We start from the raw sequence: 72,089 nt of genomic DNA, 5'->3' as shown, positions 1-72,089 counted from the left end.
CCAGATTACCCACCTCGGCAGACATAGCTCCACACGATACAGTTGGCTTGCTCCGATCATAACAAACGCACATGAGCAGCGGTAGAGAGGGGGAGGAGGCCACCGCAAGTGAGTTTTTTACGACTGTGTTGTGAAATATACGCCCCCCCCACAGCTGAAGGGGGAGCTCGTGGGGAAAACATGCGACAACAAAAGGGAAAATCAGCGAAGAAGTGACTAGAGTTCGCTAGAGTTACAGAGTTCTCCTTTAAGTCTATTTTGCTGCTATGTGAAAAAATCCAGCAAATCGCGCCGGCGCATTTGTCGACCCCAGAGGATTAACTTTAGCCTACTAGGAAGAAACATAAATTGTGACTAAAAATATATGCTCACTAACATCAAGATGCCGCTGCAGTGATGGAGTCCATGCAGGAGGAGCAGCGTTTGGCACTGTGTCGCTGTTGCAACCAGCAACTACTACACCTACATCCCATCCTAACCACTGTACTAAATACAGATAAAGCTAATGCTAAAAATCTACGCTAACTTGAAGCTATCCTAACTGATGCAATACTATGCTACTAACTAAGCTTCTAACAATACTACACTAACTGCAAATTAACTACCTAGGCTACATGAAATAAACTATATAAATGCTATGCTGACTAGATGCTAATATACGCTATCCTGATAATTTTCAATACTCGCAATTCCAACTCCTGACTCGCTACAGTGGTTTTGATGGAACAAGATGTTTTTATACCAGGGGCTGCCAAGGGCATAGTGAGCTGGTATCTGCTTATGTCACAGAGTACCACAACTGCCAATAGGAAAATTCAACTGCAGTAGCCACCGTTCAACCTGAAGAGGGCAGCACTCAGATGTTTTTACACCATATATTGTAGAATTAAAACACTTTATACCCAAATGTCAAAAAATGTACTCGAATCAATGAACAGCACTAATAAAGCCCCAGTCTTACAAATCATTAACTAAAAAAAGTTGTTTTAGGGTTTAGTTACCCTTTAAATAAACACACGGACACATGTGTCACCGCTAGGGCCGAGGACAACCACCACTCCGGAGGGACAGATTGGTCCAGAGGCCAGGACCTTCAGATGGCAGACAGCAGACCAACGTAAGTAGTGGACAGGATACAGGTAAGGATCGACAGACGGTTTTCTCTTCTCACAGGACAGCATCAGATAACTGAGTGTCACCTCTCTTTCACAGGACAGCAGGGATTGGACGGAGGACCAGGACCTTTTGGTGGAGAGCAATGACCAGTATATGGTAGGCAGAAGGCAATGACCATCAGATGGAATGCAGTAGTCAGCAGTAGGTGGTGGGCAGGGTACAAGGGACTACAGGTGGGTGGCAGCAGACAGTGGGCTTTCTCTTTTCACAGGACAGCATCAAATAACTGGGTGTCACCTTCCAGAGCAGAGCAGCGATGGCAAAATGCAGTGGCGGATAACAGGTTCTCTATGTTCACAGAACGACAGTGGTGAGTACAGAATCCAGCAGTTAACAACTGAGTCTTCTTACCACAGAACAGCGATGGCAGAATGCAGTGGCGAATAGCAGTTTCTCTATGTTCACAGAACAACAGTGGTGAGTACAGAATCCAGCAGTTAACAACTGAGCCTTCTTACCATGGGGCAGCGATGGCAGCATGCAGTGGCGGATAGCAGTTTCTCTATGTTCACAGAACAACAGTGGTGAGTACAGAATCCAGCAGTTAACAACTGAGCCTTCTTACCATGGGGCAGCGATGGCAGAATGCAGTGGCGAATAGCAGTTTCTCTATGTTCACAGGACAACAGTGGTGAGTACAGAATCCAGCAGTTAACAACCGAGTCTTCTTACCACAGGATAGCGAGGGCAGTATGCAGTGGCGGATAACAGGTTTTCTATGTTCACATTAATTCTTGGTACTCCACCAGACTAGACGGTCTCCGACTAAGCTTTCAGAGTGCTGGTAACATCAAACGTTCAAACACTCGTGGATGTATCAAACCACTTTAAATATTCAACATGCTCACTTCAATCGTCAGACACTGCAATGACACACCGCTTAACAGTGAAAAGTGTACCTTCACTTCAGCTCGTCGGGGCCGGCAGATCCACTATGATGATACTTTCAAAAGGGAGACACCAAGTTCGACCAACAATCTGCAATTCAGACCCCACTCGTTTCCCTCGCCACGCCAACCGTCTTTACTTCCGCTGCCGTCCTGCCGCCTCTGCCTCTCGTCTTCTCGTAACCTCGACTTTGATCACGACCGCTCTGCTTGCCTGCGCCATCTCTCTTTTCAAACCGCCACACACCCTCACTCGTTCCCAACACACGCTCAAATAGCCACTTGATTATCCACTGCAGCTGTTGCCCATCAATATGGAAGTGTTACACCGGAACTGTTTCCCCAAGGGAACTCGTTACGTTCGTCGTAGTTCCTATTTGTCACCCGGTGACACATGCTTTTAGGTTTCAACTCTGTGAACTCAATAGCACCCTCTAGTGACAGATACTTGAAACAACCCTAGTAATCCTGATACGTGACATCCCCCTTTTCTTGGATATAAAATCACATCATCACTCAACTGGAAATGTTTTCAAGACTAAATTCTATAATAACTCAATGAACATATCTTGAACTTCTTCAGCCCATTATATTAACATTGTTTTATTTTTTTCTTCTTTTTTTCACAATACTCTCAACATTTTCATTTTCCACTGAAGACATATTAACAAACAGCTAAATGTGTTCCATCAAGTTTATCAAAATGCAGATATACGGGCCTATGCCTCTACAGCTGCTTAACTTTCCTCATCGTTTCCTCATTGTTTCTGTGGTATGATCAAACAATCAAACATCTATAGCATTTATTCCTTTCAGTCTATGATATAATCAGACAACTTCTTGGGCAATCATCTAGCCCTTTGGGGTCTGTCCTGTTTTGGTGTGTTTGGCAAATCCGCTTTGGGGTTCAGATCATGTTAGTTGGAGTTAGGATAAAAGCTCATGTTCTTTCATGTTCTGTTATATCTGTTCACATTCAGTTCCTAAATCTGCAGTTTCGTTGGTGTTGAATCTTTTAACATGAATATTGTTCCGTGTGTATCTTGCCCCAGTGGGTGATTCTACAGTCACCTGATTTCTAGTTTTGCTCATGACCTGGTGCGGGATTAGATTGGGATTGTAAATGTATCCATCTTATCTTGTTGCACAAGCACTTGTCTGCATATCTCTTTGCTTTTGATTTTTGTTCTTCATCCCTATCGCATACTTGTTGATCTTTGCATGCCTCTGAAAGGTTGGGAAATTTTCCTTGAATCTTTCTGTTAAAAAGCAATTCAGCTGGGCTTTTTCCTGTCGTTGGATGTTCAATATTTCTATACACAGTGACATATTTCCTCAGCTCTTATTTCCAATCAAGTCCTTCAGCCTGTGCAATTCGGATTATTTTCATTAACAATGAGTTTTGGTGTTCCACCTCCCCATTAGCCTGAGCCCATTTGGGAGTAGTTTTCACATGTTTAATGCCATTGCTCCCACAGAACACACTAAACCGATCAGATCTGAACTGAGGTGCTTGATCTGACCTACATGTAACAGGTAGCCCGTGTCTACTAAATATAGACTCCAGGCTATGATTTTTTTCGGATGTTGTCAACATCAGTACATCATATTCATAGTAGCAAACATAATAATCCACCACAACAAGTATGGAGTGACCAGTTGGGAGTGGGCCTAACAGGTCTATGGCCGAATCCTGCCACGGTCCATCTGGCAGTGGTGTGGGCCTTAGTGTTTCAGGTGCATCTGGCCTGGATACCACCTGGCACCCATGACATGACTTGCAGTACTTCTCTGCGGCTTTATCCATACCCGGCCACCACACTTTGGATCGGAGGTGCTGTTTAGTGCCCACAATACCTAAGTGTCCTTCGTGCACTTAAGCCAATGCCCTAGGTTGTCATGCTTTTGGTACCACTATGCGTCTTCCACGGAGGACCAAATGGCCAATACAGCACAGCTTATTGACTATTGGAGCATATGCTTTACCGTTCTCAAAGTGTCCGCTGTTAACTGCAAAACGCACTTCTTTCAATTCTGGGTCGCTCTCAGAGGCCTCTTCTACCTCTCTGGTAGAGGCACCTCCCACTGCCCTCACTTTACGGGCAACAGCGCCCTAAGATACTTAAAACAACCCTAGTAATCCTGATACTTGACACTTCCCTTGTTATTTTTTTATCACTAGAGTTTTAAGCTACTTGTCCGGGTGGTCAAGTAAAATTCTCTTTCACTTGATTTATAAATAAATCATGTCCCTGTAAAATAAATAGCCTATACACATGTATTTTTTATGTCTATGCGGGAAATTACCGATCCATTTCACTTTGTCCAATGAAATTTCAGCTTATTTTACCACATGACAGATGGGCGTCGATGAATTATGGAATATAGAAACGACACACTAGCTTTGATTAATGATGAAAAGGTTTAAAAATCGTAATTGTTTAGCTTATTTTTTCCTGCAGTCGAGCCACAGACATCAAAGAGTTCCCGACCGCTGATGTAAGAAGGCAGTTTGGTCACAATTATGGATGTGGGATTACTGATAGAAACATAATTTATTTTTACAATGAGCAGAATAATAACATCAAAAAGCAAAAAATATATAGAAGGTGGTGTCAGTCAAGTCCGAAGACACACACCACCCATAGCAACGCGTCATGTCAATGATTTCTCAGACTGACAGATACATAAAAATATATGGGAATTTTCAGATTTTGAGCACTTTGTTACTGTTCTGTACACATTGTCATTTTGATTATAATTCAAGTGCATTGTTTTATTGACCACAATATTAATGATGATAATTGTTGAGAGGGGCACTTTTGATTAGTTTTGAAGAAGGGCAGGTGCTTGAGGACCTAAAGCTCTCCTCTGCTCTGCTGCAGTAGTTTGTGCTGTGGCATTGCAGCAAAAATGCTGCAGTTTTACAGGTCAGCACTGAATCAGCTAAGCTATTCTGGAAACGAATCAATAACACTTAAAGGGATAGTTAACCCAAAAATGAAAATTCTGTCATCATTTACTCACCCTCAAGTTGTTCCAAACCTGTATGAGTTTCTTTGTTCTGCTGAACACAAAGGAAGATATTTGGAAGAATGTTTGTAATCAACAGATCTCGGTCCCCATTGACTTCCATAGTAGGAAAAAAATATACTATGGTAGTCAATGGGGACCGAGATTTGTTTGGTTACAAACATTCTTCCAAATATATTCCTTTGTGTTCAGCAGAACAAAGAAACTCATACAGGTTTGGAACAACTTGAGGGTGAGTAAACAATGATAGAATTTTCATTTTTGGGGGAACTATCCCTTTAAAGCATTTGTGATGTGTATACCTGGTGCAAATAGTCACTTTCGTAATGTTAGTTATCTGCTGTACTTTCTTTTTTTTTTTCTTTTTTTTTTCTTTTTTTTTTTTACAGCTTCTGTATCTGTGTGTTTGCAGTATTGATTAACAAAGGTGAGTGTTGCATGAAAACCACATTTTCTGTCATTTTCATTTTCTAAGCCTGACTTTTATAAAATGCATCAGTAAATGAATGTTGTTGTTGTCCTTAATCCTTAATTCTCTCTTGTTTTCAGCATGTCTGCAGGCCACTGTTGAGGGTAATATTGGAGGCTTCGCTGTCTTGCCTTGTTCTTCCATTGACAATGGCTTTAAACATGAAGATATAACGGTTTATTGGAGACATAACAGCAGCCAAAATGTTTATGACATATTTGAGGGTAAAGGTTCAGTAGAGAAGCAGGATCCGGCATACAAGAACAGAGCTGAAACCTTTCCTAATGAGTATATGAAAGGAAACTTCTCACTCAAACTCAACAAACTTCAATACAGTGATGCAGGAAAGTACGTCTGCTACATCACAAAGGCACATCAAAATCCAAGCACACAGCTTTTCATCAAAGGTATGTCTTAATGTATTTATTTAAAAATACAATGTTAATGACTGATTTAACGAAAAATTCTCTAAATGTTTTTGTGATGTTTTTGTCTTACAGGCAGAGGAAACCATGGAGCAAAAGCAATAGCAGAGGGGATTGTGTTTTCAATTCTACTTAATATTCTACAATTTATTTGAATGAAGAAAGAATATGCTGTGTTGTGTGTGTATCAGCCGCATGTACACTACAGATGCAATGACAGTAGCTCAGCTGATGCATGAGTGAATGGGCATTCAATAGAGGGTATGCATTGACGTATCTTTCCCGCGAAAACACACTCCCTCAGCTGGACTGACTGGCAGAAGAGCTGCTGCATGACTGGATTTAATAGGGGAAACTGCAAAATCGTGAGTAAAACAAACAATTATCAATTTAAACTAAAGGTTGGACTCGATATAGTGCTCCTTACCACTTACCCAAAATCCAGTGATCCATGGATATTGACATGCAGCCAGGAATCATGTTTCCTGACATTTATATGTGCTGATTTCGACGTCTGGGAAATATGTAAAGAAAATTTGCCTGTGAACGCTTTATATAAATAAAATATAAATAGGTAGGTCTAAATATGGGTGATCACTCATTGTCCAGCCCTAAAACTTGTATAGTTTTTTGTCAGTGTTTATTTAAAAACATCCGATTATGCTTAATAAGCCGACAGCGCATGTAGTCATGTAAACGCGGAAACCCGTTTTCTTTAATCGGAGTAGGGTCATAACCGGCTTAAGCATAACCCGGTCGACACAGGTAGTTCCCTTTCGAGAGGTCGCTCGTATTGCGTAAATTAGCCTACGCTATGGGAAAAACTCCTTTTCTCGAAAATATTGAAGCGTAAGCTAACTCGCGCAATACTCGTTCCCTACTCTCAGGGAGCCGAGGTTACGCTAGTAGTAACCGAGACTTTTTTTTTACTCATTAACCTGCTTTGTAACCTCCAAAACAAAGAAAGGATACAAATTGATGATTGCCCTATAAAATATTTACAAGGATTAAAAAACCTTAAACCAAACATAAAACACAAATTACAAATAGAAAATAAATCTTAAAACCAAATCTCCCTATTAAATAATAAATTAATATCAGTGCCTGTATTCTCAAATATATCTGCTTAATTCTCTGAGCCACCAATCAACACCATTCCCATAAGAACACCAAAACAGAAAACAAATACAAACATGTTAAAACTAGGGATGCTCATTTCGATTAATTTTCCCGACCGACAACCGGCACTCTTTAATCGATTATTAACCGTTAACTGATAAGATTCCAAATAAAAATGACGCGTATCTGTGACCCTTTAAAAAAATAGTTTTTTATTTTAAAGTGCAAAGTGCAAACAGCAGCATACAGAACAGATCAACAACAGAACCTGGATTCAGTTTAAATTTTCACGCACCTGCAGCATTTCTGACAGTGAGAGAAAAACAGAACAAAATAATACAAATAAAAAACAAAATAGGCCTACACTAAATATATTTTTTAAACTTAAATAATTAACAAATTAAGATGACAGAAAGAAAACACTGAATCCGTTTGAACAAAGCTTTCAAAAACCGGATTTTTTTTTTTCCTTTAGACTAAGATTTTTCGTTAAATAAAAATAGCAGCCCTACCTCAACACCTTGTCTAATTTTTATTTAATAAAAGCAACATATCAATCAACGTGATGTGGGGTCAGTCTGGAGCGCAGCCTGTTGACAGTCAAACGCGAAGTGTATATTCGCATCGCGTTATTTACTCGCTCTAGATTACTCGCGGGATGTTTTTCTTGTTTTTCGCGTCACTCGTGAATAAAAATATACCGCGCAAAGGAGTGTGTCATCATCATCAACAACAACACAATTTCTTTCTGCCATAATTTTCCCGTCATGTCTGAAATAAATGATATTGCTGCTCTGTACTTGTTGTGGAAGTCCCAAATACGGAGGAAAGCCAAACCACGACGTGTCGGTTCACATCACCATCCAGAGGCGCACTCAACTCGGTGAATTTCACCTCTTCACGCAAATTTTCTGCTCGAGTTGAAATTTATCAACTTGTCTTGCGTGGAAGACGCGATTGAGGCCATTATCGAGCTTTTGCGGCAAACGCGTCGCCCAATTCGCGTCATTCGCGTCTTTGCATTGACTTTGTTTGTAATCTACTCGCGCAAATAATTAAATTCGCGTTTGGTGTGAACACGCCATTAGACCCGCGGCTGAAAACACCCTCTCCTATGGGACGGATCGATGTCCCGGGAATACACAGGTAACGTCTCGCTAGAAACGCGTGTGGTTGCGCGTGTCTACGCGCTCCGTGAGTTAATAAATATAAGCTATATAGTTTTTTATTTTTAAACCATGCAGCAAAAAAAAAAAAAAAGAAGCTTAAAAAAAAACGTTTTAAACCGTTTAACTGATAGTATTAATCGGTCAAAATTTTTACTTTCGGTTAACGGTTAAACGGTCAATATGAGCATCCCTAGTTAAAACTAGACAAACTCACTATAGTCCTCATAAATCACAACCCTTACCCTCCCACTTCAGTTCTATAATCAACTTGGTTTTTCATCTGCTATTACACAGCCTTGAAAGACACCAAACAGCTTTTCCTGCTTGACACATGGTACCACAAAGAGGAAGTCTAAACAGTTTGGTTTCCCTTTATAGCGTCTTAACTCATGGGATTTGTAGTCCATCTAATTTGTAGTCCTTCCCCTTCTACCCCATTACATAGGGTTACGATAGGTATAAGATGGAGTAAGATAGGATAATTAGACGCGCAATATCAGGAGACAATGACTTATGGAGTGGGTCAGACATGATTTTGACCACTTCATTAAGTTTTGTTTAGAAAGCCTTTCTTTAAAGTATTTCATTTTGTATAAATTGTATCTTAATTTGAATCGATGTTTCATCAACCAATTGCCTGGATTATAAGAAGCAAATACAGCAGCCACTAAAATCAGGACGTTGAGGCGCGGGCACGATTGCACGTGAACTGAAGCTTGTCTCATAAATGAACCGAAACTCTACTAGGCTACTTGCCTCACATACATGAGAAATATATTTATGGAAAGCTTTAAATGTCTACTTTTAAACAAAACAATTAAAACCGAAAATAAACAGCTACTCTCTGCTTATGTAATCCAAAAAAAATAGCATTTTTCTATAGGCACGTTCACAATACTCCGAAAGATGGCGAGTCAGCATCGTCAAATTCATCTTTGCAGCCGACACTGACACAGAAAACACCAGTTTATTAATAAACAATTAAAATGTCTCCTTGCTATATTTGACACATTCATAATCATTACTTTTGCCGGTTCTTTGCGGCAAACTTCATGCGTGCGCTTGAGTGCGGAATAGGCTTATTGTGGTTTAGTCTCTCCAGTATATATATTTAACTAATTCAATTAATATAAATATGCGATTAGTCAACTAATGGCTTAAATGAACAACTACAAATTAACAGCCCTACTTATTTCACATATTTTCGAACCAGTGTTGGCAGCGTCACCCTCTGGTTACATGAATGCATGTAATACATGTCTTATTAAAGAAAATATGGATTAAAATAGTAAATAAAAAAGTGCCAGTAAAACAATAAAGCAGGGTACGGTTACCCTGCTTTAACATGTTAAATTAAAGGCTATATTTTTTATATATTGCTATAGCAACGAGCTACACTTTGCACAAGTGCATCTGACTGACAGATAGGCCTAAATCATGCGATCTTATTTCACTGTTGTTGCTAATGTTGAGGTTATTTCAGCTTCGAACAAAGTTTGCTTGTACATTTAGTTTAACTCCATGGTTAAAGAGGGCCAGCTAAAGCATTAAACTCAACTGTGTGCATGCATTTTAGATACTTACATTGTTCTTGCTCCATCCATGCAATTTTAAATCAGAATATGAGCATAGCTCACTTACATTCACTAAAATATTGAAATGTTAGCGATACCAATTCAAAATACGAGCACCAGTGATTGAATGTCAATTTGTCAAAGCGTGGTTTGAACGCTCCGCCCCCCAGCTGAATTGGAAGTTTTGATTGGTTTAGCACCCGAGTCAGACCTGTCTGTGATTGGCTGAAGCGCTTCAGACCTGTCTGTGATTGTCTGAAGCGCAGGGCTCCACTACCCTGGAAATTTATAGGTCTGGATTTCCAGGCTCCACCGCAGTAGTTTAAAAAGTGTCTGTGAAAAAAACAGCTCGCCTGTTGCTCCGTCAGCACCTTTGTCAAAGTACTTTTGGTGAAAAATAAATGTAGAGAAGTTGAATACTTTATTTTTATTCTATTCAAGTAAGAGTAAAAGTACCACAATTTAAATATACTCAAGAAAGTAGAAAACATTGAAAAATCGACTCAAGTACTGTAACGAAAGTATTTGTAATTAATTACTCTCCACCTCTGGCTGTAAGTTTCCCGCTGACATGTTGCAAGCTTTATTTTAACATCAACCGACAACAAATGAAATACTCAGAGTCAGATCCGCAAATGATTGTTTTGTCGTCACACAGGGTCATGGCCTGATTCATTAATACAGTCATGTAAACTCGGTTTACTTGCGTTATCAGCTTACTGGTGTGCATGTAAACGTGCTCAATGACAACTGCAAATCCACCTTTCACTGCCTGGAGTCAAGTTGTTTCTATGAATAGCAGCGATCCATTTGCTGCTCTGTTCTGTAGCTTTCGGCAGTCTGTAAAAATATACCTCAGATTTCTTTTCAAATGTATTTGTACAGTCAATCGCAAAGCTCTTTCCCGTTTTAGATGTGTTTTGTGTGTTTTTCGCGGCATTCACGCTGAAAACCAATGCTGCCGCTCAGTATTTTTGCCACTCAGTGGGCGTGACCGCAATCACTCCAGCTGACGGTGACGTCACGCGCATACCCTCTATATCCAGGTTTTTTTAATTGCCTGATTCAAATGCAATGATGTCATTGGCCAGTGACGGCCCGTGACGTGTCTACGGGTGCGACCGCGAGTACAAGAGGGTGTACACATCATCAACTTCTTTGTCTTAAGCAGACTGATGTTTCGCCCCCCTTCTAAGGGAAGCATGGTATATATACGTAACCTGAGATGTTTTATAGGCTGAGCAAGTATATTTTTTCTAAAAAGTTATTTGCATTATTATATATATATATATTTTTTTAAAGAATTGTAAACTGCTTATCAACATTTATAGAGTGTTAAGGGCTAGGATTTCTTATATAAATACTGACAGGAAAGTTTTTATTTTAATTGATTGAATTTGATTTTTTGTAATACTTTGACGTGTAATTTAGTCATTTTATTAGTTTTTGGAGTTAGTTGGTGTTTGTTTGTTTGTTGTTTCACCCCTGAAGTCATGCTGCTGTAAACAAGAGTTTTAGGTAACACTTTATTTTACAGTGTCCTTGTTACAAATGTTGCATTTAGCATAGTAATAATAGTAAATTATGCATAATTACATGCAACTAATCCTCAACCAAATCCTAATCCTACCCTAACCCTATAGTAAGTACATGTAGTTGCTTAATATTACTCAGTACTTAAATATATAATTACACTGTAACAATGACACCTTAAAATAAAGTGTAACCGAGTTTTGTTGTCCGTTGCAGTTCATGTTGTTCCTCGATCGAAACTTTATTTGAGCACCGATGTGAATTTTATAAGTTGGTGGACTACCTTTTATTTTTAATGCAGAGTTTGTCTTGTTGCTATTTTCTCCACTATAATTGACTATTTTTCTTAGCAGAAACTTGAAGCTGACCTGGGTACAAATAAGCTAATAAAAACAATATTTCATGTTTCCAAATATTTATTTGGTATGTAATAAGTGTGATAATGTAGAGTGAGCTGGTCATTATGACAAAATAAACCCTTTCGAGGTTATACATGTCCCCTCTGCTTTGTTTTGAGCTCTTGATCACACAGTAGTAGTTTATTCTGGGATATTGTTATACAGCATAAATTACAGTTACACACCAAATGTGAATTTTGCTTTTACTCTTTCCCCGCCATGGACAGAATCTCCCGGTAATCCATGTTTTCACTGTTCTACGGTTTGGGGCGCTATTATCCGTCTTCTGAAAGAGTACAGAATCTCCTGATCAAAACACAGGTGAAAAAGCATTGCTTATGCACATGTAAGCCAACGCAATCATCAAACACTCAACAGCATATAAATCAAAACTGCTTAATGTCAGTTGTGCAATCTGTAGGCCATTTAGGGGGCTGTGCATTATGTCATTTGTGAAATATGTATATTATCGGGATTGTGCAATATGTCAGTTGTGCATTTTGTAGGGTAGGGGGGTTGTGCATTATCTCATTGTGCAATATGTATACCATTGAGTATATGCAATATGTATACCATCGGGGATGTGCAATATGTATACCATCGGGATGTGCAATATGTATACCATTAAAGATGTGCAATATATATACCATTGAGGATGTGCAATATGTATACCATTGAGGATGTGCAATATGTATACCATTGAGGATGTGCAATATGTATACCATTGGGATGTGCAATAAAAGACTGTGAAGCTTTGGGGGTGTTGATGGACTCAATCTACTTCATCCATGTTTTGATCATCATTCTGAATCCGATCTGAGCAATTTTCTGAGCTTTTTGCTCCAACTGTCGTTAAAATAAAAATGAATGCGTGAAGCTAGAATAAAAAGTTTTTTGTTGTTGTTGTTGTTGTTTAAAAACAGAGACTGCTCTTTCTTTTGATATATTGTATATTCAGATATTCATACAACAAAATATTCTGGGGGCCATGACAATTTTATGAAAATGATGACAAATGCTGGCAGTGGCTTGCAAAAAAAAAAAAAAATACTGGCGTGGAAAGAGTTAAAACAAAACGATGGTCTAAAATCTTTGTGGTCAGCTGATAGCTATAAGTCAGATACCTCTGTGTAGAATATGAGTTATAGTGCTGTAACATTAAAGGTTTGGCAAGTTCGTCTCAGTAGTATGAACTCCCGAGGACGGGATGATGCTGTCTGGTCATTCTGTAAATAGAACAGCAGCAGAGATGGTCTTATTAGGAGATACAAGGGTCTGTGGCTCTAGCATTGGTGAAAGCATAATGGCCAACTCTGATCACATGTGCCTCGATAACCAATCACATTACAGCCTTGATGTCACTGAATTTCTGTGAGAGGTGTGAGAGTGTCAATCATGGTTTGCAGATACCAAAGAAATGAAGGAGGAGTGCCATGAGAAGTGAAGCCTCTCCTCCATTGACATCTTTGACAAAAAACTTTTTTTTTTTTAACTTCCTCTGGTCTCCTTTCCTGGATTTCAGAGGTGCCAGATCAAATTACAAACTAAGCCTTGCATGTACTATAGGCCTACCTGATATATATCCAACTGAAACAATATTGAATCGAGTTGAATCACAAGCTAATGGATGGAAATCAAATCAAACTTTGTTCTGTTATCAAATGTTTTGACAATCACAATACACTTTTTGTGTTTTATTTTTATTTATTTATTTTATTTATTTATTTACAAACAAATAATAGATTGATGAGGCCAAAGATTGAGATTTAGATATACCCAAGTATACTTTAGAGCCAGCCAAAAAAATATCATACATCACCACAATTGCCGTTAGAAGCTCCGGTTGTCATAAAAACATTCAGTGTCCTGAAACGCATGCTTAGGCTGCCTGAAATACAAGCTCTTTCAACACTATTGGACCATAAGAAATAACTTTGATGGGACAGTTCATGTTAGATTTTGTTGCTGGTGTGAAATATGTGAGTGAGGAAAGCAGTTTGAGATTTCAGGAATAGGACTTGGGCTGCGTTTCAAATCGCATATCATTGTAGGAACTTCATTTGTTTTGAAACTTGCTTCACAACTGTTAAAAAAGACAGTTCTATATAGTATGAATGTGTGTAATATAAATAAAATTTGTACACGGTACTTCTGCCATGTTTTCACTGTCATGTGACCTAAAGCATCAGTTGTGTCACTTCACTGCCGATCACAACTCCTCTGCTGTGGCCTCATGGGATATTGCCGATTAGATGCCCAATTCAGAATCTGAACGGAAGTTGTAGGTCATTCGGGGGGTTTTTGACTATTGTTTTATGAACACTATGAATTCGGGCATACTAGGTTCATATACTGATAAAAGGGGCGGAGCAAGAACACATCAAGGAATTTGAACTGTTCTTAGCTAGATGTGGACTTTGGATTGGAACAATACTTGGGCAGCGACGGATGGCGGTTCACAAGCCCACAAGAACACAAGTACAGACAAGACTGCATATTGAGAAATGGCTGTTGAACATTTATGTTCACAAAACAACTTATGAGACAACTTTCAAGAAAGAAGGACAAGGTAAAAATAAAATATCTCTTTTTCATGTTTTTGACACAATACTTTGCCCCCTTTAAGTTACTTAACCACTTTATGCTGTAAGAAAATGTAAATTTCCTGTCAGGTAAATTACCACACTGGCAGTATTAAGCGATACTGGGGTAATGGGGGTAAATTTACATTGCTCACGGTGTTCACCAGTGTTCACCAAAGTCAACTTTCCTCAGTTAATAAAGTTTCAATATTTGTTAACTTTATTAGTGGAAAGTTAATATTAAACTTTTAGGTACGAAGGATTCAAATTCCCAAAATTAAGACTTGAACCCAAAGTAAACCATAACAGTATGTTATTAATCATTGGTTAACATTAAAAATAAAACATGGCAAGTCATAATTGCTTTATTATAGTTAAATCTTACAAATATTTCACAAAAAACATTAGTGATTTGTTTAAAAATCTCTTAGATTTCTGTGAAATTGTGTACAATCACAAAATGGAACAATCATTTTCACTTTCTGACATGTCATGTAACAGCTTTTATGTGCCCTTTGGGACTCAGGACAGATGACACACGTGAGGACAATCAGGTTCTTTTATTGCTTTATAACTCAGGTTTGCTCTTAATGCGTATAAGATTGATTTTATCAGTTTGTTGTTAGTTAATTAGTGTCCTAAATGTTTTGGAAATTTTAGTCAGAGCCAATTTCTTTGCCATGACTTAATATTTAATATTACAAGAATATTACTGTAAAGAGACAGTAGAGCAACATTTCACAATGCACAGCTGGTTCAGCACACAATAATGAGTGTCTGACAGAGAATTACATAACGCAGACAGATTGTATTAATAACAAAAGCAGCCTTTGGGACTGTGCGACTGTAGTGTAGTGGATGTGGGTCCAAAGTAATGTAACATTTAATTAATAGGCCTATTTTGCTGTATCCAATAAGGAGATGGATGGCCTTAGGAAAGAAGCTGTCATTGTGATGGGACGTCCCAGTCACTGTGTAATGTCTAGTGTTTGTTTAATACGGGTCCAACTTAAAACTACTTACCTCAAGCTTAATTTGCAAAATTGGCATGCCAAGTTAGCCTCTTCTCCTTAGCCATGACCGCATCCATATTCTCCTCTTTCACTTCCTCCTCTTTTTTCAGCGCAAATAACCCACAATTTCCAAAATGTGCATACTGATGACGTTTTATTCTTCTATACTAACTTGTGTCGTATCCTACGTTTCAATCGGTGTCATCAGTCTACATCAGTGGTTTTCAAACTTTTTTTAAGAGCAACCCTTTTTTTCTTTTTTATTGACACGACCCATATATAGGCCTACAACCATCGGCATGCAAAAAAGGCAAGCCAAGCATAAGAATACTTGTATACAATGGGGCTAAAGGTGCATTTGACTTAATTCTCCTTTAAACCACTAGATGGCACAAAAATTCAGCTCAGCACTTTTCTTAACATCCTTGACATTATTGCTATGCAAAGTTGATTCTGCACTAATTTGATCTAGCTATATATACAGGGATGCTAAATAACCGGTTAACGACAGTAAGAATTTTAACCAATTAATAACCTACTATCATTTGCTGCAAATATTACACTACAAATTTGTTTTAGTTTTTTTTTTTGAGAGGAAAAAAAAAGTCACGTTTAAGTGTCATTTTATTGCATTCAGAAATAATACCAATAAATAAAGCAAAATGTGATAATGTAGGCCTAGGGAAGCGCACAACCTAACGCGGGGTTAAATGTAACACGGTCCTTTTACACAGTTACTCAGGGTCAAGCAGGTTGTGTTTCCCCTCTTTTTTACAAGTGGATTGTAAGTGGACACATACAAAAGTAGAAATATCACAGATTCTTTTTTTATATTTCTTTTTTCTGTATGACCATAAATGACGGAGTAATTTAAGTTTAAAGTGCTACAATGTGAAGAAAATCCAGCAAAACGCGCGGGCACGTTTGCCGACCTCAGAGGGTTAAATGAAAGAGTCTGTGAGTGTTGAAAACTCAGACGCTACATTATAAGTAAAAGCAATTTTCTGCTGCTGTGCTGAATCCTGGCCCCTCTGTGCCCATTCCTGTATTCAGCCTTGTTGATGTCAGGCCCTTCCCAAAGGAAGGACAAAGGAAGAGTGTTGCCAAGGGAAGGAAGAGGAAGATCAGCACCATCCTCACAGACACTCCAGTCAAACAAGCAATAGAAGAAGAGGAAAAGAAGAGAAAATGTAGAAAAACAGCAAAAGCACAAATATTTAATTTGACTTAAGTCAAATTAGTTATTTATTTTATATAGGATAAACTGATTTTATGAAATCAAATTTTGCTATTTTTATTTTATTTTTAATGTTACTCCATTTTCCTTAAATCATCCTGGCGACCCTCTGATGTGGAGCCAGGTTTTGAAAACCTGTGGTCTAAATATAGGCTACCCCAGTTTATAAGATCCATTTTGTACAGTGTGATTTGTAATGACCTTATTGAATTTCCGAAATCATACAGTCTGTAGCCCCATATGGAAAAGGTTTGCTAAAAACTCCTGTGATTCTTATATGTTCCAACAGAATATTGTAAGGGACATATATGCTGCAAAAACCACATATATAAATTGTATAATATTAGTGTATTTTTAATCATATTATATCATATATGTCCTACATACAACTGAAGCCATATAGATTTTCATGATGTAAAAACATAGGAAAATAATGCTAATTTAATATGAATGTCCAACATGGATGTGTATAAAACAGTGCAGTTTACCAATCAGTATAAGGCTGTACTTCACTCATGCTTGTTCTTATCTTGTCCTAAGTCAAGCCCTATGCCTGTAGTCAATCATGGTTACTGTATATACTGTATAATCAGCCTTAGATGAAACACAACATTTAAACTTCGCACACAAGCACACATTTATTAGAGTGTGTTCTACAAGATACAGTTGCATATTTCACATATAAATAGTTTTCATTTTAAATCCTGCATCACCTGTTTTCATTTTCATTTGTGAAAATTTCTCTAAACATTATCACAGTACTATGGTATACAACATGCAGTTCTATTCTTAACATATAACTTTCCTAAATGTCGAAGTGATTCTTATGGGTAAAATAAAAAATAAATTCTAAAAAAAATAATTCAGTGGCTTAGTAAATATCACAGCAATAATTACCTTTATTCACTTAAAAGAATCTCTGAATATCATTTACTTGAGTTGAACATACCGAAATAGGCTAATTGACTAAAACTCCAACAATTAATTTTGTCTGAAATTTACAGTTATATTTAAGTTTGAAGTTTTTCACTAAAATAATTTAGTATTTGACTAACCAATTATTTATTTAAAATACACTGAGCTAATATATTTGTGAAATTTCCATCACCATATTTGAGAATGGATAATTAAAATGATCTGTTTCAAGAACCACAAATATTACTTAAATAAAATCAATATTATTAATATTTAACACGCATAAGAAATTAAGTTTACTCAATAGGCCTATTAAAACAATGCGCGCACCTCCCCCCTCCCCCCTCCACTCTGACGTGACGAGACCACAGCTCAGCGGTTGAGTGAGCGCGCGCTGTTTGAATTCTCTTCAGTCTTCAGAGAGTTCTCCTCTCCTCTTCTCAGCGGCGCAGAATTGGTGCATTTCCTCTGTGAAATTCAGGTGTGTGCATGTTTTATTTGATCTGTATAATCATTAATGTGCTTTAAATCATTTTATTTAATGCGAAAGAACATACAGAGACGCAATGTTACTCACCGAGTGTCGGCTCGCGTCTGCCTTTTCGCATGATTGTAACGCCTTGCATAAACACACGACTATATTCCTAAAGATAATGAATATAACTAATTTGGATGATAAAATGTCCTCAGAACTGTGCACTGTTTGTTTATTGGCAGGTTATGGAGTCAGTCGCGTCGCAGCATCTTTCGGCTGTGAGTGACGCAGGACGGCGGTGTAAAGTTAGAAGTTTCCCCGCAGAGGCGAGTCCATCTCCGGGATGGGAACCAGCGCTGATCCGGTGGATACTGGATAACAGACCGGTTGATTACACTTGAATTACTTTAATGTTTAGGCCTAAATGTTTACTTTTTACTTCGAAAATGTTTCTTACATGAGTTTAAAAATTGTATACGTGTTAAAAAGATTATAAAATATGCTGTATTGCTGTAGGCTACTCATCGACAATAAAGGCCAATGTCATGTAGTTATACCGGTGGTTGTATGGAATATTTTTTACAAAGGTTTAGAGGAAATAAAAAAGTTAATATTACTGGCATATAAACACAGTTAATATTACTCATAAATAATTGTTTTTAAATGTTCTCCCCAAATTATTTCTACTCAATTTTATTTGTTAATGTACCAAATGCAGTTACTCAGATCTATTTAATTAGTTTTACTTACATTTACTCAGTTAATACAGTGTATGTAATTTATTTCACTGCTTAAAAATCTAATCAATATTCTAAGTGTAAAAATGTTTCACCAAAAAAAAATGAGTAAATAATATTAAAAGTTTTTTGAGTGAATCACCACCAGAGTTCATATACAAAAGCATATTCCTGCCAATTTTCAACATTTTAATCACTGTTCTAGAAACATATTTGACTCAACTTTGTTCATTTGCAATAATATGTTATGATTTGTTCACAAACAACAGGCCCAGACAGTTCACAATTAATGTAAATGCACGGTCTTACAATGTCATTGCTTTATAACTGCTCTTTCAAATCCTGTAGGAAAATGAACAGTCTTCATAAAGGTCAGTGATATTCTGACTGCTAGTAATCCTCGAACCGGCTTCTGCACTGTGTACAATTTAAAGGGATACTCCACTTTAAAATGAAAATTCTGTCATCATATATTCACCCTCATGTTGTTTCAATCCTGTATGAATTCTTCTGCTGAACAGAAAGGAAGATATTTAGAAGAATATCAGTAACCAGACAGTTTCTGGTCCCATTGACTTCCATAGTAGGAAAAAAAGTCAATGAGACCAGAAACTGTCTGGTTACTGATATTCTTCTAAATATCTTACTTTCTGTTCAGCAGAAGAAAGAAATTCATAAAGGATTGAAACAACATGAGGGTGAGTATATGATGACAGAATTTTCATTTTAAAGTGGAGTATCCCTTTAAAAATTTGCCAACTGCATATAAGTGAATCAGATGAAATCTGTATGAAACACATAAACAAATGACACAAAATGTGTATAAATTCTATATGACTTTAATTTGACTAGCATATGATTCAATATAAGAACTTTAAATGATTTATATATGAATTTTATATGAGTTTTATATATTTCTACTAATACCATACACATTTGCACACTTTTGTCATGTAAAACTCATATAAGTCTTTTAACAGTATTCATATATAACGCAAAAATCCCCTACAAGTTGTATGTGTGCTATTTAGTATGAAAGTGGCCATAATCGGTCTGATTTTGTATAGGACATATATTGGCCTTATATGAAACACAGAAGGTAATTCTGGCTGATTTAAGTAAGGAAGATATATGGTTGCTGTATATGAACCATGCAGGTTTTTTTCATATGGGGCAGGCATAATTAGCAGATAAATCAGGGAGAGGAGAAACAGGTGTAAACCAATAAGTGATTGTGATGGCAAACAGCTGAGCATGAGCGCACGTGCAGAGTGAGGAATTAAAACAAGACAGGAAAGAATGAAAGATCAAACCCGGCTCATGACCGGCGGGGGTTTAAATAACTTACATAGTCAGATGTTCTAAAAAAAGATACCATGTGATTTACTAGAAATCAGACTATGTTTTTTGTAAACTGCAAATCCTGTTAGACTGGATCTAAACCTATATTTGCATCTGCTTACAGGAAGAGTTCAAGTCTCTTTAGTTTTGACTTGATACTCATACATCACTCAGATGGTGAACACAAGCTAAATATGAAGTATTTAGAAATCAAATAATGTTATATACACATGCTCATGCACACTTAAAATTATGAAAACTAATTTACACTATATTTTTCAATCAGGATAATGAAGAGCGTGTAGAATAAAGGAGCATCTCCAAACTTGAAGAGCACATTGACTGTCTGACTCTGTTGATCCATTGCTCAGCAGTATGGGTAAGAAAACCAAAAATATATGATTATTCACATTACTGAATGAGATTTGTTGAGATTTTTTGAATCTGAGAATTGGCTCTTCTGTTTATTCTAGATCCCAATCTGACCATTTTGTTATTTGGAAGCTCTGCGGCAGTCCAGTTTCAACATGACAATATTCTACTTGGAGAAATACAAGCAGATATTGGAGATGTAGAAATATCCTGGATCGTTCCTTTGCAGATGAAGATATCAGGACGTCGTGTCTCAGTGATCAACATGATTGGCTTACATGAGACTGCACTTGACCTGGATCCCCTCACTGGTCAACTAGTGAGTGAAAATAAAATAATCTCCTTCATCTTCGTTGTGCGATTGGGTCAGCTAACAGATGCTGATAAGATGGGTATTGAGTGGCTTCAGAGAGTATTTGGTGACCGAGTTCTTCAGTTTGTGATGATTCTCTTCACCTATGAGAGCGAAGAAGAGTCTGACTCTATAATAGACGATCTGAAGAAAAACTCTGCTCTGGAGCGGCTGCTGAAGAAATGCGGTGGAAGATATCATACCTGCAGCAAGAACATGACCAAACAGTCAGAGATGAGAGACCTGATGGACAGGATTGAGCATCTGTTTATTGACAATAACCAGCAGTGCTACACTAGTGAGATGTACAACACTGCGTTAAGAAAGAGAGAAGATGTGCAAGACAGGACATATCAAAGTGGTAAGAACACAGATTTGGGCCACATTTACACATAGCCGGGTATTTAGAGAAACGAATATTTCCCCCCCTCCGTTTTCAAAAATAACATCATGCACACAACATCGTTTTCAAATAAGTTGTCGTTTACATCAACCCACATAAATATGCCGTCGAGCGCCATCATAACTATGCCAAACCTATGGGCAGCAGTGTAGGGAGAAGGATAAAGCCATGCAAGCCAATCAGAATCCTCAAAATCGAGCAGACATGGCATGAGGTTCATGACGTAAGCATTTTCTGGCGCATAATGTGGCGTTTGAGAACCTAAAACCCTGTTTCTCCCAGTTGACACGGCAACACATAACCGGCGTTTTCAGAAATCTCCACTTTGGCCGGAGTTTTTAGAAATAATCGTTTTCTTGGATAAAAACAGCGTTTTCGTGTAAATGACAGGCCAAAACGCAGGGAAATATCTGCGTTTTCCCATCGTGTAAACGGGGCCTTAGTTTCATTGACGTTATGTTGGTGTTCTGATATGTTTATTTGCCCCTGACTCACACATTTCTATTCATGATTTACTACTTGTAACAGATAATCAGTCGAGCTGAGATTCAGAAGCTAAATGCAGCTTTTAATGAAATAAAAACAAAGAAAATCAAAAACAAAGAAAACCAAAAACTTTCAAAATCAATTAACAGACTTGACCAGACGAACATGTTGCACAGTGAAAAGTACTCTGGGTTCGGGCAGAAATTCCGAGCTCGGAGCCCTCCACCCGGACAGCACGCCAAATATGCATAACCTTTACCGTAATAATTATATGTAGATGTGAACTCATGAAACAGAAAACGCTTGGAGATAATTAAACCAAAAAAGGCTACAACAAAAAAGATACTGCTCAAATATGTTTGTGTTATGTTTTGTTAAATTGAGACTATAAGTCTAACTTAATGTTACGCTGTGTAGTTCGGTCACTTGCAGGAAGCAGGAATCAAGATTTATTTTAACACGCCAAAATGCAGGACTTTACAGTAGAAAGCACTACACAACAACTTTACACGACTAATACCGGAACAAAGACTAACTCAAGCTGAGGGCTTATATACACAGCAGACAAAGCGATAAACTATCTAGATAATTATTTGAAACACACCTGAACAGAACTAACACACTCTATAACAAACCATAGAAACAAACAGGGAGAGAACAGAGGAGAACTAATTAACAGCCTGGAAGATTAACAAAGAAACTCAAACACGAACAGAACAGAGAAACAGATCAAAATACAAACTCAAAAAGTGACACCTAAATTACACTACAATTTCTTTTTTTTAAGTTCAAAATTATTTACTTGAGATTAAGAAAACTGTAGTCATATCAGTCTTCAACAAAAGAAGGATGTGTTATTGTTTCTTTTTAGAGCACGGATTTGCTTTAACTTTAACAAAAAATGTCAGTTCTATTTTGATATTTCTGTCACCTTTTCTGTTCTGTCACAAGATCAAACCACAATTATTGAAAAGAGTACGGACTACGCCTCGACAACAGAGACAAGAGAGAGACATGGGGTAAGTAACAAGTTAGTGTACAAAATAGAACAGGAGCAGGGAGTTAGAAAGAATGCCATGAATGTAGACATACAGCTTACAGAATGTGGTTCCTTATTATTATCATTCCTTCCTTATCATAGTTTCCCTCTACCTTTTATGGTTTTGGAGTTATTTATACATTTACTGATAACTGTACTGCAAAGAGTCATATTTTTATTGAGTATTTTTGTCACATTTTCTCAGCAAACCTTTCAGATATTTTGCTTTTATAAAAACACTAACATATAAATCTTAAAGGACAAGTTCGGTATTTTACACTAAAGCCCTGTTTACAGATCGTTTCTGATGAAATAGAACTGTCCCGAGAATTTTAGGTTTATTTCGCTTTCCCCCCCCACCTACAGAATGGGTGCATAGGTGCACTCGAACATATCCTTCCTAAAACGCATTAAACTTTCGTTTACAAAGAGATGAAACTCACCGAGTGGTCAGGGGTGTTCACTGATATGCTCATACAAAAATCGCTGCAAAAGATGCTTTCCAACAGGTTTTATCGTAGTTTTTGTCCAACTCCATTGACTTTTCTTGAAAGAGCTGTGTGAGGTACGGTATTACTCCGCCGCTTCTTCTTCTGCTTCTTCTTCTGTGTATTCAATGAAATGCCAGCGGTTTGCTTGCAATTGGCAAAGGTGCATTATCGCCACCAACTGGGCTGGAGTGTCTATTATTCAAGCTCTCAACGGAAGAATCTACGGGTGTGAGACGTTTGGAAAAATAGGTCCACAGTTTTACAACGAATGGTAAAACACCTGTTGGAAAGCATATTTTGCAGCGATTTTTGTGTGAGCATATCAGTGAACACCCCTGACCACTCGGTGAGTTTCATCTCTTTGTAAACGAAAGTTTAATGCGTTTTAGGAAGGATATGTTCGAGTGCACCTATGCACCCATTCTAGAGGTTTTGGGGAAAGCGAAATAAACCTAAAATTCTCGGGACAGCAGCATGTGTCCAAATTTTTATCTTAACCGTTCTATTTCATCAGAAACGATCTGTAAACAGGGCTTTAAGTGTAAAATACCGAACTTGTCCTTTAAATATATGGTTTTACACATTTGATCTGTCATGTGCACTACTTTCCAAAGACAGCTAATCATGTGTACACAGTTTGCTAAGGAGCATGAAGGTTACTAAGATCCAACCCAGCAAGCAATTTTGCATTTAAAAGACGTCTAATAGCCTTCCAAACACAGCCCATTATTGTTTCTGATTTCTATAACAAACTCACCTCTGCTTCAATCCTTTCACGGTAGCTTCGTCCTCTGTCACTGGCCCACTGCTGGATTTGTAAATCGGGTTGGTCCGGTCCGAGATCCTTTATCCTTTTTTTTTCTTCCAGCGAACGCCTTGTGAAAGGGTTTTTTTGTAAATCAGTGACAGAATTTGGTTTAACTGCTGCCATTATCTCTACGAAAGTGATCAGCCTAGCAAGGTTTTGGTGGAGTCGGACTGGCGGTGTCGCCTGCGCACTCGCAGAAGTGGCCAAGAGCATAACGTTGAATGACAGGTGATGAGAACCAATCGTATTGGATAAAATAACATGTATCCAATTCTGATTTGCCAGGGACGCAGCGACCTGCGTCCGGAGGAGAATCTTTAAGAAACCAATTAAAGACCAGCTTCAGGTCACATGCTGCCCGAAAATTTAAGGACTCAGATAGACATCCATTTGTCCGGCGTTCCTCGCCCATGAAACCGCATGAAACATATTGAGAAACATAGAAAATAGTTAACCGATTAAAGTTTTTATTAAATGCTGAGGCTCTTACTACCAGCCGGCACATCGTATGAGTAAACTATTTTATTTCTATTTCATTTTTATATCATTTTTGTATACATGTATATTTCTGAAATTTTGATGGGGGCGGTGCCCCAGCACCCTCTATTGACAAGCCGTCCCTGCATCTCGCAAGTTATTTTGGCAAAAACGACATGTAACCAAATTCAAGGTTATTTTGGCTAGAGGTGGGTTACTCATAGCCGGACTATATCGGGTCTATAGTTAACCTGGATGGTGAAATGACGGCTATTACTTGATGGGAAAGGTTCATCCTTATTTCAGTTAATTGTAAATTGTTTTAAGCTAACTGCCTTCTGCTGTATATTTTTCAGGGAGAGAAGCGATCAATAGATGGTGCAAGATTGGATGAAAAAGGAAACAGAAGGAGGGATAAAGTAGAGCATCTATTTCACAGGCTTCATCCTGATAAAAGGCATCCCTTTAAACTAAGAGCTGCAGATGTTCTTCAACTAACTAAATATTCATTACAGTCCCATGAGCCTTGTTCTGAGGAGGACCTTATTCAGACTTTCCTACAAAAACTACTGATGATGAACTACAGAGCAAGATACATTAAAACTATAGATAAGCAGCATGTCAGACAACAAAAAAACAATGATTTATCTGAAGATGAGGGTGATGTCGATATATTCAGTGAAACATCTAGGTTTCTTGAAGAAACCAACAGAAAAGATGCTATTCACCCGATGGATGTCCAGATGGCCGTGTTTCATCATGCTGATGGTTTCCTGAAGCAGTTGGTGGTGACTAAACTGTCTCAGTGTCAGTACGCTCTGCCTCTGCTTTTTCCTGATCCATTCACACAAGAGATTGAGTTTCCTCTCTGGACATTCAGACAAATCAACAAGAGCTGGAAGATGAAAGATATCAACAATGAAATCATCAGTAAAATCCAGCCAGTCTGGAAGGCAGAAACACCTATGGTGTCTTTCTTCAAGTTTGGCTCATTGTCCTTATCCAAATCTCAGCTGATGAACAGTCTGATCAACGAGAAACACAACACGTTCTTCCACAGGAACTGTCCAGGCAGCAGCAGAACCAGAGTACTGATGGATGGAGTGGTGGAGATCGCCTGGTACTGCCCTTCTGGGAAAGACACAGATAAATTTACTCAATGTGTTGCGTTCTGTAACCTTCACGGTGATGCAGGAGCCAACGAGAAACAGCTGCAGATCCTCACTGAAATGTCCTCGGTCAATGTTGTTATCCTACCACGACTTGACAAGAATGACAAGAGTGGAGTACAGATCCAAGAGCTGTACAAGGACAGAAAGCCACTCATTTGTCTTTGTACTGAGGATGAATATAGTGTAACTAAAATAAGGAAAGGGAAATACAAAATTGGACTTAATAACAGAAATCAATCAGATGTATCTGAAGAACTCATTCAAACAATAGATCAATGTCTCTCATCCTCATCATCAGAACCATATTTTATTTTCAGACTTGAAGATGTGTCCAAACACTCAGGTATCAGAGTAGATGAGGATCATGACAATGACTGCAGAAGAGGGAAAGAAGCAGCCCAGCAGATGATGGGTTTACTGGAGAAAAAAGGTCTGACAGAAATCAAAGAATTATTTCTGCCCTGTCAGGGGAAACTGTGGCATCAGTGGTGTGAAAAAAACAAAGAACTACATCGATCTCAGGGGAATGAAATCGACATGGAGATAAAACAGAAACAAGAAATGAAGAAAATCCGTGAACAGCAACATGTGCTGAACATTGGTGAGTTCATGAATTTGTTTATTACAAAAATTAATTCACAATCTCCAAATGAGAAGACGTTTTTTCTGAAATGGCTCACAATTCTCTTGGATGAATATACCTCAGCTGACCTTTCTGCTCTACATTACAAGTATAATGAAAAATGGTCAAAAGTCAGAGCTGAGCAACAGATGACCAATGAACATGCAGAACTTGATAGAATATCAAAAGAACTTCAAGCTGCAACCTTTGGATTGGAGCACATCCTGAGGGAAATCGGTCAGATCTATGAATCATGTCAATCAGTGAATAAGAACAAGGAAGGACTACCATGTAATTTCTCTTCTCTCTCGAGTCTTGCCGCAGAGATGATGATCTCTGGATTTCCTCTGGAGCTGATGGATGGAGATGCTGCTCATGTTCCTGTGGTCTGGGTTACTGCTGTTCTACATGAACTCATCAAGAAACTGGGAGACAAGAGAGTCTTTGTGCTGTCAGTTTTAGGGATTCAGAGCTCAGGGAAATCCACTATGCTGAACGCCATGTTTGGACTGCAGTTTGCTGTCAGCGCTGGCAGGTGCACCAGAGGAGCTTTCATGCAGCTGATCAGAGTGTCAGAGGAGATGAAGATGAAAGAAAAGCTGAAGTTTGACTATATTCTGGTTGTTGATACTGAGGGACTTCGTGCTCTAGAACTGTCTGGAAGGTCAACAAGACATCAGGACAATGAAATGGCCACATTTGTTGTTGGTCTTGGTAATATGACACTGATCAATATCTTTGGAGAAAGTCCATCCGAGCTACAAGACATTCTTCAGATTGTTGTTCAGGCCTTCATGAGGATGAAGAAGGTCAAACTGAATCCCAGCTGCATGTTTGTGCATCAGAACGTTTCAGACATCACAGCTGGAGAGAAGAACATGGAGGGAAGGAGGCGGCTGCAGGAGACGCTGGATAAGATGACCAAACTCGCTGCTAAAGATGAAGTCTATGTTGCAGAATGTTTCAATGATATCATCACGTTTGATATACAGAAGGATGTGAAATATTTTGCACAGCTCTGGGAGGGCAGCCCACCAATGGCACCACCAAACCCATCCTACTGTGAAAACATCCAAGAGCTAAAGACAACATTTTTTGGCCATGCCTCAAAATCAGATGGGTTAGAGCTGACACAACTAAAAGTTCGTATTAAGGACCTCTGGGAGGCTTTATTGAATGAACGATTTGTGTTCAGCTTCAGAAATGCTCTAGAAATCGCAACATACCGTAAACTGGAGACAGAATACAGCAAGTGGTCTTGGAGTCTTCGTAGAACCATGCTGGAAATAGAGAACAAACTCTACAACAACATAGAAAATGAAACAATGAATGAGGTTTCAGAAAGTGATCTTCAAGGAAAACTAAAAGTGAAAAGTCAAGAAGTAGAAACATCAATGTCAGAATTCTTTGAGAAAGACAAAGATAAAGATATACTGATACAATGGAAAGCATCATTTGACATCAAAATCAAAGAGCTTCAGGAGAACATTGTGAGAGAAACAAAGAGGAAACTAAATGAGATTCTTCTGCAGCGAGGTATGAAGAAAAAGATTGATGCTCAGAGGACACGTTATGAAAATACTCTCTTGGAAAAGAGCAAAGAACTTGCAATAAAACTCAAAGACAAAGCAAATGATGAAACAATCCTGAAAAAAGAGTTTGGAAAGTTTTGGAAAGAGTGTGTCAAGAATATTACCACAGAAACTCCTCCCATCAAAAACATTGATGTATTAAAAGACATGAAACAACTTCTCAGCAACTATGAAAGTGTCCCTGTAAACGCCTGGAAGAAGAGCAGGGATGTTTTCACTGTGAAGCGTTATTCAGATTATATACAGTTAAAGAAATCCAGTAGAATTAAAGGAAATGCTACGACTGCCTTTAGATCAGCTAAACAGAAGTTTCAGGTTGAAACCCAAATTAGAACCCTAGTCAATGAGATTGCTGAGCAAGCAGACAAAACAATCATGTCGTATAACATTGCTAAGATGGGCTACAACAAAACCTACATTCAAGAACTCGCAGATTATATCAAAGCCAGAGTAGAAGATTATGAGCAAGGTTCCAGGAACTTTGTGTTTACGAAGGAATTTTACATGGATTTGGTCATTTCCATCTCTAAGAGAGAAAAAAAGTTAATCACTGACCAGCATACAATGTTTAGGGAAGCCAACGATCCTGTTTTCTACTTTGAAAAGAAGAGCAAAGAATACTACAGTATTTTCCAGAAATACTGTCAAGGTGCAACATCAGCTGCCATTTTTGGTGAGATCATCTGTCAGAAACTGAAAGAGCCCATTCAAAAGAGTGTCTACAAAGACATTGCCGGACATTTGACTGATGAAATTAAAACAAACTGTGAATCGTTAAATGGAAACAGATCTAAACTAGAGAAACACATCCTAAAGACTCTGGCCGAAGGGGAGGATTTTGACAAATACATTACCTACATTTACAATCCCAAAGATCACTTCAAGAGTTTCATCAAAGATGAAGTCAATCGGTACATAACTGATAACTTCAGAGGCAGTGTTCGGCCTAAGATGAAGGAGAACATTAAACTCCTGCAGCAGAAGATCATGGCAGCGGCTCACAGAGCAACTACACTGGTCAACACGACCAGCGGAGATGTTCAGAAGTGGCTGAATCACTTCACACTGCAGCTCTCAGATGTGCTGATATTCTCTGTAAAGGACCTCAGCGGAGTAAGTCATGATGGTGTTGATGATTTCAATCTTCTAGAAGATGTGATAAGTGAAGAACTTGGTTCAGTATCATCTGAAATTCAAAATAAATTCAGCAAAGAGACATTTCCAGAAAATCTGGAACACAAGGACAGACCAGATGAGATTCTGACTGATCATCTCAGTCAGTGCTGCTGGGTTCAGTGTCCGTTCTGTGCAGCCACTTGCACCAACACTGTAGAAAACCATACTGGAGATCACAGCGTTCCTTTCCATCGAGTGGATGGACTCACTGGATGTTGTTATGAGGAAACAGAGTGTCTCAGTGCAGATTTTTGCACAACATTAGTGAGAACTGGTAAAATGTTCTATACAGGTCAGTGGATTCCATGTAGAGAATACAGAAATGCAGGAAATGTTTATGCAGAGTGGAGCATCACCCCTGACTTCTCTGAGCTGCCATACTGGAAGTGGTTTGTGTGCAGATTTCAGAAAGATCTGGAAGAATACTTTGAGAAAACATTCCACAGGTGGGATGACATTTCATACGGATGGAGCCAATACTCAAAAGAGCAAGCCATCGAGAGTTTGGATGATTACATCTAATGACAAATGAAAATGAGTCATGTGTAGGTCTCTAATTCATTGACCACAGTTTGAAATGAGCTTCTGAAATTTAGTTTTTTCCTGTCTATAATCTTCTAGGGTTTTTTCTTCCTATAAATTACATTCAATATGACACTTACAGTAGAAAGTAGTTCAGAAATAATTATGTTAGCTATTAAGCTATTATCAAAGATTAAACCAAAAATATTAATGTTTGTTAATTAATAAGAGTTTTGTATTTTATGACTGAATAAAATATAGGTGGGTGACTATATCTAATATTGTGTTCTCGTATTTAGAATATGGAAACTTCCTCAGGAAATTGATAAATATTTAAGCTGTACTGAGTATAACAGAAGCTAAGAACATTATTGAGTAAATGGTAACAAAACTAAAATAATAACAGTTCATGTCTGCAGTGCGCACTGGGACAGTGAAGAGTTCAATGACTTGATAAAGTGCCATCAGTGTATGAGAATTGTTCTAGAATGTAATTTGGTCACCGTTGTATATTAATTTATATGTGCAAATTAACTTAAATAAAAGTAAACGATTTAATCAATAGTATCACTTACCTGTGATTTTTACACAATATAGAAAATGTGTTGATTTGATGACTCTTATCGTGAAATTAGGCTTACACCATTTATCTTGTTTAAAGGGGTGGTTGATTATGATTTCAGTATTCTAACTTTAGTTAGTGTGTAATGTTGCTGTTTGAGTATAAACAACATCTGCAAAGTTACAACGCTCAAAGTTCAAAGCAAAGGGAGATATTAGCTTTTAAAGAAATCGTTTTTTAAAGACTGCAACAAACGGCTGGTAGGGACTACACAACATTCCTCCCGGGTTAGTGACATCACTAACCCTACAATTTACATTAAAAAGTACGTTTATTTCCAAAGGGGTTTAGCGTCAGGGGCAGACAAGGCCAACATAACAAACAAAAACAATCTTTTGTTTAACCTCTACAATTCCTTTAAAAAAGAAAAAGAAAAATACAATTTAAACTTACCTACCCCCCTAAAACAAAAACAATGTGAAAAGATATACAAAATAAAATGGCGTCAAACCCCCTACCTCCCTTAATTTGGTAAAAATATATACAAAAATATTTACAGGAGATAAATGTACGTAGCAAACAATGCAAAACAGAATCCAATATCGTAGTCAAACAGGCGTGGGTCAGTTAACAAGGATAAACAGAGGTTCAAAATCACAATCTCCAAATAATCACTCACAGCACAATCTCAAATAAACACTTACAATTTCTCTGATACGACACTCTAGACTAGACTAGATGATGATGATGATGATGATGATGCAAAACAATAGCAAAGTGGTTACGATCAACACTTCGTAACCAATGCAATGTCCACCTCCCTCAATGTCTGCGTTCTCTTAAAGGTATAATGGAGGATTTTTTACTTCCGGGTGGATCACCTATACTATTGGTCCTCCTAATTGTCAACCATTCTGGTGAATCAATCAAACTTACTCAAAAAGTGGAGAGGGCGGGTCTTATCTAAAATTCGGAAAGATCCTCCACTATACCTTTAACCTCCCAATCTCTATCTTTATCGCTATCTCTGTTCCACTTCTACGTAAAAGCATTTATTTCTTTTTTTCAAGTCCTCTGAGAATGACTCTAGATTCATGTAAAGCGGCCATGACAGTTGCAGTCCATTAACTGTTGTACGTTCACAGTCAGTGATCTAAGAGTATCTAGTGTGATGGTGATTTCCATGCATTAAAACACTTGTCAATCTCTAGGACATTAATGCAGACAAAGCAATGCTGCTGTTTCCACTTGAGGTTTAGACAACTGTGAGAACTGAGATACATAAACACATAAAGGCATTGGAAAATTCACAGTTGAACCTCAACTCTAGACAAAGGTGACAGACTCTGTTTATCACTAGTTGTGAACTGACCAAACTGGAACATGTTTCTGGTTTTGGTTTGTGCTTCAGTTGAGTTTAACCACATGTGTAGCCTGTATGTTTTTTTCTGAAAACAAGAAGTCATAAAAAATATAACAATAATACATTATTATAATAAAAATGGTCCATTACCATTACTCATGCCAGGCCATTTTTAAAGAACAACTTAATTTTATTGTTCACTATAATCACATTATCTACATTTTTATTTACATTATATTCTGACTGAATTAACAACTAAACATCAAAATGAACGAAAGACCCTTTATCAATGAATCTGACAACGATGCTTAATGTGTGATTGAGTTCATAAAGTCATAAACTCCTAATATTAATATTCCCAGCTAATAGAAACGTTCTATAGCCAAGACTTTAAGGTTTGTGCACATAAAGAAACTGACTTTACAATCAATTTTCAACTATTTTATTGGTGTAAAAGTAAAAAAAAACAGCCCAGTCTCTCCAATACTCCTGATATTACACTGCAAAACAATATATTTTGACATGAAGCACAATGTGAAGCACATGATATTTTATGAACATGTCTTATAGTCACACATACAGTAGCTGCATCTGGATGCTGAATATTTTATGCAGCTCATAAATTCCCTCTCAGCATCCTGAAAACAATATTGAGAAAAACAATATTAGCATTTCAGCTGCAGTTCAACTAAAACGAATCCAAACAAAAGGAAATACTTTAGTTTTTTGGAATAAAAGGTGATCAGCTTACACAATACTTACAGTGATGAATTTTAGTATTGATATGAATGATTTCATAAAATGTACCTGACTGGTTTGGGTCCTGCGGCTGATACATAACTTTTGTCAGCAGTAAATCAGCATTATAAACGTGTTTTTCCAGCCGTTCAGTTTTTCTAACTGCAAAAACTAAAAATGAAACAGTGAATTCAGATTAAAAATCCTTAAATTGTAACAGTATATATAGAGACACAAGCTAAATAATAGTCAAAAAACAAATTAATAGAAGAGCATCATCTTTATATTGTGGCATCACACACTAATATATTTAATTTCCTGATTTAGTTTTTCTTAAAGAACAGTCACTCACCGATCAGCACAATGAGCAGAAGCCCGTTCATCAGTCCAGATAATATGATGATCATAATCCGCCATTGTGTCTGATTCTGATCAATAAACTCCACCGCTGTATGATTGTGACACTCAGTCAGTGGAGTTGATTCTGGAAAGAAAGAAAAAAGTGAAGGAAGTAAATGACACATGTGAGCATCAATGTCTTGATCACTGAAAGAGTAAATGAACTCACCGGGGAAGTGCAGTCTGGTGCTGTTGCTGAGTTTTGGAGGAGTGCCTGTTTTCATACAGTAATAAACTCCTAATTCATCAGCGGTTACATTATTAATAAACAGATTATGTTTAAAACGCACTGAATATTTCTTTCTGAATGCATTATTTAAGTATAAAGGTGATATTGGTGTTGGGAATGATCGTAGAATCACTGTGGGAGGATCTGGTGTTTTCAGTAAAATCCAATAAACCTCATTTTCATCAAGATCACAGTTTATGGTCACATTTGATCCCGAATCAGTGAGTTGATCTGAGACTGCAGCTCGACAACAGATTAATACATCTATAAGATAAAAACATACATCACAATTAAGATTGCTCGCTTATAATGGTGAAGTCATAACATAATGAAACAGCTGCAAGAGTAATAATCATATGTACACTGCCGTTCAAAAGTTTTGGATAGGTAAGATTTTTAATGTTTTAAGAAGTCTCTTTTGCTCACCATGACTGCAATTATTTGATTAACAATAAAAAATATATATATATATATTGTTTTGTTAAATATTGTTATTATTTCAACTGTTTTCTAATTGAACTATTTTGAAATGTAATTTATTCCTGTGATCAAAGCTGAATTTTCAGCATCATTACTCCAGTCTTCAGTGTCACATGATCCTTCAGAAATCATTCTGATATGATGATTTGATGCTTAAAAAACATTCATTATTATTATCAATGTTGACAACAGTTTTGTACAATGATTTAAGGTTTCTTTGATGAACAGAAAGTTCAAAAGAACAGCATTTATTTGAAATAGAATCTTTTGTAACATTATAAATGTATTTACGGTCACTTTTGATCAATTCAATTAATCCTTTATGAATAAAAATATTATTTTATTTCTTAAAAATAGTCTTTAAAAAAATTATATCTTTTGAACGATAGTCTTTAATGTTACACAAGCTTTCCATTTCAGATAAATGCTGTTCTTTTAAACTTTCTATTCATCAAAGAATCCTGAAATAAAAATGTAAATAACTGTTTTTAACATTGATAATAATGAAAAATGTTTCTTGAGCATCAAATCATCATATTAGAATTATTTCTGAAAATTCAGCTTTGATCACAGGAATAAACTGCACTTTACAATATATTCACATAGAAAACAACTGTTTTAAATGATAATAATATTCACAATATTACTTCTTTTTTGTCAAATAAATGCAGCCTTGGTGAGCATAAGAGCCTTTTTTTTTAAACGAAAAAACTAAAAAATCTTACCAATCCAAACCTTTTGAGTGGTAGTGTAAATATCATGTAATAAACTCACAGAGCTGAAGCTGAATGATCTTCATGTTGTTATTGTCGTGATTAAAACACTTCAATATGAATCGGTTCCTCCACACAGAAGTCCAGATGAAGTTTACTGCAGCTCTGAAGCAAAAACAAACGCAAATCCAACACAGTTCAGATCGAGATCGAGTTCTCTCAACATATAAATACAATAAATGAGCGAATGATGAACATGTGCTAATGAAAGTGTGATGTTTTCAGCGAACATGAAAAATAGAGAGAGTCACGAGTGACAGCTGCCATCCAGCGGTGAAACTTCCATTCAGCGCCTCTAGAGGACAGCAGAGGAACTGCAGCTCTCCTGTAGATAATGCTGGTTTACTGGTTTGACCCCATAGACACTGGTGTTAAACTTTCTTTTGAAGTATTTCAAAAATGTATATTCTTTACATTTTCAAATTGCACTTCAAATTACACAAATCAAGCTTGAAAAAATATATAAATAACTGCAATCATGTGTTCATCTCTGACTTCCCCTCTGGTCTGTGAGGTCGAGGTTTGTGTTTCCGCTCACAGTTCGAGATGTTTGAATGATCACAGTAAAGCAGATATTATTCATCTGGATCAGACAATGAAGATCATACAGCTGCAGATCTGTGAGTTTCTCACGTCTCATTTGATTTAGTCAGTTTTCTTTTGATTTTATATCTTAATAAATGTGTTTTTCTTTCTCTCATAGATCTGTTCATGTTGTATCAAGCCACAGAGAGTCTAACAAACATACCAGTAACTTTAGGATCTGATGTGATTATAACCTGTGATCTTGATATAAAGGAGATTTACTGGTACAAACTGAAATTACCGGATCCTCCAGTGTTGATCTTACGCACTTATGATAGCACAGTTGAAGGAGGTAAATATGAAAACAGCAGCTTTAAACACAAATACTCAGTGAAAACTAACAGTCGTCTGTTCATCAAAAATATCACCATTGATGAATTAGGAGTTTATTATTGTGTGAAAACTAGTGAACCACTAAAATTCAACAACGGCACCAAAATCTACATTAGCGGTGAGTTATTTTCTTACTTTGATGTTCAGTGTTGGAATTTAAAATGACTTATTTTAGTATTTATTATTATATATACTATATTACATATAAAAGTATAAAAACATTTTAATACTTGGTTTATTGTTTTGGCTCGACACTAAATAGATTTTTTATTATTATTATTATTATTATTTTGACAGAATTTGTCCACAGGAATCAGACTCCAGAATCCGAGTCACATGACGCTCCACAACAGCAGAAATCCTGGAGAGATCTGACCATCATCATCACATCTGTCCTGCTCAGCGCTTCTGTCATCATTGCAGTTATTGGTACTTTTTACTTATTTTACTGTTAAGATAAACTCTACATATATCTATACAAATATAACGCTTACTACATGCTTTTTGTTGTTTGCTTGTGAAATGGCTTTCTTTAGATTAATATCACGTCTTTTGTTGGTCTTACAGTATATAATCATCTGCTCATGTTTGATTCATAACTTTGTTTAATGAGTCTGTGTGATGTTTAATTCGCTGCTGTTTCAGGTTTGGTGAAGATATGCTCAAACTCAGCATGTAAAGAAAGTAACAGTGGAGACGTGAAAGAGACGCAGGTGAGAACAGACATTTATAGAAACAGTAACTTACTGTCATCTCACACCTTCACTGCTGTTTTTAAGCGCAAGCGTGGGTTAGTACTTCAGATCATGTGAAAATAATCTATAATTACAACTATATGCTGTGCTAATAATAGTTTAACATTAATATCTTGTCTCTCTCATCTTGTCTCCTTCAGTTTGCTGAAACCGTCTTGCTGAAGCATCTCAGTGGAAGCAGGTTTTGTCAGACCGAGTGCAGCTTCTCTCTTCTACAGTCAATAACAGATGAAGGAGGATTTACAGAACAATCAGACCATCTCAATGATTTATGAGCAACACTTCACATCTAAATAATGTTAGTAAATGTCATTTCATTTGTGCTTTGGACAAAAACATGTTGGCTTTGAGAAGAACAAATTAATTGCAATTGAGGTGAAAAATAAAGTGGTTTTAGAAACTGTAGTCGAAGGTTAAACCTCCACTCTAGACAAAGGTCGACCAAACTTGAACATGTTTCTGGTGTCTGGTTTTGGTTTGTGCTTCAGTTGAGTTTAACCACATGGTGTAGCCTGTAACATTTTTATTCTGAAAACAAGGTCATAAAATAAAAATATGCAGGTTTTATGCAAGATTCCTCAGAACAATATGATAATAGTTTTTTTGTTTTTTTTGGGGGGGGGGGGGGGGTGACTTACAGAACTTGAAACATTAAAAACAGAAGTTCTTGTTCTTGTCAAGCCAGACACCCAAGTTTCTGACACATGTAGTACTACAAAGTGAGAAAGATGCAAGTTCAAAATCATGTACATAGTGTTCGTTTGAACCAAACACAATAAATGCAGTTTTACTCTCATTAAGGCTCAGGAAGTTAGTTGCAAGCCAGAGTTTTAGTTCTTCCAAATAATCCATAATAGGCTTTAAGGCCTGCTCGTTATCACGCTTCAAAGGGATACATTTGGGTGTCATCTGCATACCCTTACGAAACAGAAGTTTATTCAAGTGTGCTATTAGTATACTTCTTTTAAACTAAAAATAAGAAAGTTTACTTTCAATCTACTTTTTATGTAGGCTACTTCTCAGAATGTACTTTATCAGAAATATACTTCAAATTGAACTTAAAGTGTAAATTGCAGGTTACATTTTTCACGAAGGTAATGCAATGTGCTTATTAAACATAAAGATAAGAACCATTGTTTTGTATGTTTTTTATACCAAAATGCTGAATATAATATGAAAAGTTGGTACTTTTTACGCACTCCCTCTCCCTTCCACTAGGCTGGGTGTGACGTCATAAGAGGGACTCCAAGCCTAGAGTTACCGTTAGTCTAACAGCAAGTAGGCTAGCAGTTATATTGGAGACCTACAGTAGCTAGCAAAAATGGTTAACTATTGTGTTATTGCGGGATGTACGGATACATCAAAATTCACCTCCACGGCGTTCAGAGTTCGGTTGCTCGGCACTCGGTGGTTTTTGTTCATCTTTTGCTATCTGGACCCCGCCGCAGAAACACACTTGCCCTACCGCGGGCTGCGCTCATCCGCCTTGAGCTCAGTCCGTCCAAAACGGCTTTTCTTGGCTTAATCCAGTTAAAGGCGCGTATCTCGCGACAGCTCTGTTTCATGCGGAGCTGCGTTTTAGCACTGACAATATTGCGTTTTGTCAGTAGATGCCGGCAAAGCGCCATTGTGCCTGTGAAGTGTGTGCATTTCTAACGTTACAGCTCTGATTAGGACTACTGGCACCAAAGGCGAGCTTTACACGATGACGATTGCTCTAATTGGTTTTAGGTCTATCCAATTGAGCCCAGAGGCATTTGAGCGACGTCCGTTGGTGACGGCCCTTTAGAAATGGGCTGTGAATGAATCTTCCCCAGACCCACTCTCAGTTACAACTGAGAAGGGTCTGGTGTCAATCAGGCTATGTGGAAGGAACTGAAGATCAAGATTCACAAGAGGGTAACCACCCAAAGAGGGCAATTTCTTGAGTTAAACCAATGTCTGATCAAAGTTTCATGTGAATTGCTGTACTGGAACTGTTTAATAAAAAATATGTTGACGACGTGTTGAATAATTATTTCCCTCACTGTGTGTCCAAAGGGATCTCATGAGTATTTGTGTGTACTTTCATGTAAAGTGTGGTTCTACCAAATGTACGTTTACTTACGTTTTCATACACACTGAAACGTACTAACATTGACAGCACTAAGACTCAATTATTTACGTATTGGCAGCTTTACAGACGTACAAATTTCGTATTTGTATTTATGAATATTAAATTTGTGGTATTAATGTTTTGATTCTATTGTATTCAGTTGCCATCTCAATGACATTATGTTTTCATAGTGTGCTCATAGTCTTCAGGCCGATTTGAGACTGCGCAAGAAAAGAACAGGAGGAATTTATCGCACGAACCAATCATATCCAATCATAACCAATCATATCCAAACATAGACCGATGGAGGCATTTCCTCTCACATGACTTTTCCCCATTCATCCCAATTACCCCCCACTAAACCCACCGCTCGCATTTAGGAGGTCTGTTAAAACTCAATGGACTCAGGGGAGGCAAGAAAGACGCTGACTCCCGCTGTAACTTTACCTGCTGGTGTCACTATTTGACACTGTTACTTTCGAAAAACAAGTGACTTTTACACTTTTTATGTCACATTTTGCAATATTCACGTTGTTTTATTTTAGTTTTTTTGAGAAAACACTGCCTTCCTTGCCTCCTCGGAGGAAACGCGCTTGATATTTATGTATCAAATATATTGAGGAACATTTGCATATTCATAACTCTCCATACTGTAGATAAATGTGTCATGTTCCTTCTTCAATAAAAGTGTTAAAAAATTGTTTGGAAACTATTCTTAAGATTCAAATTCCTTTTAGTTTTGAGGTGATGTATTTGGGTTTGATTACCAGTGATTTTCCAAACAAATATCTGCTCAGAATCCTAACAATAGCAAGTAAGAAAGCAATTACAAGAAAGTGGCTGCAACCAAATTTGCCCACTCTTGAGGACTGGAAGAACATAGTACATGATATTTTTACAATGGAGAAGCTAACCTATGCTCTAAGACTAAAGTCCCAGTTGTTTTCAGTACTATGGAGAGAGTGGATTGATTATATATCCCCTATATGATCAGATTTTGGTTAACTGAATAAAATAAAGACAGTCGCGATTTAGCGATTTAGGGCAGACATCTCATAAGAATTGGGTCAATAATGTGTTGCAGTAGTTTTGTTTTTTTGGTTTGTTTTTGTGGGGGGGGGGTCTTTAATAATTCTTGGTTGACTATTTTCTCTTATTGTTTTCATATAGGGATTGTATTTGATCTATTCTTCAAATGTATAAGAATATATTCCTTGGTTTCAAGTGATTCAATACTTTAATGTAACTAAGAATATCCTTTTTGTGATTATCTTGGTATACACTGATAATGTCTGTGTTTCTCTATACTGAATATTTGCTTCAGTTCAGTTTTTTTGTTTTGTTTTTGAAAAAAGTGTTAAAAAAAATAAACCAATGTAGGAGCGATCTCATGGGCATGAGCGGTCATGAGCGGTCTCATGGGCAGCAATCCGACATACTATAGACCTTATGTAGCTCCGCCCCTTTTCAGCACTGCGCTCATTGTCTTTTGACTTCCGGTCTGTATTTTCACAGCGTTTTGCGTGTTTATTAATGAACGGCTCGTTTTAAAATCTTCCCGGTCGATTTACATTTGTTAAGTCATCTGCTTTAAACATTACAGTCCTCATGATAACTTTCGTTAACTTTACATTAAGTAAATCCACTTAAAAAGCTAATTACTCCTGGACAGAAATGCCATATAAATATACAGAGCGACCGCAAAACGGAAGTTAAAAGACAATTTTCCAAAGATGGCGGCGCCCTTGTTTCTCTGGTGCATAAGGTCTATAGAGTGGTTCCGCTTCGGGCTACCAGAGTTTGAGTCCCGATTCGGGAACCTTTTCCGACCCTGCTGCCCTTTGCTTCCTGTCCTCTCTCCAACTATACTATCCAAATAAAGGCAATAAACAAATCTTAATAAATAAATAAAACCAATGTCCACACGATGATGTCTCTATGAGTCTGGTTTCATTTAATGATGACAGACTATACAAGAATGCAGTACTATCCATTGCAGTGCAACATGGTTATATATCAAAAGTTAAAACAGCATTCTTCACCCAACATATACATGCCTAATTCCACATACTTGATTACACAGGCCCTTATCACCTGATTACTTTACTAACCTTGTGCATTTGTCCCATCACAAACAGTATATTGCCCTCTAGTGGGAGTAGCAAAAAACTGTTAATACAAAAAATCTCTTCCATGTTGTTGTTGTTTCATCTAAATATTTGCCTTGTTAACATGTACTTTTCTATGCAATTTTGAAACTTTGTATTAATGCACTATATTGATACTTCAGAGATAAGGGAATATTTTAAGATGAGATCTGTATGCATTGTATGTACTGTAACAAGAGCAATTCAGAGATTCTTCACAATATCTTGTTTCAGAAGAGGGTAAGTAAATGATGACAGAATGTACATTTCTGTCTGTTAACCTATGTGTTATCTGAGGTATAGAGGTATAGATGAATTCAGAATTGTTTTCCAGTGTGAAACAGAAACTCATTTCAAACTGTGGTCTATGAATCAGAGACCTAAGAATTTATTTTCATCTGTCATTGGGTGTATTTATCTAAACTCTTGATAGCTTGCTCTTTTGAGTATTGGCGCCATTCATATGAAATGCCATCCCACCTGTGGAACGTTTTCTCAGAGCGTTTTTCCAGATCTTTCTGAAATCTGCACACAAACCACTTCCAGTATGGCAGCTCAGAGAAGTCAGGGGTGATGCTCCACTCTGCATAAACATTTCCTGCTTTTCTGTATTCTCTACATGGAATCCACTGACCTGTATAGAACATTTTACCAGTTCTCACTAATGTTGTGCAAAAATCTGAACTGAGAAAATCTGCACACTCTGTTCTCTCATAACAACATCCAGTGAGTCCATTTACTCGATGGAAAGGAACGCTGTGATCTCCAGTATGGTTTTCTACAGTGTTGGTGCAAGTGGCTGCACAGAACGGACACTGAACCCAGCAGCACTGACTGAGATGATCAATCAGAATCTCATCTGGTCTGTCCTTGTGTTCCAGATTTTCTGGAAATGTCTCTGTGTGGAATTCTTGTTGTATTTCAGATAACACTAAACCAAGTTCTTCGTGTATCACATCTTCTAGAAGATTGAAATCATCAACACCATCATGACTCACTCCACTGAGGTCCTTTACAGAGAATATCAGCACATCTGAGAGCTGCAGAGTGAAATAATCTAACCACTTCTGAACATCTCCGCTGGTCGTGTTGACCAGTGTAGTTGCTCTGTGAGCCGCTTCCATGATCTTCTGCTGCAAGAGTTTAATGTTCTCCTTCATCTTGGGCCGAACACTGACTCCGAAGTTATCAGTGATGTACCGATTGACTTCATCTCTGATGAAACTCTTAAAGTGATCTTTGGGACTGTCAAAGTATTTAATGAATTTGTCAAAATCCTCCTCTTCTGCCAGTGTTTTGAGGATGTGTTTCTCTAGTTTAGATCTGTTTCCATTTAGCGATTCACAGTTTGTTTTAATTTCATCAGTCAAATCTCTGGCAGTATCTTTGTAGACACTCTTTTGAATGGGCTCTTTCAGTTTCTGACAGATGATCTCGGCAAAAATGGCAGCTGATGTTGCACCTTGACAGTATTTCTGGAAAATACTGTAGTACTCTTTGCTCTTCTTTTCAAAGTAGAAAACAGGATCGTTGGCTTCCCTGAACTTTCTGTGCTGGTCAGTAATTAAATTGTTTTCTCTCTTACAGATGGACATGACCAAAACCATGTAAAATTCCTTTGTGAACACATACTTTACAGTATCTTCTTCATAACGCATTACTCTTTCCTTGATGTGATCTGCAAGTTCTTGAATGTAGCTTTTGTTGTAGCCCATCTTTGAGATGTTATATGATGTGATCATTTTATCTACATGCTGTGCAATGTCATTGACTAAGTTTTTTATTTGGGTTTCATCTTCCTTAGATAGAGTGTAACTTGATTTCTCTTTGTCTGTTTTGATGTCATTTTTAGCATGTCCTGTAAATCCACTGGATTTTTTTAACTGTACATAATCTGAATAACTCAGCACAGAGAAAACATCCCTGCTCTCTGTCCAGATGTCTACAGGTACACTTTCATGGATATCACTGAGGAGTTGCTTCATGTCTCTTAGTACATCAATGTCTTTGATTGGAAGAGTTTCTGTGGTAATCTTCTTAACACACTCTTCCCAAAATGAATCAAACTCTTTTTTCAGGTTTGTTTCATCATTGGCTTTGTCTTTGAGTTTTAAGGCGAGTTCTTTGCTCTTTTCCAAGAGAGTATTTTCATGACGTGTCCTCTGAGCATCAATCTTTTTCTTCATATCTCGCTGCTGAAGAATCTCATTTAGTTTCCTCATTGTTTCTCTCACAATGTTCTCCTGAAGGTCTTGGATTTTGATGTGAAATGATGCTTTCCACTGTATAAGTATATCTTTATCTTTGTCTTTCTCAAAAAATTCTGACATTGATTTTTCGACTTCTCCACTTTTCACTTTTAGTTTTCCTTGAAGATCGCTTTCTGGAACCTCATCAATGGTTTCATTTTCTATGTTGTTGTAGAGTTTATTTTCTATATCCAGCATGGCACTGCGAAGACTCCAAGACCACTTGCTGTATTCTGTCTCCAGTTTTCGGTATGTTGCGATTTCCAGAGCATTTCTGAAGCTGAACACAAATCGTTCATTCAGTAAAGCCTCCCAGAGATCATTAATACGAACTTTAAGGTGTGTCAGCTCTAACCCATCTGATTTTGAGGCTTGGGTAAAAAAAGTTGTCTTTAGCTCTTGGATGTTTTCACAGTATGATGGGTTTGGTGGTGCCATTGGTGGGCTGCCTTCCCAGAGCTGTCCAAAATACTTTATATCCTTCTGTATATCAAAAGTGATGATATCATTGAAACATTCTGCATCACAGACTTCATCTTTAGCAGCGAGTTTGGTCATCTTATCCAGCGTGTCATGAAGCCGCCTCCTTCCCTCCATGTTCTTCTCTCCAGCTGTGATGTCTGAAACGTTCTGATGCACAAACATACAGCTGGGATTCAGTCTGACCTTCTTCATCCTCATGAAGGCCTGAACAACGATCTGAAGAATGTCCTGCAGCTCTGATGGGCTTTCTCCAAAGATATTGATCAATGTCAGATTACCAAGACCAACAACAAATGTGGCCATTTCATTGTCCTGATGTCTTGTTGACCTTCCAGACAGTTCTAGAGCATGAAGCCCCTCAGTATCAACAACCAGAATATAGTCAAACTTCAGCTGTTTTTCTGTCTTCATCTCGTCAGACACTCTGATCAGCTGCATGAAAGCTCCTCTGGTGCACCTGCCAGCGCTGACAGCAAACTGCAGTCCAAACATGGCGTTCAGCATAGTGGATTTCCCTGAGCTCTGAATCCCTAAAACTGACAGCACAAAGACTCTCTTGTCTCCCAGTTTCTTGATGAGTTCATGTAGAACAGCAGTAACCCAGACCACAGGAACATGAGCAGCATCTCCATCCATCAGCTCCAGAGGAAATCCAGAGATCATCATCTCTGCGGCAAGACTCGGAAGAGAAGAGAAATTACATGGTAGTCCTTCCTTATTCGTATTCACTGATTTACATGATTCATACATCTGACCGATTTCCCTCAGGATGTGCTCCAATCCAAAGGTTGCAGCTTGAAGTTCTTCTGATATCCTATCAAGTTCTGTGTGTTCATCTGTTAAATTTGTTGCCATCTGTTGCTCAGGTATGTCATTTTTCCCTTTTAGTTTTAAGACTTCTGACCATTTTTCATTATACTTATAATGTAGAGCAGAAAGGTCAGCTGAGGTATATTCATCCAAGAGAATTGTGAGCCATTTCAGAAAAAAAGTCTTCTCATTTGGAGATTGTGAATTAATTTTTGTAATAAACAAATTCATGAACTCACCAATGTTCAGCACATGTTGCTGTTCACGGATTTTCTTCATTTCTTGTTTCTGTTTTATCTCCATGTCTATTTCATTCCCCTGAGATCGATGTAGTTCTTTGTTTTTTTCACACCACTGATGCCACAGTTCCCCCTGACAGGGCAGAAATAATTCTTTGATTTCTGTCAGACCTTTTTTCTCCAGTAAACCCATCAACTGCTGGGCTGCTTCTTTCCCTGTTCTGCAGTCATTGTCATGATCCTCATCTACTCTGATACCTGAGTGTTTGGACAAATCATCAAGTCTGAAAATAAAATATGGTTCTGACGATGAGGACGAGAGACATTTATTTATAGCTTGTATGAGTTCTTCAGATACATCTGACTGATTTCTGTCTTTTAATCCAATTTTGTATTTTCCTTTTCTTGTCTCATTTACTGTACTTTCATCCTCAGTAAAAAGACAAATGAGTGGCTTTCTGTCCTTGTACAGCTCTTGGATCTGTACTCCACTCTTGTCATTCTTGTCAAGTCGTGGTAGGATAACAACATTGACCGAGGACATTTCAGTGAGGATCTGCAGCTGTTTCTCGTTGGCTCCTGCATCACCGTGAAGGTTACAGAACGCAACACATTGAGTAAATTTATCTGTGTCTTTCCCAGAAGGGCTGTACCAGGCGATCTCCACCACTCCATCCATCAGTACTCTGGTGTTGCTGCTGCCTGGACAGTTCCTGTGGAAGAACGTGTTGTGTTTCTCATTGATCAGACTGTTCATCAGCTGAGATTTGGATGATGACAATGAGTCAAACCTGAAGAAAGACACCATAGGTGTTTCTGCCTTCCAGACTGGCTGGATTTTACTGATGATTTCATTGTTGGTATCTTTCATTTTCCAGCTCTTGTTGATTTGTCTGAATGTCCAGAGAGGAAACTCAATCTCTTCTGTGAATGGATCAGGGACAAGCAGAGGCAGAGCGTACTGACACTGAGACAGTTTAGTCACCATGAGCTGCTTTAGGAAACTATCAGCACGATGAAACACGGCCATCTGAACATCCATCGGGTGAATAGCATTTCTGTTTGTATGTTCATTGTTTTTTTGCTGCATATCTCTGAAAATATCGACATCACCCTCATCTTCAGATAAATCATTTTTTATTTGTTGTCCGTCATGTTGCTTATCTATAGTTTTAATGTATCTTGCTTTGTAGTACATCATCAATAGTTTTTGTAGGAAAGTCTGAATGAGGTCCTCCTCTGCACAAGACTCATAAGACTGTAATGAATGCCGGGTTAGTTGAAGAACATCTGCAGCTCTTAGTTTACAGTTATCCCTATTATCAAGACAGAGTCTTTGAAAAAGATGCTCTATTTTTTCCCTGATTCCATTTCCTTTGCTTGGATTCAGTCTTGCACCATCTTCTGAACGACTTTCCAATTTTGCCTAAGAAACAAAACAGCACAAATAAAGAAAGTTTGCTGTGGATTAGTGTATTAACTTACTTTGTAATAAAGACGTTTTCTTGTGTAAAGGGATCTAAAATAAAATAATAAGCTATATCTCTAAGGGATTTCTAACTTGTTCCTCTTCTATTTTTGCACTTCACTCAACACGTACCCCAAATCTCTCTCTTGTTTCTGTTGTTGTAGTTGATTCAAGGCTCTCTTCAGTTCTTGTGGGTTGATCTTTTGACAGAAAAAATTTGAGAGAATATTATGGAAACAAATATCAATGAATAAACAAAAATATAACATGTATTTTAGGCTGTAGCTCATTCGGCTTATAGAGATAGTTAACACAAAAATGACATCATTTACTTAGACTCATGTTGTTCCAAATCTGTATAACTGTCTTTCTTCTGTAGAACACAAAAAGTGTTTTTTTGTTTTTTGTTTTTTCTTACGATGAAAGCCAGTTGGTTCCAATGTTGCTCTGGACCCTAATGTCTATTAAAATATCTTATGTTGTATTCCTTAGAAGAAAGACAGTATCAACATAAGGGTGAGTAAATGTATAAAGTAAAGTGTATCTTTCAATTCCTAAGGAATGGATCTGATGAAAAGGACGGAAACAACTCCGTTGTTACGAACTGCTCTGAGACAAGCAGGTTGAGGATCCAAATACAGTTTATTAGAGTAATCCAAAATCCAGGCAAGGTTCATACACAAGCAGGCAGTCCATACAAACAAACAAATCCAGAGGGTAAGACAGGAATGGGAAAACCAGGACACAGGCAGATAACAAGAACCAGGAACATAGGCAACAGTGGAAACACTCAGAAATGCAGTGTAACAACATACAAAACTTCGCAGTGAGTGATGGGGTGAACCAGGCTTATATGGGGTGAGCTAAACAAGATAATGAGACACAGGTGAATGTGATAATGAGTGCTGATGAGTCCAGGCAGAGAATTATGGGAGATGTAGTTTGTGAGTGAAACATGATAGTCTGATGTGGATTGCCCTCAGGTGGTTCTCAAGGGCACTCCAACTGATGACCGTTATATCCGTTAACTTCTCTAAGTACGGGACTACTGCAGTGTTTCCTCTATGTTGATTAGTTAATGGCGGCCCGCCACGGCAAAATTTTTGCCGCCACGGTAACGTTAGGGCTCTACAGTGCGACCATTTCACTCGCATTTGCGCCTAAATATGTCTGTGTGTGACCATGAAAAGATATTTAGGCGCACTTGTGCGACTGACCCGATTGAAGATTTTTTTTTGCCGACCGCCAAAGCGAATTTTTGTCCCGCCAAAGTCTTATTTGACCGGTGTGTAATGTAGATAAACTGCTGCGCTTGTGACAGCTGGGCGCATGTTTAAAAGAACGAGAGAGAGAGAGAGCAAGAGCGCGCGCACTCTCTTTGCGAAGCAAGGTTCCACTCGACGGGAGAGAAAGAGAGAAAAAAAGAGACTGCAGCGTTCTGGAGAATAAATAAATTGAGATCGGTGTACACGTCCTTGAGAACGGTAAGTCGTATAACTTATGTTGTTCATTTAAGCCTGTTATTGTATTAGTCATAGTTCTTGCTAATTTGAATTAAGTCAGGGCTGCCAACTTACACAATTGACACTTTTCACACGCTATCATGTCACACATCCATTTTCTCATGCACAGAAAAATCGCGAAGCAAAGTGAAGACCGACAGACAATACAGAGCAGGTTACTTATGATATATAAAAAAGTGTCAACTCTCAGTATCGGTCAATTTTATTACAAAATTCAAACAATAAATACAGTTTTGTAAATGTGACGTGACAGATCCCTAGCCTCAGTGAACCGATCATCTCGCTAGTAAATAAACACGAATGAACAATTTTGAAAGATACAGTACAACTTACCGAAATGTATATTCCTTATACATAATATCGATCAATCAGTGTTTTTCAACCGCGGAAAGAAGTCAATAAAACAGATGGAGAACAATTATGTCACATAGGCCTAACATTTACCTCAGGAAAGCCATTTAAGGCAAGACACGGCAGGCAAAAACATTGATTTTTCATAAAGTGGTCAGTCTTTTAAATTTTGGTCTAGTTTACTCATTCAATATGTGTTCTTTCAAGCTGCTATAAAAAAAAAAACGTTGAAAATATACATTAAGATGCTTATTTTATTACATTTTGTTTACTTGCGGCAGTAAGTTTCTCCCGAATTGACCAAGAGGTTAGCATTTGAACGCGACATGCAGAGCTCCATCTGTTTAATAAAGTCTGTCATGATGACCGCTATTGTTGTAAAGCTAGGAGTGACTCTCCTGCACAACGCTATGTAACCCAAATAGGGGCATTTCCTTTCTATCAGTAACCAATCGTGAATGTCCAAAGGGGGATTTAAAGCTAATGACGAAATCTCATTGGCTACTGCTGGTTTCTGCTAACGTGATTCGCTCAGATGCATCACGTGGTGTACTCTGACACAACGCAAGCATAAGCTTGCACTTAAGGTTTTGGTTTTTTAAGGTTACAGTTCAATCGCAACTGAAAATCTGCCTCATTATTTGTGAATAAATATACTTGTTTGTGTTACAGCAAAGTGTCAGTTCAGTTTAGTGGGGGGGGGGGGGTGGGGGACAGACCTGCCCCCACTGCTAAAAAAAATCCTAAAAGAAACACTGTACTGGTTTTATAAACTTCTGCAGGTATGGCTTCTGCCCCTGGAGCTTTGCCACTGGATAGCTGGCTAATAGCTTTTCTAACCTAGACTACCGATGGTGGGTCGTCCATGTCCATGTCGCTGTTGATGTTGACCTGGGGGATCGTCTCAATCACCTTATCAGTGATAGATGATGGTTGGTTGAGGACATTTTCAAAGCATTCAGCCTATCTTTGCAGGATCTAGGCTTATTTTGCAATCAGGTTCTGTAATTTCTTCTTCCATCTGCACTTAGGAGGGGGGAACTCCCGAGGGACTAAGGTCTGTATAGAGTGTTTAGAGTTCATGATTCTGCTGGCATTTTTTTAAGACTTCAGGCTGTTACCAAAGTGAAGGAGACTGTTCTGAGAGACATCTTGTTTGCAGATGATTGACTCCTATAAGTTTGTGAAATGTGGACTGTGTATCAGAGCCAAGCAAGTAGCTTAACCACTTCCACATGACCTGTCTTCACAGAATACTGGGCATCCTATAGCAAGATAGAATACCAGGCACTTAATAACTCTCTAGAGCAAGTCTACCTTCTGTCCATGCTCTGCTGATGAGAGAACAGATCAGACGGACAGTCCATTTCATCCATATGCCAAATAAACGCAGACCCCCGCTGCTAAAAAAATCCAGCATGGATTCTGCTGGTTAGTGCTGGTATAGTGCTGGTCCAGGCTGGTTTATGCTGGTATAGTGCTGGTCTAGCTGGCGGACTAGCATATTCATGCTGTTCTCAAGCAAAATGGAGCTGGTAAAGCTGGTTTACCAATATGGTCTTGCGGGGATGAGTGTGAGTAGGCCAGCTGTCTGTATGCAAGCAGTAAGGGGTGCAGTTGACCTTCAGGATCATGTGGGTTCTGAGGGGTGAATGAAATCAATATAGAGGAAGTGATAACCTGTTGTATGGATGCTCTGTTACGCTAGTAATGCAATAAAATACTAAGTACAGTTATAGTGCGTGATTCAGTCCTTATATTACTGAAGTTACTACATATTGGCGACGAGGATATTGGAAGGATGAAATAAGCGTCGGTCTGAAGACGGATGATACTGGATGAGTTCAGAGAGCTGAAGGTGGGAGAGCAAAGGGCTAGCATTGGACCGGAGGATTCACGGAGACAAACGCAAAGATGACTACGATGATAGGCACTCTGTCGGCTTTTGACGTGAAGGAGCAGACATGGGAAGAGTATTGCGAGATACTAGAGAAGTTTTTTTAAGCTAACGGAATTGATGATGGAGAGAAGCAGAGAGCTATCCTCATCAGCGTGGTGGGACCAGCCACATACAAGCTCATAAGGAACCTGGTGAATCCAGATAAGCCCAGCTCGGAAACATACGGTCAATTGAAAACTTTAATGAAAGAGCACTTCAACCCAAAACCGAGCGAAATAGTGCAGAGATATAAATTTGACTCACGCTCCCGCCAGCCTATGGAGACCGTCAGTGCATATGTAGCAGAATTGAGACGATTAGCACATGATTGTAACTATGGTACTACACTGGAACAGATGTTAAGAGACCGACTGGTATGCGGTATTAATGACGACAGGATTCAAAGACGCTTGCTATCCGAAACAGACTTGACTTTTGAGAGGGCGTTCAAAATTGCAGTAGCTGCAGAAGCTGCTAGTAAAAATGTTCAAGACCTCCATAAGGCACCATTAGCATGCAACAGCATGAAGACGGAGGGTACACTGAAAAAGGAGGGTGAATGGAAAAAGAGAGATAAAGAATGCTACCGATGTCATGGGAAGCAACACAGAGCAGCCGAGTGTAAATTTAAGGAGGCAAAGTGTCACTGTTGTGGGAAAGTAGGGCATATAGCTAAGGCTTGCCGAAATAGAAATAAAGAAGGTGCACGCCCCAATGAAAAGAAAGCATACAGAGCAGAGAAAGCATACAGAGCAGAGCGGCGTTCACGTCCACATCGATCATATAATGTAGACTGTGAAAAGCAGGATGGTGATAGATCTGAAGAGGAAGCATTCACATTAAACTGCATGGAAACGGAGACTTCAATTCAGAGAATAAAACCGTTTGAAGTGACTAAGGAAGTGAATAAGAAGACAGTAAATTTTGAAATTGATACAGGATGTAGTGTAAGCATAATGAATGAGATGAAGTATCCACATGAATGGAACGAAAAGCAACGCCCGCAAATAAGACAAACTAAACTGTTACTTAAGTCATACACAGGGGAGAAAATCAAAGTAGTGGGGGTAGCCAAAGTGGAAGTCAACTATGAGCGGCAAGTAAAGACATTGCCCCTGGTGGTGGTTAAAGGTACAGGACCTAGCTTGTTAGGAAGAGGATGGCTAGAGGCTCTAAAGCTGAAGTGGGAAGAAATAAAAAATGTAAGAAAAGAGGCACAGAGTCTACCGGAAGTACTCATGAGAAATGAGGATGTTTTCAAGCAGGAATTAGGCATGTTGAAAGGCATGAAAGCAACCATTCGAGTGTCCGCTGAAGCACATCCTAAATTCTATCGGCCCCGCTCAGTTCCTTATGCCATGAGGGCAAAAGTAGAAGAGGAGATAGTTTGGCTGCTGAAGGAGGACATTATAGCGCCCGTTAAATATGCTGAATGGGCTGCACCCACAGTTCCTGTCTTAAAGCCAAATGGGTCGGTCAGAATATGCAGAGATTACAAACTAACAGTTAACAGTGCCTCCTCACTAGAGCAATACCCTATTCCCCGTGTCGAAGACCTGTTCAATACCCTGTCAGGAGGGAAACAGTTCTCCAAGCTCGATTTAAGCCACGCCTATCAACAGATTGTAATGGATGATGCCTCAAAGAAATACCTCACAATAAACACACACAGAGGCCTGTTCACCTACAATAGGCTACCTTTTGGAGTTTCTTCAGCTCCCGCCATCTTCCAGCGAACGATGGAAAACCTGTTACAAGGCCTTCCAAGAGTAGCTGTGTACTTAGACGACATTATTCTGACGGGGAGAGACGAAGCTGAACATCTGAGCACGCTGGATGAGGTACTTAGGCGACTGAAAGACGCTGGCCTGCGATTTCACAGAAGCAAATGTGCGTTTCTGAAAAATGAGGTGGAATACCTAGGGCATGTAGTTAATGCTGAAGGCTTACATCCCGTACAGAGCAAGGTGAGAGCCATAGAGGAAGCTCCACCGCCAACCACAGTGACTGAGCTAAAGGCCTATTTAGGTCTCTTGAATTACTATAATAAGTTTCTCCCTAGTCTAGTTACACGCTTAGCCCCGTTACACAAGCTGCTGAGGAAAGATGTTTTGTGGGCCTGGAACAACGAGCAGGAAGAAGCTTTTCAGAACTCAAAACACTTGCTGAAGTCAGCTAAAGTCCTGGGTCACTATTCAGCGGACAAAGACTTAATGCTCGCCTGTGATGCCTCGCCATAGGGATTAGGTGCCGTACTGTCACATGTCATGGAAGACGGTAGTGAAAAACCTTTAGGCTTCATGTCACGCACGCTAACACCAGCAGAGAAGCGCTACTCACAGCTCGATAAGGAGGGGTTAGCTATCATTTTCGGGATCAAGAGGTTTCACAAATACATCTACGGACGAACATTCACAATCAACACTGACCACAAACCACTGATATCACTCTTTCATGAAAAAAAGCCAGTGCCACAGATGGGGTCACCGAGAGGCAACACTCCTCAGAGCTTATGAGTACAAAATCATATAAAAACCTGGGCAGGAACATGCAAATGCAGACGCACTGAGCAGGTTACCACTGCCACAAACAGGGGAAGAGGATGAGGCAGACCGTATGAAGAGCTTAGCACGTTCATACGTTTGGTGGTCAGGAATGGACTCCGAAATTGAAAAGGAAGTGCAGTCCTGCCATACATGTCAGGAAAGCAGAAATCCTCCAGTAGGAGCACCGCTACATCCATGGGAGTGGCCGGAGACACCCTGGAGCAGACTGCATGTGGATTACGCCGGCCCTTTTCTAGAGAAAATGTTCCTTGTCATTGTAGATGCACACTCCAAATGGATTGACGTGTACCCAGCAAGTACAGCAACAAGTCAAGTTACCATTGAAAAACTCAGACAGTGCTTTAGCATACATGGCCTGCCCCAGACCTTAGTATCAGATAATGGAACTTGCTTCACAAGCCAAAAGTTTCAAGCATTCCTAAAACAGAATGGCATACAGCACATAACATCCGCACCATTCCACCCGGCGTCGAACGGTCTAGCGGAAAGAGCTGTAAAGGGAGACACTTTGGAAACAAGAATAGCTAGATTTTTGTTTAATTACAGAATCACACCGCAAACCACGACAGGATTTTCACCAGCTGAAATGCTTATGTCCAGGAGGTTGCGCTCAACACTGGATCTTCTGCTGCCGGATGTGAAGTCAAAGATACGCAAGAAACAACTCAAGCAGAAGGAACAACATGACACACACAGTAAGTGGAGGAGTTTTTCTCCTGGGGATGATGTGTACACCTCAAACTACAGTCATGGACCCCGTTGGATACCAGCGGTCATTGAAGAGATCACAGGACCTGTATCCTATACAGTACAGACAGGAGATGGACGAGTCATGAGGCGTCATGTCGATCAAATCAGAAAACGGCATACAATAGTGAGCGGTGAAACGCCCATGCCCGAGAGGATGGAGGAGCCTACCACTCTTCAGGTCTCAGATACAGTATTGGAGGCCCTGCCTGCAGACTCTGCCGTCACCACTTCGATCAGAGAGAGAATGACTGCTTCTGAGACAGCCCAAGCACACCCCTCAGTTGTTGAACAGACAAAAGCAGGAGTAGATCCACTACCGGTGCTGCGCCGTTCCGAGCGCACAAGACAGAGCAAGTCAGAGCAAGAATTAGCTCTGGGACTCACTGGAAGGATGGCAGTCTACCACCTTCCTAATTGGGTTTTTTTTTTTTTTTTTTTTTTTTTACTCTGTTCACGGAGTTTAATTATATATAAAAAAAAATAAAAAAAATGTGAGAATGCCAGATGGTGTGTTAACTGTTCAACAAGGTGATCAGACTGTCTAGAAGAGTTTACTGTTGATTTGGTTTTGTTTCTCTGTGTTAACAGTATTAAGTACAATGTCACCCTTACAGTACATTTGTGAGTAGTTTGGGGGGAACATATGATGTTTGATCACTGAAGTATTTTTTTCTCTTAAGGGGGGAGGGATGTGGTATCCTGATATTTATGTTATAGTTACCGGCAGTTCCACTCCACACCACAAGAGGTGCAGTTCAGGATCATGTGGGTTCTGAGGGGAGAATGAAAACGATATAGAGGAAGTGATAACCTGTTGTATGAATGCTCTATTACGCTAGTAATGCAATAAAATACTACAAATTAGCTCAATTAACGCAGCATCTGTTAATTTTTGGCATCCTTTGGACATGATCCCGCTATTCATGCAAATGCTTTTAAACCATTCATGCGCGATAAGACAAAAAAGAACACGCTGTCAGTGAATGTCCTCCTGACACACACACACACACACACGACACGAGCCACAAATAGAAGCGCGCCAGTATCGCACAGACAGCGCGCCAGTATCAAGTTCTCTTTCGCGGTAGAACGAACACACAGGTATGCCAAAATGAACGTGCTGCCTGTGAATGTCCTCCTGACACACACACACACACACACACACACGAGCCACAGATAGACGTGCGCCAGTATCGCACAGACAGCGCGCCACGTATCAAGTTCTCTTTAGCGGTAGAACGAACACACATGTATGCCAAAATGAACGCGCTGCCTGTGAATGTCCTGACTGTGACACACACTAATAAGACTCGCACTAATATCGTGCGTGCGCACAAAACAGCATGCCAGAATACAGTTCTCTTTCGAGCTTGAACGAACAATAACACACAAAATTGTGCCAACATGTCTTTTTGTCGAGTATCTTCATAACATAAGAGTAGTCTTATGATGAACGTGAAGAGTTGTGATGACTTGTGAGGCGCGTGTGAGATCCGCGTCTCTGACAACAGCGGCAGGTCTTAAAGGGACAGTACACAGTAGCCACTCACTGCTCTTGACTAAAGAACTTTTTTCTTTAGGCAGATTATTACTAATCTGTGTGTGCATTTATTTTCCTTGAGAACCAAGCAAGTTGACTCTTGAAACCATTTGTTTATTATATCGCATATCACAATTGCAATCGCAATATTGACCTCTATTATCGCAATATGAAATTTTCCCCAAATCGTGCAGCCCTAGTTTTAGTAATGATTACATTATTGATCAAAGTCACTTATAAACTAGTAAAACGTGTCAACGCCTCAATTGTCTCCTGTTTCAAAATATCTGTTCACAAATCAGTTAAAAAAATGTGTGTACATTGCTTAACAAAAACATTTAGAGATATGAAAACCAAGAAAAATGCCTAATAAAAGTGTACTCATAAGCAGTCTGTTCAATAACAGACGTTATGAGTTATGAGAAGAGCTCTTTCAATGGGACAGTTGAGAAGAACTTGATAATGAAAGTTCAAAACTGAAAGTGACTGGTTTTTAAAGATTTTCATACTTATTTGGGTAGTCATGTCAAAATCCAGCTGCCAGTCACTTGATTTCAAGTGCTCACAGTAAAATGTATTTCACAGAAAATAGTGATAGCAATTAGTCAATAGCCAAGTGCCCAACTAAAGGGAACCCTAATTACCTTAATGGTGACTTCAAACATACTTTAACAATCTTTATACATGTACCTGATGGATTTTTTAATTAATCATAACCAAAAAAAATTATAATTCCTTGCAGGAATACATTTATATGCTTTTGAAACTTAAATGTTTTGGTCAAAGTCAATCAATGTGTGTCTGAATCATCTCCAAATATAACAAAAGGCGAAATAAAACTAGACAGATGTCTAAATATATAAAACCTTACTTATAAATAAGTAACAAAGTAAAGTAAATCAAGAAATCAAGAATTTGGATCTAACTAGTAACAGAAGGGTTTGCATTATGCATATGAAGAACCAATCATATTGGAGAAATATTTTGTAATGAATCATGTCACCTTTGCCATGCTCCTATTCTATAAAAACTGTTGTATTCTGTCACTTCAGTAGTTTGGGAAAAGCACATAAAAGTCCTGACAGAAAGCGATGCATAAGGATGTAGTGTAACAATGAATTATTATTTTTTCTGAAGTGTTTACAACTTAGTGTTAACAAATAATTGTTGCAAACTGGTACTACCAACAAAATATTAGTGCATTCCTGGAACTGGGCGTTGTTACACTACATCCTTATGCATCGCTTTCTGCCAGGACTTTTACGTGCTTTTCCCAAACCACTGAAGTGACGTCGACGTCCAGGTTAGCAGTAGCATGAGCCGTCAGGCAAGTGTTATTTAAACAAACTCCTGATGTACTTACAAACTTTCCAATGCCTCGTTTTATGAGTACTACTGTATAAATGTGGTACCATTCTGGGCATTATTAGTGGGGTAATTTACGAGATGCATCATAAGATCCATTAGCGCCTGCACTAAGCCATACAACTGATATCTCTAAATAAGTTCTACCTTTAATTATGCATCAATGTTTGGCTCGATGTCATGGTGCAAAGGACCGTAGGTTGATTTTACTCCGAACTATCCCTTTAAGTTTCCAATCAAGGCGCAGCTCTGAGTCTTCCCGACATGTGCTAAGACTTTTCAAAGCACAAAGCACATTACAAAACACAGAGTCCACTCCAAAGGGAGTTACACTGTGTCCTAGGTAACTAAAAGTGACCTGACGCCTCAACACGCCATAAAATATATATTTTCTCTGTTAATCAGAAAAGATTGACGTAGCGGCGATACACACTGATTCTATTATAGAAACGGTTGTATTTATCCTAAGATCCTTTGCACCACGACCTCGAGCCAAACACCTCCCCAGAAGCGGTGTTCCTTTGGTTGAACATTATTAAAGTTAGAGCTTATTTAGAAAAATCAGCCGGATGGTTTATTGCAGGCGCTAATGGATCCTATGATGTCCATCACGGCTAGAACAACAACGTAAAAAATCATGACAATAACAATTTGCTTTATTTTTTGTTAAAAGAATTGAATGTGAGTTTGAGTATAATTTTGCGTGACCTTTATAGACTTGACAATTCACCTCAGATCTTGAAAATACATTTTCAAGAACATTCAAACTGTGAACTTCTATGACAGAGATTATTTCAGTCCCTCAGTATATATTTTTAATACTGTTAAAATGGTGTAATATTTTTTAACTTAATTATGTACTCATCTACAGTGAGGAAAATAAGTATTTGAACACCCTGCTATTTTGCAAGTTCTCCCACTTGGAAATCATGGAGGGGTCTGAAATTGTCATCGTAGGTGCATGTCCACTGTGAGAGACATAATCCAAAAAAAAAAAAAAAAACAGAAATCACAATATATGATTTTTTAACTATTTATTTGTATGATACAGCTGCAAATAAGTATTTGAACACCTGTCTATCAGCTAGAATTCTGACCCTCAAAGACCTGTTAGTCTGCCTTTAAAATGTCCACCTCCACTCCATTTATTATCCTAAATTAGATGCACCTGTTTGAGGTCGTTAGCTGCATAAAGACACCTGTCCACCCCATACAATCAGTAAGAATCCAACTACTAACATGGCCAAGACCAAAGAGCTGTCCAAAGACACTAGAGACAAAATTGTACACCTCCACAAGGCTGGAAAGGGCTACGGGGAAATTGCCAAGCAGCTTGATGAAAAAAAGTCCACTGTTGGAGCAATCATTAGAAAATGGAAGAAGCTAAACATGACTGTCAATCTCCCTCGGACTGGGGCTCCATGCAAGATCTCACCTCGTGGGGTCTCAATGATCCTAAGAAAGGTGAGAAATCAGCCCAGAACTACACGGGAGGAGCTGGTCAATGACCTGAAAAGAGCTGGGACCACCGTTTCCAAGGTTACTGTTGGTAATACACTAAGACGTCATGGTTTGACATCATGCATGGCACGGAAGGTTCCCCTGCTTAAACCAGCACATGTCAAGGCCCGTCTTAAGTTTGCCAATGACCATTTGGATGATCCAGAGGAGTCATGGGAGAAAGTCATGTGGTCAGATGAGACCAAAATAGAACTTTTTGGTCATAATTCCACTAAACGTGTTTGGAGGAAGAAGAATGATGAGTACCATCCCAAGAACACCATCCCTACTGTGAAGCATGGGGGTGGTAGCATCATGCTTTGGGGGTGTTTTTCTGCACATGGGACAGGGCGACTGCACTGTATTAAGGAGAGGATGACCGGGGCCATGTATTGTGAGATTTTGGGGAACAACCTCCTTCCCTCAGTTAGAGCATTGAAGATGGGTCGAGGCTGGGTCTTCCAACATGACAATGACCCGAAGCACACAGCCAGGATAACCAAGGAGTAGCTCTGTAAGAAGCATATCAAGGTTCTGGCGTGGCCTAGCCAGTCTCCAGACCTAAACCCAATAGAGAATCTTTGGAGGGAGCTCAAACTCCGTGTTTCTCAGCGACAGCCCAGAAACCTGACTGATCTAGAGAAGATCTGTGTGGAGGAGTGGGCCAAAATCCCTCCTGCAGTGTGTGCAAACCTGGTGAAAAACTACGGGAAACGTTTGACCTCTGTAATTGCAAACAAAGGCTACTGTACCAAATATTAACATTGATTTTCTCAGGTGTTCAAATACTTATTTGCAGCTGTATCATACAAATAAATAGTTAAAAAATCATACATTGTGATTTCTGGATTTTTTTTTTTAGATTATGTCTCTCACAGTGGACATGCACCTACGATGATAATTTCAGACCCCTCCATGATTTCTAAGTGGGAGAACTTGAAAATAGCAGGGTGTTCAAATACTTATTTTCCTCACTGTATTTTGTTGCAAGTGCAGTACGCTCACAGAGAGAGCCCACCCACACACTCTTCTGATTTGCTGTGATTTTTTATTGATTTTGTGTCTGATGTGGACAGACAAATTGCTTGTTGCTGGAATCTTATTGAATTGCTTCTGGTTAGGACACACTGTTTTAATCTACAGTATATCAGTAAGCACTGTTTATGAAATTAAACTGAAATGCCTCGATTATAGTCTTACATTTTTTTTTCGGAAACATACATGTTAAAATATTCCTCATTTAAATAATTCCAGGTCAAGGCAAAAGGGGGACGAGGCCTGGTTGAGTTGCATTAGTGGTGGTGTGTTGTCACCATGTCCAAGAGATACTGCTTTCCACCCCAGATCTAAGGCATGCAGTCATGGTAATGTCAGGTACACAATACACAATATCTTTTGTGGAAATCGCAGACAAATGTCCGAAATCGGTGGCAAATTGGTCCAAATTCATGCGATTGGCAATAGTGTAGTGTGTATTTTTGCAAATCAGTGCACAGACAACTTGGATTACAAGCTTCTTCCAAGCTACCATTTTTAGCAGGAAGAAATCCAGTCTCGTGCAAGAACTCATGTGATTTTACCCTATTTCCTGTATCACTTCTCACATTATGAAATGTGGTTTTTAGACCAGACAGAGTTTTCTGTGATTATTCCTATTGAAATGTGTAATGTGTGACCCCCTGTCGCTGATCTGTCGTGTAATGTGCACACAACAGAAACTAAATTATACCCCAGACCAGACAGTCATGTAGTGTAAGAAGAACAGCGATCCGACAACTTTGAAAATCCTGCAGTGTGTTCCCTGCGTAAAGGGGCATAATATTTACGAAACACGCTTGAAGCAGTTGCCAAATCACAACACAATGATCCTATTAAACAATCAGAGCACACTCTGTGCTTTTCAGAAGGAGAGGCTTCATAGAGACAGGAACTTAGCAGAGCGTTACTGACAGACTGGGAAGAGAGGTGCTGCAACAATGTAAAATATGAGAAAAATAATGTTTTTTGAACATTCAAGCATGAAAATCTTGCAGACCCCAAAAACAAAAGCAAGACTTTAACAAAACAACCCATGTATACCAACATATTTGAGTCTATAATAGTATAATTGGTAAATTATGAATGGAAGTGTTAAAAATCAGGGGTAAATAAACATGTCAGAGATCACAAAACCAAATCTGTGTTCTTACCACTTTGATACGTCCTGTCTTGCACATCTTCTCTCTTTCTTAACGCAGTGTTGTACATCTCACTAGTGTAGCACTGCTGGTTATTGTCAATAAACAGATGCTCTACTCTGCTCATCAGGTCTCTCATCTCTGACTGTTTGGTCATGTTCTTGCTGCAGGTATGATATCTTCCACCGCATTTCTTCAGCAGCCACTCCAGAGCAGAGTTTTTCTTCAGATCGTCTATTATAGAGTCAGACTCTTCTTCGCTCTCATAGGTGAAGAGAATCATCACAAACTGAAGAACTCGGTCACCAAATACTCTCTGAAGCCACTCAATACCCATCTTATCAGCATCTGTTAGCTGACCCAGTCGCACAACAAAGATGAAGGAGATCATTTTATTTTCACTCACTAGTTGACCAGTGAGGGGATCCAGGTCAAGTGCAGTCTCATGTAAGCCAATCATGTTGATCACTGAGACACGACGTCCTGATATCTTCATCTGCAAAGGAACGGTCCAGGATATTTCTACATTTCCAATATCTGCTTGTATTTCTCCAAGTAGAATATTATCATGTTGAAACTGGACTGCCGCAGAGCTTCCAAATAACACAATTGTCAGATTGGGATCTAGAATAAACACAGAAGAGCCATTCTCAGATTCATTAATATGCTGCAACATACACTGTAAAACCTAACTAATGTTTTCTAGTTGACTTTTCTTAAATGTCTTTTGGCATACTATACTTTTGTTACTCAGAAAATCCAAGTTAAAATAAATTGATTTGTTTGAACTCAGTTGAAAATTAATTTCAATAAAATTGAATTCAATAAAAAGTTTGGATGGGATCTTAATAAATGTTTTACTCATTTCCCCCTCTTCTGCAGTTATCCTTCGCTTTAGTTGTATTCCCTCATCTTGCATGTTGTTAAAGCACCACTAAGGAACTTTTCCTCTTCGGTCTTTCTACAGGTTGGAAACGGAATTGTCCATTACCGCTGTCGTAAATAATTTCGCCGGGATGGGGGCGGGAAAATTGGGCCTAAGCATTTATATAATCAAGCTCTAATTACAGCTCGTTGGGGATCCATGGTAAGAAGTGACGTCACGGTACGAAGTGACGTACCAGTCGTTTGCATATGACCACCTTCAGCGCAAGACAACTACGCCTCATTTCGCATCATCGCATCGTTGTCACGCCCACAGGTGTTCAGTCGACGTCACTGGCGGAGCTAGGGGGTGGCCAGGGGTGGCCGTGCCCACCCTTGGTCTAAGCTTGGCCACCCCTCTCACAACTGCTGTTTCTGTCTCTCTTTTTTTACTGACAAAAATTGCGTTTTTAAAACACTGAACTGTCTCTTTAAGACCACAAAAAAACATGAGACTTTTCAGACGCACACTCCAACTTCACCTCAGCGCCAGGCGCAAGTCAAACGAGTGCGGAAATGTGCAAGTGCCGAATGAGCTTCAGCAGAATATCAGACAGTGATATGCACATAGTAAATATAGAGTCAATCTTTCTCAACTGGTGGGTTGCAAGACCGTTTTGAGGAAGTCGAATAGTGTGCAGTCAACAACAAACATTATTCTCTTTTTTTCTGATGCTACTTTTATTTTAGAAGATGTGTGTGAAAGCTTGTGACACTTCTGTCAGATGCTGAGAAAAGGGCGTTGTCCTTGTACAGTTGGCTATCTTCGTTAAGATGAGATGTTGTCAGGCAAAATGTCAGTAAAACTAACTAACTTTTCTGTCATACAGCCGTTGTACTGTGCTTGCGCACATCACGCGCAAATGCGGCGCGCTGTAGCCGTAGTTGTCGTCAATTAACTCATGTAAGAATCAAAAAGGCGATTAAAGCTGTCAAAACTGCATGCATGTATTTGTTATAGCCTTTATGCGTCACATGTGTCTGGATTAAAATATTCTGCTATGTGAGATCACAATATAAGGCACAAACTGATATGTAATGTTTTAATGTCCAAATAAATGTGAGCACTGTGCATTTGTACTAGACAAAAATGGATCATTTTTAAATCCATAAAATAACTAATTTTACATTCTGGCAACATTACATTATGAAAAACATAACATTTTACATTATGTGCTGTTGACTTCCGCCTTGTTCACATTCTTGCACATGGGGGTTCAAAAGAGAACTTTTGTTTTCCTTTTTAATTTAGGTATGATAGAACTGTTGCAATTATTTATTTTGACAACTAATATAGAAAGTTGAACTTTTTTTGACAAACTCCGAATTGGTTGAATAGTTCATTGATTATATCAAACGCATTGAAGGTTGAATAATCTTTGGACTACAGTATTTATCTGCATGTTATCTCATCCATGAAGATGCAACAATGTAGAACAAGCTATTGGAGATTTTGAGAACCAGAACCGAGCTAACTGAGCAAGTTGAACTTTAGCTATAGTGTGTGCCCTTTTATTACTATTTAATTCATTTTAATATGAGGTGGTGGGTAATAATAAAGAAATATATAAAATTCACTCAGTATTCCATGATTCCTAATTCACTATCTCTATTACAATTAAGTACAAATAAAATGTATTCAGTTGTGTAGGCACTAAAACAGTCCAATACATAAATCATTTTTTATGATAAAATAATAATATTTCTGTGCCACCCCAGACTGGTTGCTGGCCCTTGCCTGGCGACCCCTATGAAAAAATCCTGGCTCCGCCACTGGTCGACGTGCAGCGAGTGGGTCTGTTTAGAAGAAGATTGCGATGCCACGCAGATGTGCTGTTCCTGGGTGTGGACAAACAAAATGTTTGAACACGCTGCCGAACGATCCAGACGTCAGGGAAAAATGGATGCAGTTTATTTTTTGCGGATGTCCCAGTCACGGCAGTGTTAATTTAATCATGTGTTCTCTACATTTCAAGGATGACTGTTTTGAGAACAAATCGCAGTATGATGCTGGCTTTGCCAGAAAACTTTTGCTTAAAGATCAGACCGTGCCGACTATTCTGGGCCCAACAACGACGCCGTAAACTGTAAGTAATGTATTTCATCTTAAAACTACTATTAGCCAATGACATTAGCCAATCATAACAGTGGGCGTTAACACTGAACTCTTAACCCTTTCGCACGTACGATCACACCGGTGTGATCAGTCTAGGCTGGTCTCTGGAGCATACGATCACACCGGTGTGATTAGAACGGTCAGTGCATTGCGTGATCAACTGCTAAATTCAAATGTACTTTCAGAGCTGTCATATATCACAACTTTTCAGTGTTTTCAACCACATAATGTTTATTTTAGGTTTCAGACATATAAATTCACATAAGTACTAAAAAAACAATACATTTAGAGTTTGTAAAATACACACTGATGTCTATGGAAGAGGCAATAATAATCGTGTTGTAAATCCAACAGATCTGATTCTCTGAACTGCGTCTGCGGCACAAACTAACATGGCGGCGCCCATCGCGCATACAGCTCAACTAACACGATCATTATAAAGGTGTTTAAACAACAAAACACTTCCACTTGCATATATTTGACAATCGGAATATCAGATATTTCATGCCATAGCTAACAAATTTGTGAATATTGTTAATAAAAAAGGAAAAATGACATAAAAGCAGTCTATCATCATTCATTCAGCGCTATTGATGCTGCGGTGTGTCACGTGACAAGCAATGACGCGTCACCATGGAAACCAAATGTTCTAAATAACGGTCGCCTTGGGGGGTCAGCCAGAATATTTTAAACTTACGTGTGAAAGGGTTAAAGGGGAAACACCCCCAAAACAGACTGTTTGAATCAGAGGATGAGAAACAGAAAAGGTCATAAATCACTCAAATTTAAAAGTTTTTTGTCCAAAAAACTATAGTTATACTATAATTGCACCTAAGGGAACATAATAAATAAAAAAAGTCATGTCATGACCCCTTTAATCTATCTCAGTGATATTCAAATGGCGGACCGCCGCCCATGTCCGGACCCATATTTTAAAAAGCGATGATGCATTAACCTTTTCGCCACTCAATGTTGATGTTGATGTAATGTTGCCAGATTCACGTTCATCTGGTTAGGATAAAACTTTTCCATTGAAATGGGCTGGAAAAATCTGATTTTGTTTGTTTTCTTACCCATACTGCTGAGCAATGGATTGAAGTCAGATAGTTCAGGTGATTCGCTCATCAGATTTGGAGTTTGCTCCTTTTTTCTACAGGCTGTTCATTTTCCTGAAAAAGATATTGTACATTTACTGTCATGTTTTTTTCTTTATTTTCTCTTTAGTCTTTAAATGTGCAAAAGATTTCTCTTTAGAGTCTACTTTTTTCGACATCTCACTTTATATTTATAGCTTGTTCACCATCTGAGGGATGGAGGAGTTATGAAACTCTAGAGACTTGAACTCTTCCTGCTTAGAGTGAATGCAAATATAGGTGTAGATCCAGTCGAACAGGATTTGCAGTTTAATAATAATAATAATAATAAATTTAATTTGTAATGCACTTTATATTTAAGAAAATCTCAAAGTGCTACATGATAAAAAGGCTAAAACAGAAAAAGGGAGTTCAATCAAAAGCTCTCTTAAAAAGGTGGGTTTTAAGGCCTCGTTTACATAAACATAGTCTGATGTACAGTGAGGAAAATAAGTATTTGAACACCCTGCTATTTTGCAAGTTCTCCCACTTAGAAATCATGGAGGGGTCTGAAATTGTCATCGTAGGTGCATGTCCACTGTGAGAGACATAATCTAAAAAAAAAAATCCAGAAATCACAATGTATGATTTTTTAACTATTTATTTGTATGATACAGCTGCAAATAAGTATTTGAACACCTGAGAAAATCAATGTTAATATTTGGTACAGTAGCCTTTGTTTGCAATTACAGAGGTCAAACGTTTCCTGTAGTTTTTCACCAGGTTTGCACACACTGCAGGAGGGATTTTGGCCCACTCCTCCACACAGATCTTCTCTAGATCAGTCAGGTTTCTGGGCTGTCGCTGAGAAACACGGAGTTTGAGCTCCCTCCAAAGATTCTCTATTGGGTTTAGGTCTTGAGACTGGCTAGGCCACGCCAGAACCTTGATATGCTTCTTACAGAGCCACTCCTTGGTTATCCTGGCTGTGTGCTTCGGGTCATTGTCATGTTGGAAGACCCAGCCTCGACCCATCTTCAATGCTCTAACTGAGGGAAGGAGGTTGTTCCCCAAAATCTCGCAATACATGGCCCCGGTCATCCTCTCCTTAATAAAGTGCAGTCGCCCTGTCCCATGTGCAGAAAAACACCCCCAAAGCATGATGCTACCAACCCCATGCTTCACAGTAGGGAAGGTGTTCTTGGGATGGTACTCATCATTCTTCTTCCTCTAAACACTTTTAGTGGAATTATGACCAAAAAGTTCTATTTTGGTCTCATCTGACCACATGACTTTCTCCCATGACTCCTCTGGATCATCCAAATGGTCATTGGCAAACTTAAGACGGGCCTTGACATGTGCTGGTTTAAGCAGGGGAACCTTCTGTGCCATGCATGATTTCAAACCATGACGTCTTAGTGTATTACCAACAGTAACCTTGGAAACGGTGGTCCCAGCTCTTTTCAGGTCATTGACCAGCTCCTCCCGTGTAGTTCTGGGCTGATTTCTCACCTTTCTTAGGATCATTGAGACCCCACGAGGTGAGATCTTGCATGGAGCCCCAGTCCGAGGGAGATTGACAGTCATGTTTAGCTTCTTCCATTTTCTAATGATTGCTCCAACAGTGGACCTTTTTTCACCAAGCTGCTTGGCAATTTCCCCGTAGCCCTTTCCAGCCTTGTGGAGGTGTACAATTTTGTCTCTAGTGTCTTTGGACAGCTCTTTGGTCTTGGCCATGTTAGTAGTTGGATTCTTACTGATTGTATGGGGTGGACAGGTGTCTTTATGCAGCTAACGACCTCAAACAGGTGCATCTAATTTAGGATATTAAATGGAGTTGAGGTGGACATTTTAAAGGCAGACTAACAGGTCTTTGAGGGTCAGAATTCTAGCTAATAGACAGGTGTTCAAATACTTATTTGCAGCTGTATCATACAAATAAATAGTTAAAAAATCATATATTGTGATTTCTGGATTTTATTTTTTAGATTATGTCTCTCACAGTGGACATGCACCTACGATGACAATTTCAGCCCCCTCCATGATTTCCAAGTGGGAGAACTTGCAAAATAGCAGGGTGTTCAAATACTTATTTTCCTCACTGTATATTAAATCACATGGTATTTTTTCTAAAAACAACTGACCAACCATCTGTCATTTAAATCACACATCTATGTAACTTGTTAATTCTTAATACAAGCAATTACTTATACTGTGTTGATGTCTGTTTAATAAGTAAAATGGCCTATAAATGTCTGTAATCTAAAAAAAACTTTAAAAAATCCAGTGGCCTTCCAAGAGCAGGACTGGACACACCTTTAGCCGGTCACCTGGTTACTTTTTATTGTTTTATGAATACTGTGAATTCCAACATACTGCACATTTCACATTCTATATTAGAACAGAAGATATATTGTGAAGCAGGGTGTATCTGTATGTCACATGACATAAGTGAAAATGTTTGTTCTCTTTTGTGATCATAGAATCAGTCTCATTCACTAATCACTGCATAACTAAAAAAAAAAAATTAAACAAATCACCCACGTTTTTTTGTGATTTATAATTGGCTACGTTGTGAGAAATGGTCTGTCGTTTTAGTTAGCTATATGTCCTAGCAGTGGCGGATACAGAATGTCATTAATAGGTGGGCCTGGTGAATATTCGGGGGGGCCTCGGTTTTTTAAGCTTATATACACGCTCAGTGGCGTAACTTTGCTAAATTATATGTACATTGTACAATAACATTACGATGTCCATCGATTTAAATAGTATGCTAATATATATACTATATATAGTTTTTTAGTATACTAAAATATTTAGATTCACCTATTAGAACAATGTATACCTAAATGGTCCAGTGGTAGAACTTTCGCCAACAATGTCAGAGGTTGTGGGATCTAATCTGCTCCACTATGTTTTTTTTTGTTTTGTTTTTTTATCAAAACTGATTATGTTCATCAGTGGTTGTATATCAAGGAGGGACACGTGTGCATTATGATGTGTGATTTCACCAGAACGAATAGAGAGTATCCGCAACGGATTGAAGCGCGCGTCGAGTCAAGACAGTGCGGTGTGTGCGCGAGCCACACGAGAGAACACTGTATCAGCGCCACTTATCGCAGGGGCAACTTTCATCACCTGATTTAAAAAAACACATTTCAGCGCTAGATCGTCTCTTATTTAACAAACGAACGAAATGAATGCTCTGCTGGTTAACTGGAGATGTTTAATTTATTTGTAGAATTGGTACATTCGTGCCGCGAGATGTTTTAAAAAGTGGTGGGGACATGTCCCACCCGCAAATTACGCCTATGTAACACGCCTGATAAATGTCAACAATAGCAGATCGGTACTTAGGTAGTGAATTTAACTACCTTGTACTCATGTCAGTCAGCCCTCCCGGCTGCTTTAAACCTGAAGTTCCATCTGTCTGTCACGCGAGTCACTATCATAACGTTAAGTCAGTGCGCGCACAGAGATGAGTTGCGTGATAGCATAGACTGACACGTGATATGCCGACATAATATTTTTCTTTTGTAGCTATTTTTCGTAGCTATTGTACATAAATGTCCTCAGGAAACTATTAAAATGAAATTATTTATTAGTTCATTATTATTATTATTATTAAAATTAAAATTTTAAATTGTTTTTATTAATCTGATTGGGTGGGCCACCGGTCAATCTGGGTGGGCACGTGCCCACCCAGGCCCACCCATAAATCCGCGCCTGTGTCCTAGATGAAAAGTCAGTGGCGGAGCCAGGATTTTTTCATAGGGGTGGCCAGGCAAGGGCCAGCAACCAGTCTGGGGTGGCACAGAAATATTATTATTTTATCATAAAAAATGATTTATGTATTGAACTGTTTTAGTGCCTACACAACTGAATAAAGTTAATTTGTACTTAATTGTAATTGAGATAGTGAATTAGGAATCATGGAATACTGAGTGAATTTTATATATTTTTTATTATTACCCACCACCTCATATTAAAATGAATTAAATAGTAATAAGGCTCAACTTGCTCAGTTAGCTTGGTTCTGGTTCTCAAAATCTCCAATAGCTTGTTCTACATTGTTGCATCTTCATGGATGAGATAACATGCAGATAAATACTGTAGTCCAAAGATTATTCAACCTTCAATGTGTTTGATATAATCAATGAACTATTCAACCAATTCTGAGTTTGTCAAAAAAAAGTTTAACTTTCTATATTAGTTGTCAAAATAAATAATTGCAACAGTTCTATCATACCTAAATTAAAAAGGAAAACAAAAGTTCTCTTTTGAACCCCCATGTGCAAGAATGTGAACAAGGCGGAAGTCAACAGCACATAATGTAAAATGTTATGTTTTTCATAATGTAATGTTGCCAGAATGTAAAATTAGTTATTTTATGGATTTAAAAATGATCCATTTTTGTTTGTCCTTTACAAATGAACGCAAAATGAATGCCTATCGTCTAGTACAAATGCACAGTGCTCACATTTATTTGGACATTAAAACATTACATCAGTTTGTGCCTTGTATTGTGATCTCACATAGCAGAATATTTTAATCCAGACACATGTGACGCATAAAGGCTATAACAAATACATGCATGCAGTTTTGACAACTTTAATCGCCTTTTTGATTCTTACATGAGTTAATTGACGACAACTACGGCTACAGCGCGCCGCATTTGCGTGTGATGTGCGCAAGCACAGCACAACGGCTGTATGACAGAAAAGTTAGTTAGTTTTACTGACATTTTGCCTGACAACATCTCATCTTAACGAAGATAGCCAACTGAACAACGACAACGCCCTTTTCTCAGCATCTGACAGAAGTGTCAAGCTTTCACACACATCTTCTAAAATAAAAGTAGCATCTGAAAAAAAGAGAAGTTTGTTGTTGACTGCACACTATTCGACTTCCTCAAAACGGTCTTGCAACCCACCAGTTGAGAAAGATTGACTCTATATTTACTATGTGCATATCACTGTCTGATATTCTGCTGAAGCTCATTCGGCACTTGCACATTTCCGCACTCGTTTGACTTGCGCCTGGCGCTGAGGTGAAGTTGGAGTGTGCGTCTGAAAAGTGTCACGTTTTTTGTGGTCTTAAAGAGACGGTTCAGCGTTTTAAAAAACGCAATTTCTGTCAGTAAAAAAAAGAGAGACAGAAACAGCAGTTGTGAGAGGGGTGGCCAAGCTTAGACCAAGGGTGGGCACGGCCACATCTGGCCACCCCCTAGCTCCGCCAGTGTGAAAAGTTAAAATCCTACTGTCTTAGATATAGCCTAAAGTTAACCAATAAAGTTCGCAATGTTTAAATCTTTTTAAATGAAGAGAGTTGATGTTGTTGTGGACTGGTCAATTTTAACATTACGGTAATTCACCTGCAGAAATTAAATAAAAAAAAGCTATAAGTAACTTTAAAAGGTACAATTCTAAAGTACTATTATTTACTCTTTATAGTATAAAGCATTGTATAAACACCAAGGATAAGAAATATACTTAAAGAATTTACCGTCTCCTCCGCGTTGAAAAAGTCTCTTCAGCTGGCAGATGAATGTAATGAAGCCAAATGTTGCGCATGCGCAGATCTCAGATTAATTTTTTTCATGTTTCAACATGCTTCTTGTTTCCTCACTCCTAGTCCTCTAGCCCGCGTGAACCAGAGGAAGCTTCACATTTCTTAAAATGCCATTCTTGCGTAGCCTACTGTCCATTATTTTATCTTTAACTCACATATCAGATAATACAGGTAATGGTAACGAAAATGTGCTCATGGTGGTTATTTTCTATAATCAAAGGACTCCCAAATGACCCAGACCATGGTTAACACCTGCTATCATTAATGTGATAACAACCAAACATAGACAAAAGCACTCTAAAAAAATGTCTTATTCTAAAACAGTTCACTTAAGTTTACAAAGCAGTTGAAATTACATGGGATGTAGGCTAATACTCACATTTGAAGCTGTATATCCTTGTGTTGTTGAGGATAATATATTCGCAAGAAAGGTCATGTTATTTATTTAGTTAGTGAGTTATCTTTGTTGTGTTTTCTCTATTAATGTAATGTTTATTCTTAATAGTTTACAAAAAATACAAGTACAGGGGAATGTCTACCATGAATGGCCTGCAGAGGGCAGCAGAGCTCTTGTGTGCAATATTGACCCTTTTCACACTAAACTGATAAACTTCTATAAAAGTGAATTGCAACAATAGTATTCATACATCTACATCTATACAGACTCCAATGTGAATGTGAATGTTTTAATGCTTTTTAACGTTTTATTTTGTTTTTGCTTTGCTTTTCTCCATGAGCCCCTAGTTTAAGCATTTCTAGCATTTATTTATTTTCTCCAATCATCTGAGAATGACTCTCAATTCATGTAAAGCGGCCCTGACAGTAACTGTTGGACATTCACAGTGATATAAACTACAGTAACAAGTGTAAAGGTGATTTCCATGCATTCAAACACTTGTCGGTGTCTACACTAAACACGCACTTGAGGTTAGACAACTGTGAGAACTGAGATACATAAATGTATAAAGGTACTGGAAAAACACTCGATTCACAGTTAAACCTCAACTCTAGGCAAAGATGACAGACTCTGTTTATCATTGGCTGTCAACTGACCAAATGTTTCTAGTTTTGGTTTGTGCTTCAGTTGAGTTTAAACACATGATGTAGCCTGTATCTTTTTTTCTTTCATTTAAAAAAAAAAAAAAAAAGTAAAAAAAATATTATTATTATACATTATAATAATTATAAAATAAGTTATAATAATAAAAATGACCCATTACTCACGCCAGGCCATTTTTAACCAACCACTTTTCTTTTTTCTATTTAATTTATTGTTCACTACAATCACATATTTACATTTTATATGCAAATGCTAACTGAATTAACTAAACATCAATATGATCGAAAGACCATTTATCAATGAATCTGACAATGATGTTTAATGTGTGAATCATAAAGTCATAAAATAAGTCTATATATTTTTTCCCAGACAATAACTGTAGAAATGTAGAAGTGCAAATAGAGAAACAGACTAATCAATTTCTCAACTATTTTATTGATGTAAAAGTAAAAAACCAGCCCAGTCTCTCCAATACTCCTGATATTACACTGTAAAACAATATATTCTTGACATGAAGCACAATGTGAAGCACATGATATTTTATGAACATGTCTTATAGTCACACATACAGTAGCTGCATCTGGATGCTGAATATTTTCTGCAGCTCATAAATTCCCTCTCAGCATCCTGAAAACAATATTGAGAAAAACAATATTAGCATTTCAGCTGCAGTTCAACTAAAATGAATCCAGGATACTGGAATTGAAAAGGAAATACTTTCGTTTTTTGGAATAAAAGGTCATCAGCTTACACAAGACTTACAGTCATGAATTTTAGTATTGATATGAATGATTTCATAAAATGTACCTGACTGGTTTGGGTCCTGAGGCTGATACATAACTTTTGTCAACAGTAAATCAGCATTATAAACGTGTTTTTCCAGCCGTTCTGTTTTTCTAACTGCAAAAACTAAAAATGAAATTCAGATTAAAAATCCTTAAATTGTAACAGTATATATAGAGACACAAGCAAAATAATAGTCAAAAAACGAATTAATAGAAAAATCTTCACCTGCTTATTGGAGAAGAGCCTCATCTTTATATTGTGGCATCACACACTAATATATTTAATTTCCTGATTTAGTTTTTCTTAAAGAACAGTCACTCACCGATCAGCACAATGAGCAGAAGCCCGTTCATCAGTCCAGATATGATGATCATAATCTGCCATTGTGTCTGATTCTGATCAATAAACTCCACCGCTGTATGATTGTGACACTCAGTCAGTGGAGTTGATTCTGGAAAGAAAGAAAAAAGTGAAGGAAGTAAATGACACATGTGAGCATCAATGTCTTGATCACTGAAAGAGTAAATGAACTCACCGGGGAAGTGCAGTCTGGTGCTCTTGCTGAGTTTTGGAGGAGTGCCTGTTTTCATACAGTAATAAACTCCTAATTCATCAGCGGTTACATTATTAATAACCAGATTATGTTTAAAATGCACTGAATATTTCTTTCTGAATGCATTATTTAAGTATAGAGGTGATATTGGTGTTGGAATGACCGTAGAATCACTGTTGGAGGATCTGGTGTTTTCAGTAAAATCCAATAAACCTCATTTTCATCAAGATCACAGTTTATGGTCACATTTGATCCCGAATCAGTGAGTTGATCTGAGACTGCAGCTCGACAACAGATTAATACATCTATAAGATAAAAACATGCATCACAATTAAGATTGCTTACTTAAAACTGTGAAGTCATATAAATAACAATTTATGAAACAGCTGCAAGATTAATAATCATATGTACACTGCCGTTCAAAAGTTTTGGATAGGTAAGATTTTTAATGTTTTAAGAAGTCTCTTTTGCTCACCATGACTGCAATTATTTGATAAAAAAAAAATTTAAAACAGTAATATTGTTAAATATTATGACAATTTAAAATACTGTAACTGTTTTCTATTTGAACTATTTTAAAATGTAATTTATTCCAGTGATCAAAGCTGAATTTTCAGCATCATTACTCCAGTCTTCAGTATCACATGATCCTTCAGAAATCATTCTGATATGATGATTTGATGCTCAAGAAACATTTCTCATTATTATCAATGTTGAACACAGTTTTGTACAATTTATTTTCATGATTCTTTGATGAATAGAAAGTTCAAAAGAACAGATTTAAAATATAATCTTTTGTAACATTATAAATGTCTTTACGGTCACTTTTGATCAATTTAATTAATCCTTGATGAATAAAAGTATTGATTTCTTTTATTTCTTAAAAATAATCTTTAAAAAAAAGAATTACTGACCCCAAACTTTTGAACGGTAGTGTTTAATGTTACAAAAGCTTTCTATTTCAGATAAATGCTGTTCTGTTCATCAGAGA

The 72,089-nt window shown here is 38.2% G+C and overlaps 5 protein-coding genes across 10 annotated transcripts in view; 3 read left to right on the top strand and 2 right to left on the bottom strand.

The window, feature by feature from the left end:
* LOC311295364 (V-set domain-containing T-cell activation inhibitor 1-like) overlaps positions 1 to 12,542 on the top strand; it is an 18,465-nt gene extending 5,923 nt beyond the window's left edge. For 2 of the 4 annotated variants that reach the window (XM_084416714.1, XM_084416711.1), the window contains 3 exons: positions 5,486 to 5,523; positions 5,646 to 5,972; positions 6,066 to 12,542. In XM_084416714.1, the coding sequence (XP_084272840.1) occupies positions 5,486 to 5,523; positions 5,646 to 5,972; positions 6,066 to 6,145 (445 nt within the window). In that variant the 3' untranslated portion in view covers positions 6,146 to 12,542. Of the gene's footprint in view, positions 1 to 1,039; positions 1,118 to 1,212; positions 1,808 to 5,485; positions 5,524 to 5,645; positions 5,973 to 6,065 lie in introns of all 4 variants that reach the window. The other 2 variants (XM_084416713.1, XM_084416712.1) reach the window with 2 other exon arrangements.
* Positions 12,543 to 20,216: 7,674 nt separating this feature from the next.
* Positions 20,217 to 29,862, top strand: LOC311295265 (interferon-induced very large GTPase 1-like). Of its 2 annotated transcripts, XM_084416546.1 has the most exons (5): positions 20,217 to 20,282; positions 20,370 to 20,462; positions 20,557 to 21,168; positions 22,648 to 22,715; positions 24,868 to 29,862. In XM_084416546.1, exons 2-5 carry the CDS (start codon positions 20,459 to 20,461, stop codon positions 29,593 to 29,595), a joined length of 5,412 nt encoding a protein of 1,803 aa, XP_084272672.1. In that variant the 5' UTR covers positions 20,217 to 20,282; positions 20,370 to 20,458; the 3' UTR covers positions 29,596 to 29,862. The 2 variants fall into 2 exon arrangements, with proteins under 2 accessions (XP_084272672.1, XP_084272671.1); XM_084416545.1 differs by having other exon boundaries at positions 20,248 to 20,462.
* Positions 29,863 to 31,947: 2,085 nt separating this feature from the next.
* On the bottom strand, positions 31,948 to 34,436 carry LOC311296092 (uncharacterized protein). Its single transcript, XM_084417738.1, has 5 exons — positions 34,141 to 34,436; positions 32,827 to 33,150; positions 32,611 to 32,742; positions 32,328 to 32,429; positions 31,948 to 32,158 (listed from the first exon to the last, which is right to left on the bottom strand). Exons 1-5 carry the CDS (start codon positions 34,163 to 34,165, stop codon positions 32,151 to 32,153), a joined length of 591 nt encoding a protein of 196 aa, XP_084273864.1. The 5' UTR covers positions 34,166 to 34,436; the 3' UTR covers positions 31,948 to 32,150.
* A 226-nt stretch (positions 34,437 to 34,662) lies between these two features.
* On the top strand, positions 34,663 to 38,543 carry LOC311294600 (uncharacterized protein). Its single transcript, XM_084415556.1, has 5 exons — positions 34,663 to 34,759; positions 34,843 to 35,175; positions 35,355 to 35,486; positions 35,703 to 35,770; positions 35,953 to 38,543. The coding sequence occupies exons 1-5, from the start codon at positions 34,735 to 34,737 to the stop codon at positions 36,085 to 36,087; spliced, it is 693 nt and encodes a 230-aa protein (XP_084271682.1). The 5' UTR covers positions 34,663 to 34,734; the 3' UTR covers positions 36,088 to 38,543.
* A 1,295-nt stretch (positions 38,544 to 39,838) lies between these two features.
* On the bottom strand, positions 39,839 to 68,726 carry LOC311295344 (interferon-induced very large GTPase 1-like). 2 transcript variants are annotated; one of them, XM_084416668.1, is made up of 5 exons: positions 68,634 to 68,726; positions 63,129 to 63,224; positions 59,028 to 59,639; positions 45,436 to 45,503; positions 39,839 to 45,261 (listed from the first exon to the last, which is right to left on the bottom strand). In XM_084416668.1, exons 2-5 carry the CDS (start codon positions 63,178 to 63,180, stop codon positions 40,456 to 40,458), a joined length of 5,538 nt encoding a protein of 1,845 aa, XP_084272794.1. In that variant the 5' UTR covers positions 63,181 to 63,224; positions 68,634 to 68,726; the 3' UTR covers positions 39,839 to 40,455. The 2 variants fall into 2 exon arrangements, with proteins under 2 accessions (XP_084272794.1, XP_084272795.1); XM_084416669.1 differs by lacking the exon at positions 59,028 to 59,639.
* Positions 68,727 to 72,089: the final 3,363 nt, after the last annotated feature.

Source organism: Rutilus rutilus (genome assembly GCF_951802725.1).
Source record: "Rutilus rutilus genome assembly, chromosome: 8".
Lineage (NCBI taxonomy): Eukaryota > Metazoa > Chordata > Actinopteri > Cypriniformes > Leuciscidae > Rutilus > Rutilus rutilus.
This window is presented reverse-complemented; position numbering and strand designations above follow the sequence as displayed.

Excerpts from the sequence above, each read along its gene's own strand:
- LOC311294600 (XM_084415556.1), top strand. The coding sequence starts at position 34,735 with ATGAAGATCATACAGCTGCAGATCT. Across the intron at positions 34,760-34,842 it reads GATCATACAGCTGCAGATCT|ATCTGTTCATGTTGTATCAA; the intron begins GTGAGTTTCTCA and ends TTTCTCTCATAG. Across the intron at positions 35,771-35,952 it reads GAGACGTGAAAGAGACGCAG|TTTGCTGAAACCGTCTTGCT; the intron begins GTGAGAACAGAC and ends TGTCTCCTTCAG.
- LOC311295265 (XM_084416546.1), top strand. Across the intron at positions 21,169-22,647 it reads AGACAGGACATATCAAAGTG|ATCAAACCACAATTATTGAA; the intron begins GTAAGAACACAG and ends TTCTGTCACAAG. Across the intron at positions 22,716-24,867 it reads AGACAAGAGAGAGACATGGG|GGAGAGAAGCGATCAATAGA; the intron begins GTAAGTAACAAG and ends TATATTTTTCAG.
- LOC311295344 (XM_084416668.1), bottom strand. The coding sequence starts at position 63,180 with ATGAGCGAATCACCTGAACTATCTGACTTCAATCCATTGCTCAGCAGT. Across the intron at positions 45,504-59,027 it reads AGACAGGACGTATCAAAGTG|ATCAACCCACAAGAACTGAA; the intron begins GTAAGAACACAG and ends TTCTGTCAAAAG. Across the intron at positions 45,262-45,435 it reads AAACAAGAGAGAGATTTGGG|GCAAAATTGGAAAGTCGTTC; the intron begins GTACGTGTTGAG and ends TTTGTTTCTTAG.
- LOC311296092 (XM_084417738.1), bottom strand. The coding sequence starts at position 34,165 with ATGAAGATCATTCAGCTTCAGCTCT. Across the intron at positions 32,743-32,826 it reads CACCAGACTGCACTTCCCCG|AATCAACTCCACTGACTGAG; the intron begins GTGAGTTCATTT and ends CTTTCTTTCCAG. Across the intron at positions 32,430-32,610 it reads TCTGCTCATTGTGCTGATCG|TTTTTGCAGTTAGAAAAACT; the intron begins GTGAGTGACTGT and ends TTTCATTTTTAG.